This window comes from Acinonyx jubatus, chromosome E2, assembly GCF_027475565.1.
Source record: "Acinonyx jubatus isolate Ajub_Pintada_27869175 chromosome E2, VMU_Ajub_asm_v1.0, whole genome shotgun sequence".
NCBI classification, from domain to species: Eukaryota; Metazoa; Chordata; class Mammalia; order Carnivora; family Felidae; genus Acinonyx; species Acinonyx jubatus.
This window is the reverse complement of record NC_069396.1, coordinates 38535326-38606361: the sequence shown is the minus strand read 5'-3', so window position 1 is coordinate 38606361 and position 71036 is coordinate 38535326. Positions and strand designations below refer to the sequence as shown.

The following is a 71036-nucleotide window of genomic DNA, read 5'->3' as shown; positions in this document are numbered from 1 at the left end:
AGATTGCATGGGGTTCCCAGGAACTGTGGGTCCCAAAAGAAAATCAGGTACCTTGGACAGAGGGAAGAACAGGGCTGTCTACCACGCAGGGATAAGAGATATATATGCTAAAGGAAAGCAAACCACAGTGGAACGGAATAGCGTTAGGGTGCAAAGGTGGAGGGAGGCCCCAACAGGTCAGGAAGGAGGTCATGGAAGGGTGACATTCGGATGGTTTTAAAGACCATGGTTTTAAAGTTCTTGTGAAGGGTAACCACTTGGCCGTTTTCTGCCCTGTTCTTTCTGTCTCCTGCAGGTGCCTTTTTCTTAATTACACCCAGAGAGCACAGGAAAGTGGATGCCAGCGATATTTATTTTCTGCTCTGAGCCCGACACAGGTAACTCACCAGGGGCATCTTTCTTAATGAGGGAAGAAAAATGTCAGAACAGCGATCAGCCGCGATGCACCCAATGGACTTAAAAAATAAGCAAAAATAACATGAAAATTCATTTTGCATTAGCTGGCTGTATATATCATCCCCAGATAGGGGGAGCAGAACATTCTCTGTGCCGTGGTGAGATCTGTTACTAGGAGTGACCTCACAAGGGGACCTGCCTCATAGAGGGGTTATTTATTCGGGGGATTATTTTATTCCATTTAAAACCAGAGCTGAAGTTGGAGGTCCGGGCCCACATCTGTCCCTCCCCCTGCTGTCTGAGGTCTGCATCCTCAGCCCCCAGCTGGGAGGCCCCACCTTCCTTTTGAGGTTTTACCTTTTATGTACATGGATGGGGCACAAGTTGCTGTCACTTAACAGCCCCCCTGTGATCTCACATCACCCCTAAGCAAGCCTGGGGTTAGGGATGTCTCCCCCACTTAACAGAAGAGGAAATTAAGGCTTAGACGAGCTTATGCATTGTATCACACAGTACACAGGGTACATATCTGTATTTGTCAAGAGCAGACACTAAATCCTTCATTGTTGTATATACAACCGGGGTCTCACGCAGGGCCCGAGCGCGGTGGCCCTGGGTGCATTCTGTCAAGTGACTGTGTGAATGGGTGGTGGGTCCAGCCCCCATCTGCTGTGACTCCTTGAGCGCAGGCCCCCCACAGCACGTGTGTAAGCTGGGCACCCAGGGGGAGCTCTCATTAGGACTGTGGGGCCGTTAGAGGTTCTACAACTCCTCCTCCCTAATTCCAGGCCAGAGCGGCAAGAAGGATGAAAGGAAGTGGATGAGGAAGTCCTTGAAGTAATAAAATGAAAGCAGCCCTGATTGGCCTCATTTAGAGCAGTGCAGAGGAGGAAGAGCAGAGAGTCACATGAAGCCGGTCTCCAGGGCCAGGCTGCTCCCCCTCCTCTAGCATTGGCAGGCGACCATGGGGAGAACTATTGGAACCCCCTACAACTCCATCAATTGGGAAAGGGGCATGGGCACCCGCCCGCCCTCCCTCAGGGCACAGGAAGTGGGGAAGATATAGCTGGAGGAAAACAAAGAGAAGGGGAGTCAGTCCGAGATGCAGATGATGAGGCTACCAGAGAAATAATGACTGGTACAAGGAGAGACAGAAGGTGGAGAGCGAGGTGGGGAGGTCCCAAGAAAGGGACAGGGAGCTGACCATCTCCTCTTCTGCACCCTCCCTCACCTGCTCTGACTACCTCCCCCAGCAGGTCCCCTGCATGGACACATCCACACATAACTCTGCCTTGTGGGTGGGTTTGAGCTTGGGGAGCCCTGGCACGGACCGGGGAGTGGTTGGGTGGCCATTCCCCAGGCTTCTCCTCCCAAAATCACCTCCCCTGTCGGATGGCACTCTCCACCTCCAGATTCAGGTGGCTTCTCCTCTCTGGGCCCTGCAACCCAGGGTGGGAAGAGTCCCCCCCCCCCCACCCCCCGTTACCAGACCCAGAGTGCCATCCCTCCTTCCTGGGCTCCCCTCTGTAAAGATGTCCCTTCATTAAGCTCTCCCTGAATGGCCTGAACGAGCATGCCACCTGCTTCCTGCCAGGTCCTGGCTGACACAGGGACATCCTGGGCTTCTAACTCTGAGGAAGAAAGGGACCTGTATGTGGACAGAAAGGACCTTGCCTCTGATGTGAAAGTCTTGTACTGCCCTCAAATGTCAAAGAGCCAGGCTGGGACGGGGGTCCTTGGGAACAGACCACCGCCTCACTCGGAAGCCAGCAGCCAGAACAGACATCTCGTGAGGACCCAGCCTCCTCCATGCACCTGGGCGCCCACACTGGCTGTTTCACGGATGTGTCTCTGGGCTCTGCTGCACCTGTCCCCACAGGACGGCCCTCAAGATAAGTAAAAAAGCCTCTGCTGACTGTGCATGCCAGTGTCCAGACTCCAGTGCCTATTTTTAGAATGTAGGACAACTTTCTCCCAGAATAGACAAGACACGCTAATCCAGGAGGGAGGCCTGGGAGAGATGAAGACATCGAGTCTAGATATGAATTAGCCGTGAGTATATTATTTGAAGAAATGTTGAACAGCTAGGCAAATATTTGATACCTTTGAATTGGAGCCGGCGTTTTCACAGGCAGAGCGGCAGCGGCTGCTTGAGAAGTCCCCCTCCCTGCTGGCGTACCTGGCTGTCACGCCCGGTTCTATAGGCCCCTTCTTCCTGCCTCCTGAGAAGTAATTAAAGCTCTGTGCTTGGCGGAAGGTGCGTGAGACACGCCTCACTCACACCCCAAACCCGAGTCTCGGGGACAGTGCCTCATGCGTGAATGGATCCAAACGGCTCTTTCGCTTTTTAAGGGAAGTTTATTTTCCTTAATTACTCCACCACATTACTAAAGGGATGAGGCATCTACTTCAGTGAGGCCTTTGTGGAAGGGGGTCAGAAATCATGACCCCTGATTTGGACCCCCTGGTCTGTGACCCCTGGGAGGGAGTGAAGAAGAGCCACCCAGACGCCCGTAGCTCAGGAAATAGGCCCTGTCCACAAGGCTGCAGACAGAGCCTCCGGTTTTCGAGCAGCTGCTGGGAGAGTCTTTTCGTTCTAACAGAGAATTAACCTCTGGGCGCTTAGGAGGCGGAAGGCCCAGCGGACCTTTGACACCAGGTGCACCTGTCTGCATAGAGGTGGCTCCCTCTTTACCCTTGTTACCTTATACCTGAGTGGGAGGTCGGCATTGGCACCCCCGGTTTACCGAAAATCCCTGATATGGCCAACGTTGAGCACTGGTGAGAGGGTGAGAGAGTGGGAGACAGAGAGAGAGAGAGAGAGAGAGAGAGAGAAGAGGGAGTCTGGGTAGCTGAGAAGCAGTTTAGGATTTTTTTTGAAATTTATGTAAACTCAAGTTAGTTAACATACAGTGTAGCATTGGTTTCAGGAGTGGAACCTAGTGATTCATCACATACATACAACTCCCAGTGCTGATCACAACAAGCGCCCACCTTAGTGCCCATCACCCATCTAGCCCACCCCCCAGCCACCTCCCCTCCGGCAACCCTGTTTGTCCTCCGTATTTAAGAGTCCCTTGTGTTGGCAGCTAGGGATTTTATAGGAGAAACAGCTAACATTTACTATGCTTTTTGCCATGGGCCTGGGGCTTTTCCTGCGTTTGCCCAGGCAGTACTCTGCAAAGGCTCCTTGCAAGGCACGCGCTTGTTTCGTCCTCTTTTACAGACGAGAAAATGGTTCAGAGAGCGAAGGGTCCTGCTGCAGGATACCCGGATGAGGTGTAGCAAGTCTGGTTCTACAGCCTAGCGCTGGCACCAAAACCAAGGCGCCAACCATTGAACCACATTGCCTCTCTCCGGACCCCGATCTGCTGGGCGCATCCGGAGCCGCATAGGTGGCAGAGGCGTGGGGCTTCCTGGCTGCGTTGCGCGGCGGTGAGAGTCTCTGGGGCGCTCTAGGATTCGTGAACCCCCGCCCCAGCCGCGCCCCGGGCCCCGCCGCCCCGCTCTGCGCGCAGCTGCCGGGGCGCCGCCACCAGATGGCAGCAGACGCCTTGTGATCGTGCCGCCGGAGGGAGCGCACAGCGGGGCCCTGGCGCAGGCCTGAGGGAGCCCACCCGCGGAGCAGGCCCACCTCCTCTGGCCGCCTGCCGGCCTTTGCCATCCGTGGCGGGTAACTCAGGCCTCCGAGGAGTCGGCCCCGAACCACCCGCCCAGTCCTCGGGCCGCCCCCTCGGGCGGCTGTTCCAGGCGCGGGCGTGTCGACCCGCTCGGCGGAGGCCCGGGAAGCTGGACCACTTGAGCAATCAGCCCTCTGGGGCAGCGGGCGCCGGGCCGCCCCGGGGCTGGAGGAAGAGAGCCGGCCAGCCCGTTCACGTGCCTGCGGCTTCGCCCCGCCCCGAGGTGGGAGGGGGCTGTCACCGCACTCGACCGCGAGGAAACTGGCGGCTCCAGGGTCCTGGCAAGAACGCACCGATGGTAGATGGCAGAGCGGGAGCCTGCGCGGTCTCCCGGCTCCAAAGCCCAAGCCGGGCCCCGCTCCCGATGGCGTCCGTCACACCCGACGGCGCCCAGAGCCTGGCTGGAGCGCAAGACATGATGCATTCGGCCAAGAGTGGGTGCAAGGCCTCGTGGGCAAGTCACAGGCACTTTCTGAGCTGGGCGAGGTGGGGTGCTTTGAGGAGGGGGCTGCAGAGCTAGGGAGGGAGGGCCGGGCTCCCGCCTCGCAGCTGTTGGAGAGAGCCTCAAGTTTGCCATCGAAAGCAATGCGCATCAAGACGACGAGGACCGGGAAGCCAGAATCCTCCGTACCAGGGGAGGGGGGCTGAATCGGGGCGGCTGGGGCTAGCATGTCTCCCCCCACAAACCCCCACCCGAGACACACTGCAGACAAACAAGACGCGAGGAGCTCAGCCCGAGGATTTGAAGGAGGAGGGGGAGGGGGGGCACCGGAGAAAGCTAGGAGGCTGTCTGGCTCCTGCTGAAGCCTCTACGGAGCTAGAAATAAAGTGAACGATCTGTGTAAAAGCCGCTAATAAGAATGACCTCCTTGGGCCACGCCATAAAAAGCCCACCTGGCCGTGCGCACTTGTGCCCAGCCCTCACCTTGTGCCAGGCTGCACGCAGGAGGGAAGGTCAGCGCGTGTGCCAGGGCTGGGCAGGCCCACCCAGCAGCTGTGAGCTGCCCACCTGGCCTCTGACTATCCCAGCTCAGGCCCCATCTGCGGCAGCCCGTCGGGGCAGGGGCAGAGGCTGAATTAACTGGTTGCAAGGACCAGCCCACCGGACCAGCCTAGTGAGTCTTTCTGGGACAGGCATTAGGCTCCAACTATGTGCACTTTACTGACCCACACGTTTATTTGGGAGTCCTTAGAAAAAGAAAGACGAAAAACAACGAAGCAAACCAAAAACAGTGAAGGGAAATAAGGGGGGGGGGAAAGTATTTTGAGTGATGTGGAGGGGAATCAGCCTCAAACCCCATTCCTGGCTCTCCCACCTACGTCCTCTGCAAGACCCTCTACCTCTCTGGGCCTCCCTGGATAATCAATCCACTGAGTGGGAATATTAATTCGCACGGACAGGATTGCTATGGGCATTAAAAGGAAGCGTGGGAGTCGGTATGGGATTGGAAGGGGTTTGAGGACCCACCATTTTGCTCTCAGGGTGGCTGACCCAGCAGGGACTGCCCCGGAGCATCACTGCCTTTTCTGCCCTCTCCCGTCTGCTCCCTTCTCCTTCCCCTTCCCTCCCCTCCTCCCTTTACTGTATTTTATTTGGCATATTTCATTGTTTTTACTCGTTCTTTTTCTAAGGACCTTAGCGTGATGCTGGCTCAGCCTACACTCTGCTCTCTCCTGCTGTCCCACCCACAGTCCTGTTCATTCTGTGCCCATGTGGGATGCGGGCTCTTGAGCCCCTAGATCTTTAGCTCAGTCAACGGGGTCTACCTGTTGGGGAGAACCCTGATCAACACCACTTCCCAAGCTCCTGCAAATAGGAGACAAAGGCCAACAACTCAATAGACAAATAGGCAAAGGCAGGACCAGATAGTTCACAGAAAAGGAGCTGCAGATGTTGAAAGACCCTCAACATCGCTAAGTGTCAGTACCTTCGAGCGAGAACAGCACCCACGAGGGTGACAAAAATTCAAAGGAACAATAGCATTTGGAGTTGGTGAGGTTGTGGGGAATTAGACACCTGTAGAGGTCATTACTGGTGCGATGGTGAATTGCTACATATTTTTGAATGGTGCATTGTTTATTACAATTTCTAAACGTCTGTGGCAGCAGATTTTTTTTTTACACGTTACCCCATGTTTTATTTCTCTCCACCTGTTATTCCCTCCCTCTTCCGATTCCCTTTGTTCTTCCTCCTCCACCCCTATCCAATGAGGGCAGCTTTGCCATTCTTCCCTCATTAATTCAGGAGAGGAGTCAGGGTCTGGGGTCGGCAGGGGAGACTGCAGGTATTTTTACAGCTCTGGGCTTTAAAAACCAAGCCCTTAAGTAAACAGAGAAGGTGCTTGGCCCAGAGAGAACATTGAAGAAACATTAGGAGATCAGGAAGAGATTTAAGGAGAAGGAAGCTCCCCTCCCAGCCCATCACTCTGCCTTTCAGAAAAGATGTCCCTGGGCTGGGGTCCAGATGACTGGCCTGCAGGGAACAGAGAAAAACGGCAGAGGATGTGACAAAGGCCAAGACATTGGCCCTGAGAGAGCTAAGAAGAACTGCCAGGTGTCTGTGCCTTTCTGGGGTAGGCAGGCCCTCTCCTGAGATGCGGGGCTCTGTCGATAAGGTGGCAACAGGTCCCCGGAACTGCCATAGTCCAGCCAGAGAACTGCCTGGGCTGCAAGGCCAGCCCCAAACCCCCATCCCTCTCCCCACCCTCTCCCCCGCAATACAGAACCAGCAGAGAGAACCTGGGCATTATTTGGGGAGACCCAAACTTAGACTCACACCCAGAAGAAGGGGAACCCCAAATTAACTAAGATTACTAGTCTACATGAAATTGAAATAAAGTTTTAGTAGAAAGATCTTTTTCTTTCTTGTGCATCCGCGGGTCTCAGCTTCAGCACAGAGGTCTTCTTAACCCAGTAACCCCACTCTCCAAAATCTACTGAAAATATCAGCATATAATGACATCTGGGCAAAGATATTTACTGCATCATTGTGTGTAAGGCAACAAAACTGGAAATAAGTCAAGTGTCCATCAATATGGGTAAATAAATGGTGCTATAAAGAAATATTTTTACATGCAAATGCTAATTTTTTTAATTTAAAAGATATTTTGATAAGATCTGAGATTCCAGATAAATATATCAAAACAATAATTTTCTTAATGCCCACAATAAATGATTATGAAAAGAAATGGAGGTGGGGGTAGAATCCAAGCACAATGTTCACAAAATCCAGAAAACAACAGGGAATAAATTTAATAAGAAAAGTTCAGCATTTATAAGGAGACAGCTTTTAGGGATGACTGGGTTGCTTGGCTGGTTAAGCGTCTGACTTTGCCTCAAGTCATGGTCTCGTGGTTCACAAGTTCAAGCGCCGCATCAGGCTCTGTGCTTACAGCTCCGAGCCTGGAGCCTGCTTCGGATTCTGTGTCTCCCTTTCACTCTGCCCCTTCTTTTAAACATTTACTTATTTTAACGTTTTTATTTCTTTTTGAGACAGAGAAAGACAGAGCATGAGCATGAACCGGGGAGAGGCAGAAAGAGAGGGAGACACAGAATCGGAAGCAGGCTCCAGGCTCTGAGCCATCAGCCCAGAGCCTGACGCGGGGCTCGAACTCACGGACCGCGAGATTGCGACCTGAGCTGAAGTCGGACTCTTAACCGACTGAGCCACCCAGGCGCCCCTCACTCTGCCCCTTCTTGGCTCACACTCTGACTCTCTCTCCCTCTCAAAAATAAATAAAAATTAAAAATTTTTATAGGAAGACAGCTTTTAGATCTTATTAAAAGATTAAAAGCATTAGGGGTGGCTGGGTGGCTCAGTCGGTTAAATGTCAGACTTAGGCTCAGTTCATGATCTCATGGTTTGTGAGTTCGAGCCCCGCATTGGGCTCTGTGCTGACAGCTCGGAGACTGGATCCTGCTTCAGATTCTGTGTCTCCCTCTGTCTCTACCACCAGCCCCTGCTCCCACTCTGTCTCTCTCTCAAAACAAACAAACAAACAAACAAAAAAACATTTAAAAATATTTAAAAAAATAAAAAATTAAAGGCATTATTTGGAAGGTATATAATGTTTCTAGATAGGATAACTTACTATAATAAAATTACATTTCAGAGTAATTGGAATTACACTTGTCTCTTCTGTCTTTTATGTATGCCACTTGTTTCATTTTCTTCTATGCAGAAGCTAGTATCTGAAGGATAATGGAATATCAGGCCACCTTCCTAAAGGCAGAATTTTGTTTGCTATTCAACTCCTTTATGATTTGGGTCAACTTAGATTTTTTTCTGCCTATAATTGAGTAAATTTTGACAATCCATCTTTTTCTAGAAATTACCCATTTTCTTCTAGATCACCAAGTTTGCCTTAAAGATGCATACCATGAGGTCTGCACTTGCAACTGCTTGCTCATTTTTAATGATATTTTTTGCTTTTATTCTTTCTTTCTTTTTCCAAAATTAAACTTGAACCTATTTAATTGGTTTTTAAAAAGGGCCATATTTGGGTTCATTTATCTTTATATTATTTTCAATTTTCCATCTCATTATTTGCAAATTTGCCTTTAATAATTCCCTCCTACTATGTGAATATGTGTGGTGTGACTTTTGTGTGGTTCTTTTTATAATTTCTTAAGTACATAAGTGGGATTTTTCACATTATTTTTTAATATTAAAAGATTTTTAATATTACTACATATTATAGTAATCTTTCCTAAAAATTTTCATCTGATTTTAACCCACCCCTTAGGTATTGGTAAGAAATGTTCTTCATAATTCCTTTTTTTGGTCCAGGTAACTTGGAAGAGATTGTTTAGTTAGAATACTTGGAAAAGTATTACAGGTTTGTTTTCCTTGACAATTTCTTGAAGGGATTATTTTTTAAAAATTGTTGCTTTTTCTTTCAATGATATATAATCAGAGAATGTGACATATAAAAAAAATTTATTTCAGTGGCATTGTCTAAGGGTTTGCTTGTGGGCAAGCACATGACTGATGTTCACAACTGTCCACAAGACATGGGAGAAGAGTGTGAGTTCTCCATTTACAGAGTAAAACCTATAATAATGAACTCTATTATTAAATCTTCTATATATTTGTCTACTAAGATCTATTATTTTCTGGAAGACATACAGGACCTCATCATTATTCAAGAACAATTGTACTAGAGGAAAAAGGAAAAGAAAACACTTAAAGTCAATCCACTTGGGATATGGGCAAAATTTCATGCAAAAAGTAAAAAAGAAGGTTTTGTTAGCATTATATGGTGAGAAATAACACCAAATATTATGAAAAAAAGACATTTATTTCATTTGATATTTACCAAAATGTAGGTTATAATTGCAATAGTAATGTAATAGTTTTAGAACAAACAAATATAAATCAAGTGTACTTTCCCATGTGTATGTTGTACTTGAATGAAAAGTTTGCTTAAAAACAATAAATCTAATGTTGACTTTTTGGAAGTATAATTTTTCCAATAAAATTCTGTGATAGCATGACAAGACACCCTTCACTTCACATTTGACGTTTGCAATGCTATTATGTTTTGCAAAAGGTAATTGATGGCTTCAGCTATCATCCTAAGGGTCTCTCTTAATCCTTTGCTATTTGTATCAGTCAGGATTGCATTTGACAGAAACCCAATTTAGCAACTTAAACAAGCTAAGAGCTTATTTTTCTCATATGCCAAAAACTCTAAGGGCAAATAGACGTGCTAGGGTGCTACTGCTCAAAGAAAGCATTGCAGACATGGCTCCTCTGGCTTCTTGCTCTGTCATCCTTGGGGTATTTCTTTCTTCCTAGAATTCTCAAGAGGGTTGCTGCACCTCCAGGCATCATATCCATGTTGCAACTTGAAGAAGAGGGGCACAACTCAGTGCAAAAATGTTCGTACCAGCTTAGGTTATCCCTTATTCATCAGGAAGACAATAACTTTCACAGAAACCCCACAAGTAGACTTCCATATCTCATTGGCCAAAATGTCACATGGCTACTCCTAGTTTCAAAGAAATCTGGGACACAGAATTTTTAACTGAGCCCACATCACCATGTTGAACAAAACTAGATTGATGTCAGTAAGAAGAGAATGAATATTGGGTGGCAATTAACAGCTTCTGTCATAATAATCAAACCATTTTCTTTTGAAATACTCTTTTTTATTTTTGGTAAAATTTCTCCTGTCTATTGTTTACTCTTACTGGTTCTGCATGTGATTTTAGTAATTATCCAATATCACTTTTTAAAATAAAATTCAAATATGTTTTTTAAAAAATTAAAATCCTATATATTATTTATCCTACTACATAGAATCTTACATTTTTTAAGATTTGTAGTTTCATGTTGCAATTGTGTTCTATTACGGAATATTTCTATCACTATCAAGAACATTTCTATCACCTGAAAACTGAGAGGAATGTTTGTGCGGGGACTAATTTTTATAAAAGTACAGTTCATTGGTACCTAGATTCAAAACATGGCTTAACCTCACATTAACTGTGAATATTTGGGCAAATTGTTCAACCTTTCTGTGCTTGTTTCCTTATTTGTATCAGTTATCAGTTATCTCTTTCCATAAGATAAACCATTCCAAAAAACGTGAAGCAACCATTTTATTTTCTCATGATTCTGTGACTCAGCAATTTAGGTTACGCTTAGCTGGGTGATTCTTCTGCTGCTTTGGCTGAGGTTACTCATACAGCTACAGTCATCTGGTAACTCATCTGAGGCTGGATGTTTGAATATGGGCTCACTCATGTGTCTGGTGATTAGTGCTTGGCCACATGTCTCCAGAAAGTTAGTTCAGGTTTCTTCACATGATGGTGGAAATGTTCTAAAAGACCAAGAGTGAAGCTGCAATCCCTCTTAAGGCCTAGCTTGGATGTCATGAAAAGTACTTCAGCCACATTTTATTGTCAAAGCAAGTTACAAAGCCAGACGAGATTGAATGGATAAAAAAACAGAATCTACCTCTTAAAAGGGGGAGTGGTAAAGTCATATTGCAAGGGTTATGTGTACCAGGATGGAAGGAATTATTATAGCCATCTTGGCAAACAGATAGTAATAACTATGACACATAGTTTGTGGTAAGGACCTCAAGGATTAATATATACAAAGTGCTTAGAACCTTAGCTGTCACATTGAAGGTGCCCAAAGTCTGCTGTTTTTTTAATCATTATTATTGTTGTTGTTGCATTAGGTCTACTTTTGTTTCCCAAAGAAACCACTTAACTGCGGGCACTTGAATAATGGATCTCAGATAATTCATCTTTTGTATTATAACCTCCTATTGTAGTTGTATTTTTATTATGCTCTCTGTATATTCCTAGGAGTTTTGCTTTATGTGTTTGACTACTACATTGTTTGGCACATATGTTTTATAAAGGTTGTTTTTTCTCTGTGAATTGTACCTTCACATTTCATAATTTCCCTCTTTGTTCTTTGGTATTTTTCACCTTGGATTCCATGCTGACTAATGTTCATATCACCACCATGCTTTCTTTTGCATGCATTTGTCTCATATCTCTTTGCTCAACAATTAATTTTCAACCTTCTTTTGTATCTTTGTTTCAGATGTGTCTCTTATAAACAATATCTACTTGGATTTTATTTCTTTTCTCCAAATTTGTTAGGACAATTCATACTTTATTATGAAATTATATATATATTGGCTTTGACATCTTCAGTCTTATTGTATGTTAACTACTTTTACTAAATGTTTTTCTAGTTTCTGTTTATCCTGTTATTATTTTCCCTTTCCCATTTAGTTGCCTCTGCAGATTTGCTCAGGTGTCTAGTCATTCTTTTCCCCTTTTAATTTAGAAATTCTGCAATATTTTTCACTCCCACTAATGGTTACCTTCCATCCCTAACAAACATAGAAAGCTGTCTTTCTTAACAGATTGAATTAGTTAACTATTAATGTGTAACAAATTATCCACAAACTCAGCAGCTTATAGCAAAAGACATTCATTATATCACAGTTTCTATGGGTCAGGAGTCTAGGAGTGACTTAGTTGGGTGGTCTGCCTCAGAGTCTCTCACCAAGCTGTAATCAAGTGTCAGCCAACACTATGGTCATCTGAAGGTTGACTGGGTCTAGAGAATCCTCTTCCCAGCTCACTTGTGTGGCTATTGGCAGGAAGCTTCAGTTCTTTGTTACACGGGCTGATGTCCATAGGGCTGCTCCCAATAGAGTCAGGGCAGAAGTCCCGTGCCTTTAATGGCTTAGCCTCAGAGTCACACCCCATCACTGTGTTGTTTGTTGATTAGAAGTGAGTCATCTAAGTCCATCCCACACTTCTTGGAAGGGGAATTAACCTTGTCTCTTAAAGGGAAGATTGCTGAAGAATCTGTGGATATATTTTTTAAACCACCACCGAGCCATATCAGTTTCAAGTAACTGCTCTACCATCAAGATGTTTTCTTGCCTATTTAGATGAAACCCTCAAGTCACTTTCTTACGTGCTTTCTTCTTGCCATTCTCCACCTTCTTCCCTACCTCCAATGTCTGGATTTTGCTGAGATCGTTCTGAATTCAATTTCCAGGTCATTATTTGTTTCCCTTATCCATCTGGTTTGGGCTGAGGCATCTCTCTAGCATTCTCTTCAGATGGGGTGCAAGATCTTACATGCTCTAAAAGCTCTTGCTATCACCCTGATATGTGAACGATTAACTTGTATAGGTATAGGATTCTTGGGTCATCGTCTTTGTCCCTCAAAACTCTGAAATCACAGTTGTGATTGAATGGCAAGGAGGCAGATAAGAGAGCCAATACAAGCCTGATTTTTCTTTCCTTTGTAAGTAACCCTCCTTTTTGTCTGCAAGTTTATAATTCAGGAATTACACTAGGGTCTAAGTATATGTCTTTTTAATTAATCCTTCCTAGAACTCTATCAGCCCCTTTAATCAAGTCTTTCTTCAGCTCAGAAAATGTTCTTTAATTAATTGTTCAATTATTGTTTTCCCTTTATATGTTCTTCTTCTTCCTTTTTTTAAATTTTTTATTTTTCTGAAAATCCTCTCCTTTGAAGATTAGATTAGATTGCCCCCAGATTTGTCTTCCAAATCTCTCTTTGGTTTGGTACTGCAATGAGATTTTTCTTCCACTTGAACTCCCAGAACACTGACTTATTTCTCAGCAGTGATCACTCTTTTTCTGAACTCATCGGTTGGATTTTTAAATTGAGAAATCTTTTTTTTTTTTTTTTAGTCCCTGATAGTCCTCCCCCCACCCCATGCCACCCCCAGTTCATCTCCTTAAGAATATTTACTTTTTTGTTAACACCCTCTTCCTTCCTCAGTAGAGCCCACTGTTCTTTTCAGTTTGGACTGCCTCCCTCAGGTTCCCGAATTTCCTTGGATGGAGTGCCAGTGGTCCTGGTTCTGCTTGGCAGGGTGTTCCCTGGACACTGAGAAGAATTTTCTTCTTCACCAAACTTGACTCAGGCTCCCCTCAACTTTTTTTTTTGTTTTGTTTTCAAAGAGGTTTTGACTTTTGGACTTCTGTTTGTCTCTGCATTGTCTGATTTTAGCAAGAATCTTGCTAAGTCAGTTTAACCAGAACCAACCCCCTCCCCTTGCCCCTCAATATCTGATCCCCCTTGAAATATGGTTCTTTGTCCTCCACTATCCTCCAGGTGATATCTGATCAGCCTGGCCTGCCTTCAACAAGAATCCTGTTAGATTGGTTTAGCCAGAATCCTTACTAACCCCCGATGTTTAGTAATTTTCCATCACTGACCCCCGTACCTGCTCCTTGGTTATAAATTCTACTTTTGTTATTGTATTTGGAGTTGAGGCCAATCTCTCTCCTCCAAGTCAAGACCCCATTGCAGTGGTTCCTACATCTATGCCCCCACCTTGAATAAAATCTGCCTTACCATTTCTAACAAGTGTCATGAATAATTTTTTCTTTAACACCATGCACATGGGGCCAGGCTGCTGGCACCTTTTGGGCAGTGGCAAAACAGCCCTGGAGTTTTAGTGCTTGTGGACGGCAGTGAGCAAACTAGTGTGTTGTTACCCTTCCACTGAGTGCTGGTGGTGTCCTCCCAGGCCTCGAGGAAACATAGTCTACCAGGTTTCTGGAGGCCAAGTTCCCAATTATGGGGGTAGAAGGGACTCAGGCCAGGGGAGGGCAAAGAGCCTTCCGCAGTGGTGAGAAGCTGAGGGGTGCCAGCCTCCTCACTCCCCAGAACTCCACTGCAGGCTGGCTTCTCCCAGTACTTCCAGGGAGGGGGGTATTTTGGAAGGAAAATCAAAGAGAAAGGGCTACCTTTGAGCATGAGCTGGGGAGCCAAGAGGAGACTGGGAACCCAGGCTGGAAATCGGAACCAGAGGCCCTGGGGCATATTAGAATAACCTGGGGAAGCTTTTAACATAGATTAAACCTCAGGGGGCACTTGGGACCAATTAAATCAAATATTTAGGGGTGGGGGCTTCAGCATCAGCATTTTAAAAATACTCTGCACAGGTGGATTCTGCTGGGCAGCCAGAAATGGAAGAACTGGCCTAAGAACATTACCTGAACCAATCTGACCTAGATCTTGAGGGCAGTGTGTCCACCCCTCCTAATATACTGGTCACATTTCCCTGTCTATGGGTCTATGGACACATCTGTGAAGTCCCTAACTGTGTCTTATCTTTTCTGTGTCCCAGTACCCAGCACAGTGCTTGGCTCTCAGCACCAGTAGTAACTGAATGAGTAAATCTGTGTTTTAGGGTGATCACAGAACTACAGGACCAAAAGGCTCCTCAGTCCCATTTAGTCAAGGGCCCCATGCACACACTTTGTAGATGGAGAAGCCAAGGCCCCAAGGAGAGCAGGAGCTCCCTGAAGTTTCAGTGGCCTAGGGCCCAGGCCAGAAGGCTGCCATGGTTGTGATGCTGATCTCCCTGCTACTCTATTGCCTTATTTCTGGTCTCTTTCACGTTCTTTACACACCTGTGTATATGTGAGGAGAGGCACGTAGACTGTCGTGACAGAGGTCGAGAAGCATGGTCATCGCACCACAGGCAAGCTCTGCTTTATGCTGGGCCTATGTTCCAGGAACAGGTCTGGGTATAAACCCAATACTGGCAAACTGAGTTCAACTCATTCAACAAGTATCTCTTGAGCATGTACTATGTACCAGGAACTGTTTCAGTGGCCACTTTGGGGGTACATCAGTAGACAAAAGAGAAAAAAATCTCTGTCTTTGTGGGGTTACATTCTAGTGGGGTGAGGTAGATAGTCTCCCAAGATGGCAGCCAACAACTCCACTATACCTGCCTCCTTCCATCAAGACGGGTCTAATTACCCTCTCCTTGAACCTGGGCTAGTCTTGTGATTTGCTTTGACCAATAGAATATAGCAGAAGCGAGGTTATGCCAGCTCTGAGACTAACCATTGAGAAAACTGGCAGGTTTGATTTTGGTCTCTTGGAAGCCCAGCGTCCAATATAAGAAGTCCAACCACACTGCCCAGAAGGGAGCCCAGTCTGCCCTTAGTCGCTCTAGCCACTAGAAACAAGCAATGCCATCTTCATGTTCCAGCTCCAGCCAAGCTCCAAGCTAAAAGCAGCCATCTGAATGACCCCAGACAACATCACATGGAATAGAACTGCCACTGAGCCCAGCCATCCACTTAGTCATTAGAAATAATAAATTGCCGCTGCTTTAAGCCACTAATTTATGGGGTGGCTATACCAATAGATAATTGACATATGAGGGGAGACAGACAATAAACAATAAGCATAATAAAGCATCATTATTTATTATCAATCATGTTATTTACTATCAGTTATCCATGGCTTTGGTTTTATGTCCAGGAATACCTCTATCCTTTTTCTTCAGGTTAAACAGCCCCACATTCAGGTCCCAACCAGTGTTCTCTCTTTTGTGCACAATCAGATCCCAGCAGTGTAGCCCCAAGACATGCCCCAAAGCTGAGTACCTGCACACAGTAGGTGCTTTCTCGGTGCATTAGGCTGGCTTTGTCAGCAACCCTCCTCCACCAGCTTCAGCCCCTGCTGTAACCATCTTCCCCGGCTCTGCCCCCTCAGGGGAAGGAAGATGTGCTAATAACCCCAATCTCCAGGCTGTGGAGCACACAATTTGCTCCTGCACCAGCCTCACCTCCACTCTGCATGCCCCGAGGGCACTCTACAAGGAAAGGTCTCCAGGGCAGAAAAGGCCCCCAAGGCAATGTGTCACTCTAGTCTAGGGTGCTCCTCCCTTCCACCCACATCCACTCACTCTTCTTGTGGTAACAGCACTGCAACTTTTGTTGGGGACCCACGCTCCCTCTCAGGGTCCACCTGACTCCATTCCTCCTCTGGGGCAGGCACAGTACTCCGCTGAACCAAGGAGTATATTCTCACGGTGGTCACAGTAATTGATTCAGGAATGGGCACATAACCACAGCTCATCCATTCAGAGCTAATCCCAGAACTTTTGTGTTTCTGGGAAGAAAAAGATTCCCTTTCCTACAGGGCTTTCTCTTTGTAAGGATAATGGGAGCCTGGAGCTGCAGGGTTATAACAGGAAGAAGGCTTGCTGGAGAAGGAAACCAGCACTGTGGAATACAGAGGGAAAAGATAGAGGTGGGGAAGAAGGAGGAGAGATATTGACTGAGAGAGAGAAAAGAGAGCTCTGATGACAGCACTAGAGCCCCTGGATCCAGCAGTTCCTGAAGCATGCTGACCTTACTGGCAGAAGTAACAGTTGCCAGAGGAACTCATCCTTTCATTTCAGGGTTATATGCCTCCCTTCATTCTGAAGAGCAGAGGCCGTATTTAAGGAAATACAACATCCTTTGCTGGCAGGTATAAGAGCTACTAACAAGTATCATTTACAATTAAATGACCGAAAGTCATTTTTATCTGCATACAAGTGACTTGATGTTAATGGCTGGGGGTGTTGCTCAAGCCTGTTTTGTTTACGGATGACAGAAAACTGATTTTAACCATCTTAAACAAACAGGGCATTTACTGACTTGTCTATTCTACTACAAAAAGAACAGGCGTAGTTCTCTCTTCAGGAAGAGCTGGATCCAGACACTAGAATGCTTAGGGACTGTCTTGGGCTTTCTCTTTTCTCTGTGTATGTCAGGTTTCTTCTTCTACGGTTTGGCTTTCTCTGGGTGTCAGGGAACATGGCCTCAACCAGTCCCCAGCTTACTTTCTCAGAACCTATAGCCAGAAAGAACAAGTCTCTCCCTTCTGACTCCAGTTAGATAAATCCTGGTGAAGGATTCAGATTGGCTCAGCCTGGATCCCTCATCCAGCCACGTGGCCAAGGTCAGAATCTGTTATCCCAGGCAGGAAGATTGGAAGCCAGGAGCCGATCCTAACTGTGTCTGCTTGGAGAGGAGAGGGGAAGCCGTAGGACAGGACTCTTTGGGTGCTGGTGGGGGGAATGTTTATAGCACAGCTAGCCCAATGTCCAATCAAACAAATGTCCAGGGAATGGGATGCCCTGGGTCTCAGAACTGGGTTCCAGAGTGGGTTTCTTTCCCACCAGGCAGGAGGACTGACAGCACTGTTAGGAGGAGGGTGGGGAGCCCGGAGAGAAGGCTGGCTCACCTTTGAATTATGCAGCGTGGAGTGTCATGGTGGCTTTGATGGTGTTTAATTAAATATTTGCCACATTTAATTAATGAAATATTTAAATGTTAAATACGAAATCAGATGTGCCTTAGTGGACACTCTGTCTCAATAGCCATTAGCCATTCAACAAACCTCTGAATGGAGCCTCGGCAGCCTCAGCCTCCCCGCCCCTGTGTGAGGAAGAACTCCAGGAGACACTCAGGGAGCATCATTAATTAATTAGTGACTGAGGCCGCCCTGGGCTTTGCGGTTTCAGAATGTCATGTGTCACTCGGGCAGGGGTCTCTCCTGTTGGGTCCCAGGGAAGTGGAATAGACAGTAGCCTGGTTCCTGGGTAGCAAAATCTACCCCCCACCTGCACACACTCACTTCCACATGCCTGCCACCTCCTCTACCCAAAAATAGTCTTGATGCCCCAAATTCACCGTTAGAGACTGGTGCCTTGGTGTCAGGCCAGGTCTCCTTCCCTTGACCTGCCATTACCCCAGGTGTTGGGAACTCCTGGACAGCGTCAAAGGGGGGAAAGTGCTCCTTCCAAATGGCCCAGCACCAAGTGTGGTGACTTCCAATTTCCCTTTGTTTCGTGCCCCCCTTATACCAGCCCCCCTGCCAGCTAGGGCAGCTTCCTCTGGCCCCTCCCACAGGGACTGCAAGACAGGTCAGTTCCCAATTATCCTTAGGGTTGGATGTGTGCAGCTCTTTCCTGCCCAGAAAGAGGGGCAGGCACAGATGTGAGTGTCCTGTGGGGAGGGGTGGGGTCTAATGACATGTCAGGCAGCTGCAGCCACAGTGATCTTTCTAAAGGACAAATCTGATGGTTTGGGTGGGCTGGTGGATCCCCCACTGCTCTCAAGATAAAGTCCAGACTCTTCACTCAGGCTGCCCTGGCCCTGCTGCACCCCCCCCCCACACCCCCTACCCTGTGTCTAGCATCATCCTGACTCTCCAGCCCCCATGCCAATATTCTACATTCCAACCCCACCAGCTTCCTATCCGGTTCTGAAGTCACCAGGGTCTGTGTTCTCCGGATCTTGCCATATTCCGTTCTCTCTGCCTGAAATCCTGTATTGTTCTTCAGGTCTCTGTCAACTCCTCAAGGAAGCCCACTTGCCTTGAATGTGGACCCAGGATGGAGGAGGTGGGTAGGCAGATCCAGGCAGGGGCTACTAGACAGCCACTCTGTCTAGCTTCCCAGTACATCCCAGGCAGGGCCTGGATGCCAGGACCTCCTTCCTCCAGGCACTAAGAAGCCTGCAGCAGGTGCACTGAAAAAGGCCTGGGGGCCTGGAGGGAAGGAGGTGGCCAGGAGGAAGGCTCAGAGGTGCCACCTACTGGCCACTGAGTAGAGAAAGCCTGGGGTGTTGCCAGGGAGCAGTAGGCTTGCAGGATCCCTGAACCCCTCCTCACTCCTGCCAGGGCTCCCCTGAAAGGCACAGGAAGGGGGAGTCCAGACTACTCAATGGCTGCTGGAACATTTTTTTAAAAGAGTGAGAAAGAAATGGCCACGGTGAGGTTACAAGAGCCATAGCCTATATAAAATGTTTATAATGAACAATCTAACAGTTTTTAACACCAAGACACATACAATGCAATGCAATTATGCTTTTCACAAGATAATTGAAGAATTTTTTAAAAAGATGATTGAAGAATTTAGCCCCAAAACATTTGCTCACGGAACACAACAGGTGTTGAAGAGGTGTTAGCTTCTCTCCCTCCTCTCTGACTCTAAGTGCAACCCCATTTGGAGATGGCAGTCCTTTTGGGACCCTGAGGCCTGGGCAAGTGGCCCACATTGGCCTTGTATTGACGGCAAACTGAGGCCCAGAGCAGAGATGAGGCTAGGCCATATCAGCCTGGCAAACCAGGCAGCACCCCCCACCCCTGCCCCCAGCAATTCTTTCTCTCCTGGCCCCACAAAGCCCTTCACCCTCTTCCAAGCTGCTGGCCCTGGCATAAGCCCGGCCCCTCAGGCTTCAGGGTCCAGCCAGCCCTCCCAGCTCCCTGGGACGCTGTGCCATCCAGCCTCTTCTGCCTTGTTTCCCTGCCCTTTATAAATATGCATTGGGCCAGAGAGATGGGGGGCCTCTTTTTGAGGGAAAATTAACCACGACAAACTTAGTTATTCATGCAAACCATCAGCCTGTTATCCCTGATTATGCAGGACGCAAACTGTGAGTATCTGAGTGACTGAGCACTCTCATCAAAGGCGCCATCGGGCAGCGGCCCAGCCCACCTTGCGGCCGTCTTTGTACTCTCCTCTCAGCCCTGGTGCAGGCCAATGGGCCACCTCCCTCTGACAGCGCCTGTTCCTGACGCAGGGACCCCTCCACACTGTATTTTAAAGGATTAATTAACCTTGTGAGATTGGCGGGGAAAGCTCCACCTGGCTATCTACTGCATGAAAGCATCCGCTCACCAGAGTATTTTAAGCTCACAGTGCAGACCATATGGTATTTCAAAGAACAGAAGTTGAAAGTACAGTACATATTTATTCCTTCCACAGAGAGCATTAAAGGGGTTTAAGTATTTTATTAAAGCCTATATGTGTGGGCATGTGTGTGTGCGTGTGTGTGCGTGTGTGTGTGTGCATGTGTCTGTGTGTGTGTGTGTGTATGTGAAGTAAGCAGAAATATACTTGCTGCACAGAAAAAATAAATTACACAGATTTATTTTCATCTCTCTGCCAACCCACCCCATAGCAACAGTGAAAACTTGGTCTATGTAAACTTGAGAAAACAAGAAATATTTTATCAAATCATCTCAACTCATGGCTATTGCCAAATTCTCCTCTGTTTTGAAGCGAGAACAGTCTCCTTGGTGTCAGGGCTGCAGGCAGAGGGGCAGGAGTGGGGGCCGGGGGTCTGAGACAAAAAAGGGAGCCAGGTCACCTGGGCAGCCCCAGGCTCTGCTTTCAGGAGGCAGGAAGTTCAAACACAAGGCCACCCCACTGGTGGGGAGGTACTTCTCTCTGAACCTCACTCTCCTCATCTCAGACAATACTGATCTCACAGGGCTGGTGTGAGAATCAAATGAGTAATATATATACAGCACAAGTGGTACTGACAGCCCTCAATCTGGAATTTTGAGGAAGACTTATTGTAGAAGTTTCTGGTTATTTGCCACCTAGCATCCCATCTCTCTTCCCTTGGGAACATCCCCACCTTTTTCCCTGAGGAAGCCCTCTTTCCATCTCTCAGTCCAGGTGTTTGGGTTGGAGTTAATTCCACTCATGACCAAAGGGGTGGCCAGTGCTCAAGGCTGGCCAATCAGAGCCCTGCATCACCCTGGCTTCAGTGCCAGATGGTCCTATGACCCAAGACAGACCAAGGTGGCACAGTCCCGAGACTTCTGGGGAATTACTAGGAAAGTGGCTCTCTTTTGCCAACAGACCTGCTAGGCTGAGAGCTTGGAGCTTGGTCAAAAACTTATTGATAGGAGAGTCTGGGGCAGATGTAGACTCTGTCCTAAAGACAATTCCTCTTTCCTGGGAAGAAGCAGAAATTGAAATTCTAAAAATAAGTAAATAAAAAGTTTAAAGGGAAAAATAAGGTAGAGATGGCAAGTTGGTCAGGTTCAGCTGCCCAAAGATCTGACCATCCTCTCTTGACAGAGCCACAGGTTTGATCTATTTAGAGAGGAAAGAGCCCTCCAGAATGCCATACTTCAATACCTCAGGCTATGCCTGTAGTCCCTAGTCTCCCCTAAAGGGGGCGACAGCGAGTCAATGGAACTTGTGACCTGTGAGAGGTGGGGCCTCAAGAGCAGTGAGGAGAGGTTCACAGCTTTGGCCCTCCACTCCCTGACACACAAGAAGAGACTCTGTCAAGAAAATAGTTTATGGCTCCCCCGTTCATGCTCTCTCTCTGTCCCAAAAATAAATAAAAAACGTTGAAAAAAAAATTAAAAAAAAAAAAAAAAGGGGGCGCCTGGGTGGCGCAGTCGGTTAAGCGTCTGACTTCAGCCAGGTCACAATCTCGCGGTCCGTGAGTTCGAGCCCCGCGTCAGGCTCTGGGCTGATGGCTCGGAGCCTGGAGCCTGTTTCCGATTCTGTGTCTCCCTCTCTCTCTGCCCCTCCCCTGCTCATGCTCTGTCTCTCTCTGTCCCAAGAAAATAGTTTATGGACTCAGAAACTAATAAAACCTCCCCCCCCCCCACCATTCTACTGATGAAAAATCTGACTACCAGTAAGATAATAACTACTTTACACCCAGTTTCTCCCTCACCCCATGTCATCCATCTTCAAGTCTTTCCCTTCCTATCTCCCTGGAAGATATTTTCTAGCTGTTAAGATATAAATGAAAATTTCTCAATCTTCTATAATTTAAAATTGAACCTCCTTTTTACATGTTGGCAGAAAAGTTAGCCTAATCCAGCTCCAGGTTTGCTCAGACACTGGGTATTTTGTTCAGTCATTTCAGATTTAAACTCAGCCAATTTAGATTTTCCTCTCCATCCTCTTCTCCATCTGAGTTTTGGTGACTAAGAGGGTCATGGCATTGGGGACATTGGCAGGGAGCTAGTTCTTCTTGGTTAGCTGGTGTCATTCCTCAGAGGTTCTGCTCTGCCAAGGGAAAAAATACTCCTATCTGACCAACCCTTCTGAAGGTGACACTCACAAATTCTTCACTCATCGAAGGCACTGGAGAGGGACAAAATGGCAGACACTGAGAGAGAATCAATACTTGGAGGAAATAAACAGCACTGGGTAAGTGTCCCGTTATGGGTTTATCCTGGTGGCAGGCTCCAGTCTGCTCCACACAGGGAACCTGAAACTTGGATAGAAAACTTCAGATAGAAATGTACTAACCCAAGAACCAGGAGTCAGGGCAATTACAGAAATTAAAAAGTAACTGAGGAAATAAAAAAAAAAAAAACAGAAAAAAAAACAGAGGGAGCCACAGAAGGAGAGTCCCAAAATTTGTGTATAAAATGCCCAAATCTCTGGCCAATTTCAGAGAAAGCTAAAAGAACTTAACTAACATTTCAGCTACCATCACATGCAGGGAAGAGAGTTTACAGTTTCCATTCAATCAAGTTAATTGCCTGCTTAAATAAAAATAAACATTCCTCAGGGGCACCTGGGTGGCTCAGTCATTTAAGCGTCCGACTTCAGCTCAGGTCATGATCTCATGGTCCGTGAGTTGAGCCCAGCGTCGGGCTCTGTGCTGTCAGTTCAGAGCCTGGAGCTTGCTTTGGATACTGTGTTTCCCTTTCTCTCTGCCCCTCACCCACTCACACTCTGTCTCTCTCTATGAAAAAATGAATAAACAGTAAAAAAAAATTAAAAATAAACAAACAAACAAACAAACATTCTTCAGAGGACTGTAACGATCCAGAGTCTATAACAGACCATCACAATGTCCAGGATAAAATCCAAAATTATATGATATATGTAAACACAGGAAAACACAACTCAAACTCTGGAGAAAAGACAATCAATGGATACCAATCTTAAAGTGACCTTAGCTGTTGGAATTTGCAATCATTTTCAGTCAGTTATTATAAGCATGTATATGAACATAAAGTAAAATATGATAATAATGAATAAAATAATGAATAATGAATAAAAAGATAAATAGTCTCAGGGAAAAAAATAGAAACTATAAGAAACAAAGAAGTGTCACCTTCCTATGTGGTGGAGGAAAACCTACTGGTTATAGTCAAGACTCTACCCTTGCTGGCATCAGCTGAGAAGGCCATTTCTCCATCTGATCCACAGTTACCAGACCATATTAGCCCCTCTTTATCCTCCTCTTCTAGAATAAAAGGCCCTATCAAGTCTACATGTCCTCTTTTTGAGAAACATCCCCCACCTCATTCGGGTACAGGAACATGACCCACGAAATCTGGGGCCAAAGGACACACACATACCCCCAAAAGTATCCCTCATGAACAAAGACACAAAATCCATTAACAACATTTTAGTAAATCAAATCTAGAAATATATAAAAGTGGGCTTTATCTCAGGAATTCTAGGTTTGTTTAAAAGTAAATAATCAATGGATTCTCTATACACTAATAAAGAAGCAGCAGAAAGAGAAATTAAGAAAATAATCCCATTTACAATTACACCAAAAATAATAAAATACCTAGGAATAAACTTAACCAGGGAGATAACAGACTTGTACTCTGAAAACAATAAAACACTGATGAAAGAAATCGAAGGTGACACAAAGAAATGGAAAGACAACCCATGCTCATGAATTCAAAGAACAAACATTATTAAAATGTCTATATTGCCCAAAACAATCTACAGATTTAATTCAATCCCTACCAAATACCAATAACATTTTTCACAGAACTAGAACAAACAATCCTATAATTTCTGTGGAACCACAAAGACCCCAAATGATCAAAGCAACCCTGATAAAGAAAACAACTGGAGGTATCACAATTTCAGACTTCAAGCTATGTAGGTTACTACAAAGCTGTAGTAATCAAAACAATATGGTACTGACACAAAAATAGACACACAGATGAATGGAAAAGAATAGAAAGCCCAGAAAAAAACCTATGATTATATGGGCAATTAAGCTTGGACAAAGCAGGCAAGAATATGCAATGGATAGACAGTCTCTTCAACAAATGGTGTTGAGAAAACTGGACAGCTACATGCAAAAGAATGAAACTGGATCACTTTCTTACACCAAACACAAAAACAAACTCAAATGGATTAAAGACCTAAATGTGAGGCCTGAAACCATAAAAATCCTAGAAGAGAGCACAGGAAGTAATTTATCTGACATCAGTCATAGCAACATTTTTCTAGATACTATGTCTTCTGAGGCAAGGGAAACAAAAGCAAATATAAACTATTTGGACTACATCAAAATAAAAATCTTCTGCACAGCAAAGGAAATAACCAACAACACTAAAAAGACAACCTACAGAATGGGAGAAGATATTTGCAAGTGATATATTCATTTAAAATTTTTTTTTTAATTTTATTTTAGATTAACTGAATTATTTACATTATTTAAAATATATAAGAACTTTTTTTAAAAATATAATTTATTGGGGCGCCTGGGTGGCTCAGTCAGTTAAGCGTCCAACTTCGGCTCAGGTCATGATCTAGCGGTTTGTGAGTTTGAGCCCCGCGTCGGGCTCTGTGCTGACAGCTTGGAGCCTGGAGCCTGTTTCAGATTCTGTCTCCTTCTCTCTCTGCCCCTCCCTGATTTTTGCTCTGTCTCTCTCTGTCTACCAAAAATAAATAAATGTAAAAAAAACACCTTTTTTTAAATATATAATTTATTGCCAAGTTAGCTAACATACAGAGTATACGGTGTGCTCTTGTTTCTGTAGGTAGATTCCCATGACTCATCGCTTACATACAACACCCAGTGCTCATCCCAACAAGTGCCCTCCTCAATGCCCACCACCTATTTTCCCCTCCCTCCAGCTCCCACCCACCATCAATCCTCAGTTTGTTCTCTGCCTTTAAGAGAATCTCTTATGGTTTGCCTCCTTCTCTGTTTGAAACTATTTTTTCTCCTTCCCTTCTCCCATGACCTTCTGTTAAGTTGCAAATGACATATCCAATAAAGGGTTAGTATCCAAAATACATAAAGAACTTATACAACTCAACACCAAAAAAAAAAAAATCCAATTAAAACATGGGCAAAAGATATGAACAGACATTTCTCCAAAGAAGATATACAGATGGCCAACAGACACATGAAAAGGTGTTCAACATCACTCATCAACAGGGAAATGCAAATCAAAACTACAATGAGTTGTCACCTCACACCTGTCAAAATGGCTAAAAATTCAAGGAACAACAAATGTTGGTGGAGATGTGGAGCAAAGGAACCTCATGCAGCCACTGTGGAAGACAGTACAGAGGTTCCTAAAAAAATTAAAAATAGAACTAACTACCATATGATCCAGTAACTGGATTAAATTTTGAGAATTTAGCCAAAGAATACAAAAACACTAATTTGAAGGGATATATGCACCATTATGTTTATTGTAGCATTACTTGCAATAGCCAAGATATGAAAGCAGCCCAAATTTCCACCAACAGACAAATGGATAAAGAAGATGTTTTATATGTATATATGGAATATATAATAATGGAATATTATTCAACCATAAAAAAGAATGAAGTCTTGCCATTTGCAAGCACATGAATGAATCTAGAGAGTATAAAGCTAAACAAAATAAGTCAGAGAAAAAGAAAAACCATATGATTTCACACAGATGTGGAATTTAAGAAACAACACACACAAAGGAAGGTGAAAAAAAAAAGAGACAAACCAAAAAACTGATGCTTAACTATAGAGAACAAACAGTTACCAGAAGGGAGGTGGGTGGGGGATGGGTGAAATAGGTGAAGGGGATTAAGTGATGGGCATTGAGTACTATATGGAAGTGTTGTATTACTATATTCTACATCTCGAACTCACATAACACTGTATGTTAACAACCCTGGAATTAAAGTTTTAAAAATCAATGGATTCATCATTATAACGAAATAAAAAGGATAAATACCACATGATCATGTCAATGGATACAGAAAACATACTTGCAAAATCAGTACCCATTAACAATTTTAAAAGAAAACACACAATCTCAACAACCAAGGAATAAAAGGCAAGTTCCTCAATCTGATAAAAGCATCTATGAAAAGACTAACATTGTCCTTAATGGAAAAAGAGTGAATGCTTTCCTCCTAAGATCAGTAAAAAGGAGAATTTCCCATATTTATCATTGTACTGGAAGTCCTGGCCAATGAAATAAAACAAGGAAAGAAATAAAAGTCATACAAATTGAAAAAGAAGACCTACATTAACTTTATTCACAGCAGACATGATCATCTATGTAAAAAGTCCCTAAACATATATCAAAAAAATTACATTAGAAACTGTAATTTTATAACCAATGCCACTTAAAGTGGCATTAAAAAAGTTAACTATTTAGGGATGAATCTAGAAAAATATGTTTAAGGTTTGTATGCTTAAATATTAAAACCTTATTGAAAGAAATGAAAGAAGATCTAAGTAAATTAAGATACACACCGTGGTCATGGATTACAAGATTCAATACTGTCAAGATATCAGTTCTTTCCAAATTGATCTCTAGACTTAATGCAATCCCAACTTGTATCCCAACAGGCTTTTTTGCTAGCAAATGACAAACAGATTTGAAATTTTATATAGAAATTCAAGAGATTTAAAATGGTTAAAGCAAGTTAAAAAAGACAAGCAAATTTGGAGTTTCAGTACCTGATTTCAAGACTTACTAAAAAGATGTATTACCGTATGAGACTTTTTTTTTTTTAGTTTAGATTCAAGTTAGTTAACATACAGTGTAGTATCGGTTTCAGGAGTAGAATTCAGTGACTCATCACTTAAATAAACACCTACAGAGGGTTGATGGGGGGTGGGAGGGAGGAGAGGGTGGGTGATGGGTATTGAGGAGGGCACCTTTTGGGATGAGCACTGGGTGTTGTATGGAAACCAATTTGACAATAAATTTCATATATTAAAAAAAAAAAGAAGAGAAAAGAGAAAAGAAATAAAAGGAATGATTTCAAAAAATAAAAATAAAAAAATAAAAAATAAACACCTACTGCTCATCCCAACAACTGCCCTCTTCAATACCATAAGAGACTCTTAACTATAGAAAACAAACTGAGGGTTGCTGGAGGGGAAATGGGTAGGGGGATGGGCTAAATGGGTGATGGGCATTAAGGAGGGCACATGTTGTGATGAGCACTGGGTGATATATGTAAGTGATGAATTGCTAAATTCTACTCCTGAAACTGATACTACACTATACGTTAACTAACTTGAGTTTAAATAAAAATCTGGAAAAAAAAAAAGAAAGAAAGATGTATTATACAGTAGTCAAAATAGTATGGTATTGGTGTATGGATAAACTTAAAAAAGTAATGGAACAGAACAGTGTCCAAAAATAAACCCACAAATATATGGTGAATTGATTTTTGATAAATTTGCTAAGGTAATTCGCTGGGGAAAGGATTATCTGTACAACAAATCATGTTGGGAACTTCTCTCCTCATCCAGGAAATGCAAATGAAATCCATTACGGTATACTACTACAGCCCCACAATGGCTAGAATGGTTAGACCTAAAAAGACTGCCAATACCAAAGGTTGATGAGGATATGGAGTAACTAGAGCTCTTATGCCCTGCTGGTGACAGTGAAAAGTGGTACACCTGCTCTGGAAAAGAGGGTGTTAGTTAAACAGAAAATTAAATAAGATTAAACATACACTCCCCATACAACCCAGCAGTCACATTCAAGAAATTTCTAAGAGGAATGAAAACACGTGTCAATACAAAGACTCCTGCGTGAAAGTACATACCAGCTTTAGTCACACTAGCCCCAAACTGGAAAAAACCCAAATGTCCATCAACAGGTGACCAGATAAACAAATTGTAATATAACCGTACAATGATGTAACACTCACAAGACACAGCAAAGCACCATTGCTACATGCAACAGCGTGGATGAACCTCACAGACTTTGTGCTGAGTGAAAGAAGCCAGACACAAAGTGGCAGGGTAGTCTAGGTGGCTTATATAAAACCAGGAAAGACAAAGCTAATATATGGTAAGACAAAAAGAAATCTGTGGTTGCCTGGGGCTGATGGCTGATGGGGGTGGGGAGAGGGTGGCCCTGATTGCAAAGTAGCCTGAGGAAACTTGTTGAGGCAAGGAGAGGTTCTGTACCCTGATTTGGGTAGTGGTTACACTGGTGTGACCCTTAAGAAACTTGCTTGAAATGGGTGCATCTTATTGTAAATTATACCTCTATTTGATTTTTAAATATACCTGTTATTTTAATTTTTAAAATAAACAGACTTGAAAATTAAGAAAGAAAAATTAAACAACAATGCAAGAGCCCATTATTGGGTAAATGAAATACATTTTCTGCACATGTGTACCAGCGAGCTCTATGCAGAGGTGCTGAAAGTAAACTTAAAGTGTGGCTGGGCAGTAAGGAAGGAGAGACCCTTGTCCCAAGGGTTCTTCTTCAGGACTGGCTGCCAAGGGGGAAGAATAGGGGCACTAAAGCTCAAGGGGGTCTTGGGGCAGGCTTACAGGTTGAGCTCAAGGTATATTTAAAGGCTTCTCAACTCAGGTATCATGCAGAGAGACAGTGTGACTTTGCAATCCCATCAGAAGTCAGGATTATAATTCATTTGGTGTCAAGAAGGCTCAGAAGTGCTTGCCAAAGGCTGCCTTAAATGAGCATCCAAATATTGAAGACAGAGTTCCAGGCCCCCACTCTGCATTAACTTGCTGATTTCCCTTCTCTGGGCCCCAGTTTCCCCACTTATGACACGAGGGGAAGTCTCCTTACGGAGGCAACACTGAACATTCCAGGGGATGTCTGCTCCTTCACTCGAAGCTCCAGGGCTGTAGTCACTCACACACCATCACTCCCCAGCTGGAGCCCTACCAGGAGTTTGTGCCTGAGCTAGGTAAATGGCAAGTTTGTCCCTGTCCTGTACCACCACCACCCGCCCTGGACTGTCAGGAAAGTCCCACATCCTAATAAAACCTCATAATTAGATAGGGTCCAAACAAAAAGGGCACACTTCATATACAAAATGTTCTGTGATGTTTATCACAGAAGTATTTTTAAAAGCACAAACTTGTAAATAATCTAATGATCATCAACTGGGGGTGGCATATATAGCCTCTGAAGACTATATCATCTCATGGGATAATGTCACTTTAAAAAAACCAGGATAACAATAGCCAAATTATGGAAAGAGCCCAGATGTCCATTGACTGATGAATGGATAAAGAAATGGTATATATACACACAATGGAATATTACTCAGCCGTAAAAAAGAATGAAATCTTGCCATTTGCAATGAGGTGGATGGAGCTGGAAGGTATTATGCTAAGTGAAGTCAGTCAGTCAGAGAGACAAATACCATATGATTTCCTCATATGTGGAATTTAAGACACAAAACAAATGAACATGGGGTGGGGGGAAGAGAGGCAAACAGACTCTTAACTATAAAGAACAAACTTAGGGTTACCATAGGCAGGGTGGCTGGGGGGATGGGAAGTGGGTGATGGGGATTAAGGAGGGCACTTGTCGTGATGAGCACAGGGTGATGTATCAAAGCATTGAATCACTAAATTCTACTCCTGAGACTAATACTGCACTGTATGTTAACTAAGTGGAATTAAAACAAAACAAAAGGAAAACTTTTTTAAAAAAAGAACATTTAACAGCCAAAAGAAAAAAAAAGTAGGATATAAAATTATTTATGTATCATATTTTCACTGATCTAGCAATCTCAGCAAAAATTGAGAGCCTCTATCTGGCAAAAGTTTTGAATCTCATGGGAGAGGCCTGGGTCCCACACCCTGAATTAGGTCTAATGCTCTGCTGTCCCCCTCTTGAAATTCTTAATCATTTTTGAACAAGGGGCCTTGCATTTCCATTTTGCACCGGGCCCTGCCAATTACACAGCTGGTCCTGAACTCAACCCCATGGAAACCCACAGTCTGAGAACAGGAAGATCAGTCCACAGTGGAAAATAGGAAACTGTTACCAGGAGGAAGTGATGGCGAGACAGCAGACACCCACCATGGAGCTAACGGCAGTTGGGCTAAGGTAGTGGCATTTACGGAGATGACTACTACTGTTATTACCAACATTATTATTATTTTGCATTGTGGTTCTAATTCTCATTTAAATACAAAATAACTCTAAATAAGGGAAATGCAGTTCTGTCTCCCGGGACTGAAGTGAGAGCTGTCAGAATCCTGGCCTGGGGTCAGGGGTCACCATCCCTGCTCACCTGCACAAAGAGCTGCTCCACTGCTTCCAGAGCTGGGCAACGTCCAAAACAGTACAGGTTCAAAGCACCACCTCCCGTCTGAAGCCAGGAGGGGCTGAGACTTGAATTATCTACATCTGATGGACCACTTTGTTTGCAACTCATGAGGTACATTCCCTGGAGGCTGGGGGGGGGGGGGGGCGGGGAGGGGATGATGATGGTTTCAGATATCATCTCTCCTTTAACTCCTGATGCCAACTCTCTGAGTTAGGCCTTATTTTTATCCCACCTCACTGGGAAGAAAACCAGGCTTCCCTCTGGCTGGGTTTCTCGTCCAAGTTCACATCTCTAGAAGGTAGAAACAAGATTAGAATCTACCTGGGTGAACTCCAAAGTCCAAGCTCTGCCCTCTAAATCCTTTCTGCCTTGATACTGGAGCAAGACCTTGAACCCTCTGGTCACTGCTTCCTTATATGAAAGTGAAAATACACCCAATCCTTCACGAGTGACCTTGGCATCTTCCAGCTTTCTCCCCTGCCAAATCCAAATTCACCTCCTGGGGGAAGGCCTGGGAGGATCAATGACAAAGGCTCACAAACCTACAAAGCCCTCCCAGACAGGGGTACCTGGGTGGCTCAGTCGGTTGAGAGTCTGACTTTGGCTCAGGTCATGATCTCGCGGTTTGTGAGCTCGAGCCCCGCGTCGGGCTCTGTGCTGACAGCTCGGAACCTGGAGCCTGCTTCAGATTCTGTGTCTCCCTCTCTCTCTGCCCCTCCCCCACTCACACTCTGTCTCTCTCTCCTTCAAAAATAAGTAAACATTAAAAAAAAACAAAAACAAAAAACAAAGCCCTCCCAGACACATGGCATCCCTGCTCTACTCCTAGGAAGGGGGATGGAAGTCCTTCTGTGTTGCTCAGAGCTTTCTTCACCAGGTTTCCACCCCCCCTTTCCAGAGGGAAGGCCAAATGCTGGGCAATCCTTGGCCTCCATGAAAGTCCTTGTCATTATCTTCATTTTCCAAACACTACTTTTCCAGTTCCCTCATGGGAGATACCTACAACTTCAGTGCCATTAGCCAACACCGGAATGCATGTCTTGTGGGCCTCTGTGGAAGTTTCCCTAGATACACACCCCAGGGCAGTACCGCTAGGTCCACAGGTAAAGGCCAGGACTGAGGGGAGACAGTGCGGCTCCCAGAGTGCAAATTAAGGCAGCTTAGGGTTATTCGAATGGAGGGTCAGCCCTGAGAGTGAGGGCTTCCCTACATTTGCGCCTGAGAGCCTCACTTGCTTCACCCTAGCCAGAGCCCTGCGAAGGTACATACATATTTCATTTCTCTGCACCTGTCACATGCCTGCACTTAATATCCCCTGACCTGCTGAACTGTGTCAGTTCGAGGGGTAAGGTGGTTCTCACTCCTTTACTCTGCCCTCCTCTGACCACCAGTGAGGATGAGCCTTGTTTGTACACCTTAGCCATTCTGACTCTCCCCCTGGGAATGACCTATACATATCCTTTGCCTTTTTTTAGGTTTCTTTTCTATTTTGGGGTTGATTTTCAGAAGGTCCTTGATTATTCTAGTTATAGCCTTTTGTTGATTTAAGGCATGGAGAATATCTTCTAGCTTATCACCCATATGTTCATTTTATCTATAGTAAAGCAACACATTTTGCTGTAGTAAAATCCATCATGTTTTTGCTCATGGATTAAGCTTTGGAGGTAATGATAAATCCTTTCCTATCACATAGATATTTCTTACATTCTAATTTATTAGCTTCATTTTTTACCTTTAATAGATACTTAATCTATTTGGAGTTTATGTATATGGTATGAGGCAGGAATTCAATTTAATTTTTTTCCATTATGTAAAGTCAGTATTTCCCACACCATTTACTAAATAATCTAGCCTTTCTCTAATAACTTGTGATTTTATCTATCACATACCAAGTTACCATATTTAAATGAATTTATTCTGGACTCGCCAAACTATTCCATTTATTTATTTGTTTCTGCACCAATATCACATTATTTTAATTACTACAGTTTTGTAATTTGTTTTAATGCCTGTAGAGCAAGACCTTCCCTTTGCTTTGCTTTTTCAAAATTGTCTTAGCAGATCATGGACCTTTATTCTTCCATATATATCATAGAGTCAGTTTCTGAAGTTCCAACACAATCAGCCTAGAATTTTTACTGGAATTTCATTGAATATACAGATAGATCACCTATATTCTTTCAAGGTTGACGCATTACCCCATTGTTTAGCTGTGCATTTGGGTCTTTAAAAAACATCCCTCTATTTGAGTTTTAGATTTAGCTCCTTAAAGGTCTTGTGCATTTTGTTGGGTTCCTAACAAATTTTTAAATGCTCCACTCTTGTGCAAGGCATCTTATTTTTATCACATTTTCAAGAAATGTATTATTATTGCTGAGGTACCCATTAGTGACTTTATATTCTGATCTTATGTAAACTACTCTCATTCAATGCTTTTATTAGGCTAATTGGATTTGTCTGTTGATTATCTTGTTTTCTACATTGATGATCATTTGACAATAATAACAATGTTCCATAACATGGGTGTACCTTGAGGACATTATGTTGAGATAAGTCAGACAGAGAAAGACAAATAGCTTATGATATCCCGTATATGTGGAATCTAAAAAAAAAAAGAAACAAACGAAAAAAAACCTTGGAAAAACAGAGTGGAATGGTGGTTACCAAAGGATGGAGGTAAGGGAATGAGAGAGATGTTGTTTAAGAGTACACAACTAGTAGATAAATAAGTCCTGGGGATCTAATACACAGTGTAGGAATTAGGCAACAACACTGTATTATAAACACTAAACTTGCTAAATGACCAAAATAAGAAGAAGAAGGAGGAGGAGGAGGAGGAGGAGGAGAAGGGGAAGGAGAAGCAGCTGCCTTTTTGCTTCCAGTCCTTTATCTCAGTGTTCTCACTTTATTGCACTGGCCGGGACCTTCAAGTACTGTGCTGAATAGTGGCAGGGCCAGAAAACATCCTTGTCTTCTTTCTGAAATTCATTCATTCATTTTAAGAAATCTCTACAGGGGCGCCTGGGTGGCTCGGTGGGTTAAGCGACCGACTTCGGCTCAGGTCATGATCTCGCGGTCCGTGAGTTCGAGCCCCGCGTGGGCTCTGTGCTGACAGCTCAGAGCCTGGAGCCTGTTTCAGATTCTGTGTCTCCGTCTCTCTCTGCCCCTCCCCTGTTCACGCTCTGTCTCTCTCTGTCTCAAAAATAAATAAACGCTAAAAAAAAATTAAAAAAAAAAAAGAAATCTCTATACCCAACATGGGGCTTGAATTCATAACCCCAATCGAGAGTAGCATGCTCCACTGACTGAGCCAGCCAGGCACCTCTCTTTCTGACTTTTAAAAGGCTGATGAGATTCGGATTTTAGCGTAGTATTTAAAGAAGGTGAAAGCAGTCGTTAGAAATCTGCTCTTGAGAACGACTTCTGCAGGAAGGCTGGGTTGAGGCGAGCAAGACAAAAGTCAGAACGATGGATTCCCTAGGAACTGTTGCAGTAGTCCAAAAGAAGAACCATGTGGTCCAAATAGGGGCTGTGCCCATGAGTGCGGCAGAGGGATCCGGGCGGCAGAACTGATGGGATTTGGGGACAGATTACATTCTGGAGTGAGGAACCAAGCCTGAAGTCCTGTTTGAGGGCTGGCTGCCTGGCTGGGGATATGGTGATGCTATTCAGTGAGGGGGAGATTGTGGGAAAAGCAGATTTAGGGATGGAAGGTGGGTTCTACTTTAGACATGTTTGCCCAGAGTGGGCTGTGGAACATCCAGTGAGGGGTCTACCAGGCATTTGGATAGAAGGAAATAAATTGAGGGCAATAGTCTGGGTGAGGATAAGATTTAGGTGTTAGCGGGAATCTACCCCCAAACCAAAAGCACACTGTATACACTATATGTTACTCAACTTGACAAGAAAAAGATGTAGGTGTTAGGCCTAAAAACTCCAAGAGGTATTAGTGAATGTTCACAAAGTACTTTAAAAAGTGCCTGGCACATATGGGTTAGCTGCAAGTAGAACTGTCAACATTATCCGCACAGAGATGGGAATTGAAACCAGGGAATGGACTGACGTCCCAGAAGCCAAGGGGGCTGAAGCCCGAGCCCTGGGCGACATCGACACTGGAGGGGCAGGGGACGCCCAGAAGAGACGGCAGGAAGGGCGGACCGAGAGATTCTAGGGCAAGAGGATCAAGGTGGAGGGAGTGGCCCTGCCAAGACTGCAGAGGAATCTGGGAGCGAACGTGCCCTTCCGCGAATATCCAAGCTTTACCCAGGTTTCTTTCTGAAGCAGTCTGCATACCGCGACGGACGCACCTCCCTCCTCCAGCTCCTGGCGCGGCGGCCCCGCCTCAGGCGACGCCGGCCACGCCCCGGGTCCGCCCCGCCCCGCCCCCGGCCCGGCGTAGGGCCAGCGCGGGAGCGGGTCCGCCCACCGCCCCGCCCACCACCGATCCGGTGCCGCCCCACCCGCCGGGCGGCCCGCACTGAACCGCAGCTCCCGACCCTAACCCAGGCTCGCCCCCTAGCCTCGCCCGCGCCCGGTTGGCCTGGACAGGGAGCGGTTCTCTCAATCTCCAGGTCGGGCGTCGGAGCGGCTCCAGGCCGAGCTCGGAGTCCCCAGCTCCTGGCCGCCGCCAGGTTCCAGCCGCGCTCCCGCGGCCGCGGCGGGGCGGGGCGGGGCGGGGGCGGGGCCCAGCGACCGCGGGCGGGACAGTGTCACGTGGGTAAACACGCCGCACGTGGAGCCGAGCCTGAGCTCAGAGGGCGGCGCCGAGGCTGAAGGAGAGAGGCTGGCCTGCTGCTTCGCGCGGCCTGCGCCCTCCCTGGAGGCCAGAGGAGAAAGCGCTGGGAGGCCGTGGCCGGATAGCGGCCGCGAGCGCGCTCCCCGCTGAGGCTCAGATCCCCCATTCTGTTGCCGGCAAACGGTGGCGCTGAGGTCAGGCTTAGCGGTGCCCTGCCCTGAGGGACGTAATAAACCTGTGATAGCCCGGTACGGTGGGCACAGTCCCATCTCACAGATGGGAAAACCTGAGCAATTAAGAAACTTTTCCAAAGCCACGTGGCCAGAAAGTGGTGCACCCCAGGCCCGAACTCGGGCCGCCTGGCTCCTTCGTGCATGGGTCGGGGTCAAGCTCCTGAAGTTCTCTGCCACCCCTTAGGGTTGGGGCTGGCTGAGACCCTTGGGGACGGGCCTTAGATTCCCCGTTTGTGTGGCAGGGTAGAAGTGGTGCCCGCCTCCACGGGAGACTCGAAGGCGGCGCTCGCCAAATCGTCGCGACGCGTCCGCCCGGGCGTGGCTGGTATGGAGCTGACGGGGCTTCTGGCCCCGCGTAGCCGCACAAGGAAAGGTCTCTCTTTGGGACCCACCTGTCTGCTCCGGGAGCTGGGAGTTCTCGGCGCCTCCTGCATGAGGCAGCGCCCAGGGCACTCTTGGGCTCCTCCTCTGAGCCGCCTACTACCCTGGCCTCTCTCCTTCCTCTCTGGTCTCTCCTCCTCTTCCTCCTCTCCTTCCTCCTCCCCTCTTCCTCTTCCCCTTCCTCCTCCTCCTCCTCCTCCTTCTCCTCCTCCTCCTCCTCCTCCTGCGCCGCGCGACCAGGGGGCGCCACAACAGTACTGGACCACGGCCTGGGGTCGGGACTGGCAGAGGCCTGGGAGGGGTGGACAGAGCGTTCAGGATTCCTGTCCTGGCCCAAGAGCGAATCTGCTCGGCTCCATGGGCGGTAACCAGCACTCTGGAAAGAGCAAGCGCATGCATCCCTGGCTCCCTCGGGTCCGCAGTCCCGGAAAGGATACTTGGCCCTGACCCTGGGTTGGGTTTTGGGGTTCATATAAACTGGTTAATGAGATTAAACAGGTCCGGGCTTCTCATACAGTGTAGATGCTTGAAACCGCCCCTTACCCCCTTCTGTGTGACCTTGGGCAAGAGGCTGAACCACCAGTCTCAGTTTCCTCTTTTTTAAAATGGGGTTGTGAGACAATTAAGTGACTAAATAAATAATGCCTTGGTAACAGTGCTGTGCATGCTGTTGGTACGCACCCATGCTCTGGCTAGGAACTGTGCTTTCCTGCTGTCTGAATCCAAGCCCAAACCCTAACCCCAGTTCTTGCCTTAAGGTCTATTTTACGAAGGTTCCACGCAGGCACCTTTGAATAGTGACTTGCTGTGATGCATTCACTGAGACAGGTCAAGACAGTGGCACGGGCCCACAGAAGCTGAACCCTTCTAGTTTCCTCCTTCCTGCTCACTTACCTACTGGCCAGCCTCAGCATGTCTCCCTCTGATAATGCTGCTTCCTTTGCCCCACCCCCATTGAAGGACCAGCAACCATATGTGTTTGGCCACACCTGTTCTGAGTGGCCCTGAACTGCCGTGTGATTTTGGATGGGACACCCTTATTCTCCTAAAGAGAGAAAGTCTAACCACAGTGATTTGGGTCTCAAACAGAGGCTTTGTGCAGGACAGGCCCAGGCCTGGGGCTTTGGCTAGTGAGTACCCTGCTGATCTCTGTCTTTTTCCTCCTGGCCAGACTGGGGGATCACAGGTGCTAGTTTAAGGGAGGGGAAATTGAAACACAAGGAGACCTAGGAGAAACCAGAAGGGAAAATTGGGGGACTTGGGGGTTAGGCAGACCTCAGTGGTGTGTAGTTCCACCCCTGAGGCCAGGTGTTGGGGCAGGCTTCTTCACATGGGATGTCCAGAACCTTCTCTGCATCCTGGGCTTGGCACAGACAGTGGCCACACACCCTCAGCAAGAAGAATCCTGTTGTTGGAAGCAGGATTTTTGCAGCAGCTTCAGAGCTGTCAACCATTGTTTTGGAGGGTTTCTGTTGTTTGTTATTGTATTTGCTACTTTCTCAGAACAGCATCCCTTGGCTTTTTCTATGGAGCCAGGTGGATCAGGTGGGGCTGACTCCAGCCCTGCGCCAGGGCCAGGCACACAGCCTGTGCTTGGCCAGGCAGAGCACTGTGTCCCCCTGACCACATCCTGATTAGAGAAGGAATGGTCACATGCCCCACACTGGACCAATGAGAGTCATCCTCAGGACTTTGGCTAGAGCTTCCGAGAAGGACGTGCTTGCTGGTAGGAATATTAGCCTAGAGATACTGGCAGGTACCACACGGAGGATGAGGTAAACATAGGACAAAGCAGAGCTGAGCAAGAGAGAAGACAGATTCCTGAGGACCATACAAAACCCAGATCCAGCCATGCCCACAGGTTAGGTATGCCCCTGGGCTATCCAGACAGAAGTCTCCATGAATTTTCCTGTTTGACTTGTGTTTCACTTGCAGTTGAACATCTTGAAGTCATCTGACCATCTGGTTGAGCAAAGACCATAGCCACCATTTCTGGATGAGAAGGCGGAGACTTGGGGGTCTGGGACACATGGCTCATCAGAGGTGGATCTGACCTACGGTTATCGCGAGTCTCTGCCAGGGGGTTCCTGTATCCTCTGGTCTCTCTCCTGGTCTCCTGTTCTGGCCTTCCTCACCAGTGACTCTGGAGCCTCCCAGCCCAGAGATGCCCTTGACTGTATGTTCTCTGGGTCTGTCTTGTCTGTAATTGTACCTCAGGGCCTGCCATAGAAGCTCTTGGCGAATGCTGGTGGAAAGAATGAATGAGTCATCAAACCCCCTGTGGCTGATTGGGGTTTGGAGGGGTTCAGAAAATCAGGAACTCACAGAGCTTCCCCTCTTCCACCCTGCCCCTGAACTTGGCATGCACGACAGCCTCTTTCCCCTCACCTTACCTGAAATTTTGCTCCAACCCCTCGGCCCTTCCCTAGACAATCTCATTCATGAATGGCGGTATTGGCCCGTCTTGGGTAGCTGAGTGAGGGATGAGCTTCCACTCTAACTCCCCTACCCTGCCCCGTTGCTCCATTCCAAAGGCTCAGGCACCCCGGAACTCCTTTCAGAAACACACCCTGAAGGGCCATGGCTGCTGCCCACCAGCACGCCAGAAGTGGTGAGTGAGAAGATACCGGAGGAGAGGGCTTGCTGCCGGGCCATGGGCTGTGCACCTCCTGAAATGTGCAGCGGCACATCTGCCCGGAGAAAAAGGGAGGTGGAATTGCAAGCTTCGTTATTTTTACTTTTTGGTGTTGAGGGGCCATCTGTGCAGGTTTGAGCTCATCTGGAGGAACCAGGATTTGTAGATGAAATTCAAATGCAGGATTGCTTTGCAGGCTGTCACGCTGAGACGTTCGCCCAGAGCTGGGGCGGCAGCGCTGATATTTTTGTAGCGGTGGAGAGTCCAGAAGCTGCTCGAGGTGAGTGAGCACGTGGGGCCCTTCCATGGGAGCATCGTCAGGCCCGTGTAGCACCGGTCGGTCTTCTCAGCACTGGTGTCACCAAGGGTGCCAGGAGGCACCTGGACCACCAGCTGGGCAAACTGGCTCCCACTGCCCTCCAGGAGGACATCTGGAGGGTAGAAGGTCAGGGGGGCGGAGGTGGGCAATGCCAGAGTGGGACGAGGAGGATCTCTGACCCCCTCCCTTGTCGCTCGTTTCTCCCAAACGACCTCCATGGACATGCAGCAGCACATCCATTCTTAGGGTATGCCCACGGCCCCCAGTGCCAGCTGCAGGACACCATGATTCCTCCTGCATGGAAATTCCAGAACTGCCTTGTCCAAGGTGCAGGAGGAGTTGGCCACCCCCCACCCCGCCTCTAGTTTCCCACAAACCAAGGCTGTCTGGGAGTGAGGAGGTGTCATTGTGAAGTGGGGACAGGAGGGTCATCCAATCCCCATTCTAAAAGCCCTTTCTGGGGTATTCCAGGTAAGCATCCTGGCATGGGGCTCTCATTTTAACTATCGGCTGCTCACAGCCTGTGCACCACCCCACACATCCTGTGCTAGTGAAGCTAATCTACAAACAACAACACAGGCATCAGGTGTGCACATTTGCCTGGTTAATTTGTAATAGGAAACATTGTTTCTGGCCCAGATGCTTTCCTTGGGCCTGTCCTGGGCCAGATGTGTGCAGCAGCCCGTGATGCGATGGTCCTGGAGAGACAGAGAGCAGGACACAGAGGTTTAGCACATCTCCGTTCGGAAACTCTTCGATGCCATTCCTGACCACTCCTCCCAGGCTCCAGGGTGGGAGGGCGATGACAGACGCGGGCAAATGCTTGGTGGCTCTTTCCGTCACCACTGTGCTCCAACACACACACCCTTTCCTAACTTATGCCAGATAATGAAATCTAATGCCAATAGACAGGGATTGTGGGAAGAAAGCAATCCATAACCTACTTTTTTTTCTTTCTCCAAAACGAATGCTTGGGGTGAGGAATGTGATGTGAGGTGCACCAAGAGGGGTCCTTTGGCTCTGAAATACTGCTTCAAACACACACTCGCACACACACCCTGCCCATCCCTCCCCCCAGAGGACTCCTCACCCCTGTCAGAGAGAGTACCTGTACAGGGAATTATGGCAAAGCAGAATGGGGGTGGGGGCAGGGCCTGGGGACACAGCAAGTGGCCACTGCCAGGCAAGACTGCTGCTGGCATTGCCAGGGTACAAAAGTGATGGGGAGAGGGGCCCAGAGTAGGCTCTTCCAGGGCCTTGCTGGGCTCCAGGCTCACGCTGGGGCTGACTAGCTTGGGCAGACAGACCTTTTTTTTTTTTTTTTTTTTTAAACACAGAAACAAAAGGATGAAATCATTAGCATCAATTGGGCACATTCAGTGTAGATTACTGACATGCCATTGTTATGAGGATAAAAGAAATATAATTAATAAAACACACCCAGCCCGCCTTTTGTGCTTCCATGAATTCTTTATTGGCATCTGCATCTATCTCATCCACAGTCGAGCCCTCTCTCTTCATTGCCCTGGACATCACTAAAATGAACCGTGCAGAAAATCACTTCCAGGATCTGGAAACTCATCTTTTTCTGCTGCAATTTGTCTTTTGATGCCTCGGTTTTCTCCCTCCCAGGGCAGAATTAGCAGTGCAGCACAAGGTTCCATTCAAGGAAGAACAAAGCCTGGCCCAAGGTCCCTCCCACTGAGGACCATGTCGAGGGCCACCCTGCAGGGCCAGTTCCCTTTCAGGCACCAGCCTTTGTGGGGCGGGGGGCTTTTTCTGAAAGTAGCCCTGGAATCACACCTGCCCCACCTCTGGCCTTGGCATGCGGTACATAGGCTGAGTGTCAAAGGTCACCCTGAGGTCACCAGGCAGCCTAGAGGACCAGGGGGAGGTAGGGCAGGCTTTCAGCCCACCTGCTTGCCAGTCTGACTTCTGCCCTGTGCACTGTCACCCTTGCCCCGCACCCAGTCTTGCTGCCTTAAAGAAAGAAACCTCCTTTGCATGACAGGAAGCAGGGAAGTTCCCTGAAGTGTACTGCAAACCTAAAAACACCGCAAACCCGTCTTTCATCACCACCTGGATGACTGAAGAGAAACAGAAAACAGCTCTTAACCCCTGAGAGGTTGGGCTCGCACTGAGAGAACATGCTGTGGCCTCCCGCTCGCTGGGCAGATGAGGAAACCCAAGCCCGAAGTAGGTAAGCTGAAAGCCCCATGGCCCTTGGGGGGACTCTACTGAAAATCCAGGAATCAAACAAACACAGTGCCCGTGGGAGGCAGCCAGGTAAAGAACATGTCCTTGGACACCAAGATACTTTGTCCTGGTGTTAGACATATTCAAATATCCGATGCTTCCAGGGAGAGAGATGCTCTGTCACTTTTCTTGAACCTTTCTATTTTCTTCACCCATACTGTTTTCTCACTTTTGCTGGAGGTAGGGGTGCAAGCTATTTGTCTTCTGCAGAAGATTGGCCATGTGTAGGTAAGGATCAGCAGCAGGGAGCCCCAAGCCAGTGGCAGGGGTGGTGGGAACTCTGGTGCCCTGCCGGGTGCTGGGCAGCGGCAGCTCTGTGTGAGCTCTCCCAAGTTGTAGGTCAGCTCAAATGCTTCAAAACCTCCTTGCAGCCCAAACACAACAGAACCCCACTTGGCAGTGCAAGACCCACAGCCCCAGACTCCTGCACAGAGCTGGAGGGGGCTGGGGTGGGTGGAGGACACAGAACTTCAGGGGGAGTGCTTCAGACCAAGGCATCATCTCACATGGACTGAGTGCTCCTTCCTTGCCTACAACAAGGTATAATTTGGTTAGGTGCTTAGCAAGAGGGGCATAGAGAACTTTCTGGACAACTGGAGGAATGGATTTGTCTGTCTAGCTGTCTTTCCGATGATGCATTGGAGCCTGAGCTTTTGTATGTTGTCCCACCCTTGCGACCCCTCCAGGAATTAGAATTCATTGGTGTGGGGCTCCTTTGCCCAGAAAAAACACTAGAACAGTAACACCAGTCTCATTCATTTCTGTTAAGGTCTTGCTTTTCGATCTTAATGTTGGTCTTTTGCATATGGAAGATAGCAGGTATTCTCCTGGACATGGAAAAGTAAAAAATTTAATGAAAGTGACTGCACATGTAAGAATCCATCCATCTCCCCATTCATTCAGGGAGAACATATTTTTAATAAGTACCTAAGTACCTGCCAGGCCCTGCAATCAGGTGCTAAGCAATGAAATCAATAGGCAAGCAATCACTGAAAATAAAAAGATGGGGGTGAGTTTGTATGGGCATGTGCCTTTTAAACTACTTAAGAGATACAATCAGACGAAGTAGCCCTGTACAAAAATCAGCAAACGTTTTGTCTATTCATATGTTACTGAATGCATAGAAAAAAATCTGGAGCAAGGTATACTCTTTTAACATGAAAACTATTAAGAATGGCATCTCTGGACGGGGGGGGTTCACTTTTGAGGTTGTACATGTTTGTGGTACTCTAATTTATTATAACAAACATGTTCCACTTCCATAATCAGAGAAAAACCAAGAAAGCTAAATAATCGCAATTTGAGGGGCGCTTGGATGGCTCAGTCAGCTAAACATCTGACTTCAGCTCAGGTCATGATCTCACAGTCTGTGAGTTTGAGCCCCGCGTCGGGCTCTGTGCTGACAGCTCAGAGCCTGGAGCCTGCTTCAGATTCTGTGTCTCCCTCTCTCTCTGCCACTCCCCTGCTAATGTTCTGTCTCTCTCTGTCTCAAAAATAAATAAAAACATTAAAAAAAATAGCAATTTGAATGGGAAGAAAAGATGGCGGTACCAAGTGCTGGAGCAGATGTGGGAAGGCAGGAACTCTCACACTCCCTGGCTGGGAGGATAAATTGGCATAATTTGGGGAATTAGCTGACGGCATCTAGTCAAGTTGCAGGAGCACATGGCCTTTGACACGGCGATTCCAGGTCTGGTAATGTGCCCGGAGGAATCCACACCCATGGCACACGTGTGCACAAGATGTTCATTGCAGCATTGTCTGTGACGGTGAAGGAATTGGTGACCTATGTGTGGACCGGCCCGGGAGGGAATATATACACTGTGAGATATTCACACAAGAAAACTCTATCACAGTTCAAAATAAATGAATCCAACCCTACATGTGTCCGCATGGGTATAACTTGAAAATAATGTTGAAAGAAAATAGGAAGTGGTGTTATTATATGTAAGGTCTGATTCCACTTGTGTGAATCTTTAAGACACTCAGGGCAGTGTTTCTGTAAGGCTATTGCTTATGGAGCCAAATATAAATGATAAAAGTCTAAAAATATGTGTGGGAATCATCCACACTGACCTCAGAGTGATTGTTTCCTCTGAGAAGGAAAGAGAGACAGAAAGCTGATGGGGCTGGGGAGGGAGACAAGGGGGCCCTTCAATGGAGTCTTCACTGGTATAGTCCTTAAAAAAAAAAGATGTGAAGCCGATTTGGCAAATCTGGTAAGTCATTGTAGTATTTTCTGAGCTTAAACATTTTTGCCTGTCTGATGCATGTGAGCTGTTTTGTTTTACCTTTCCCTGATGACTTGTGAACTGAGTGGTTTTCCTATGTGTATTGTGTATCCTAGTTCCCATCTTTCCTGAGTGTATGAACAATGGAAAGTGAAGTAAGCAGTTCCCCTAGAAGATGCACGTTGTGATGATGCACAGGTGGAGGCACCCTTCAGGCGGGTGGCTCTGCAGGTGGGGAGCAGGGTGAGCCTGGCAGACTGGAGATGCAAAGTGGGAGCCAGGGAGGCACAGGGGGAGGCGCCAAATGAGTGGTGAGCTTGCCCAGGGCTGGAATGCCGAGGGCAGTGGACCTGAGGCTCCTCCACCTTGTGCCTGGAAGGAATGATACCTGGTATGTAGCTGGGGGCCTGGGAGAGAGAAATCAGAGAAGTGAGAATTTCCTAAGGGAACAGGGCGGGGGGGGGGGGGGGGGAGGCAGGGTTCACTAAGTGTGGCAAAGATGCCCTGAAGGGTGCCATTAGGTTTGCCTTGTGGGGGTCTTGGGTGGCCTTGGTGAGGGTGGTGTGCGGTGCGTGGGGACAGAAGCCCAAAGATCGGGAGACAGAAGGTATATGTGACACCAGAGCCCAGCAAAGAAATGACATCAGTGTGGGCCAGACAAGAGTGGTCTCCTGCAGGAGGTGAGGATCTAGCTGACTGGATGGGTTGACAGGCAGAGGTGCAGAGGCAGAAGTCACTGTGGCCTGAAAAGGGATGTTGGGAAGTCCTTCATGCAGGGCCGTTTAGAAATTCCTGATGCATGTACTACAGTCATTTTCCCAGGGCACGTGGAGGCAGAACTCTGGGCTTGTTTCTTCAACTCCTGCCTCCTGACGTCGCTCTGAGCACATCACCATCCTCTTCACAAACACCAGCTCCCTGCTGTCCATACATATAGGGACATCAGGCCTGTGTCCAGCTTGACACGTAAAAGCTCATTGTGATGTGGCCTCTGTCACCTCCTCTGCCTCATCTTCCACTTCCTCCACTGACTCGTGATGGCTCTTCACTGGTTGCGGGGGAGGACAAAACAACCCCCTGTCGAACAGAAGTACTGCCCCTGCAACAGACCCGTTCTGTGCCCCCAGACTCCAGGATTCTAGCTGTTTCCTGGTCTCCCGGCTCACCTGAGCTGTACGCCTGCACCCCATTGCTTTGGTCTCCAGCACTGGGCATGCCCAGCATGCAGCAGGAACTTGCAAGTGAGGGTGCCTCATATCATCCTAGGGAAGCCCCCATCAGAATAGAACTCACTGCACAGTCACAGGTGCTACAGTTTTTGGAATTGGCATTGATCAGGAGAAGCGATTTAAAAGACAGCTGGGGGGGGGGGTGGCAGAGGGAGTATTTATTTAACGCAGGACACTATTGCCCTCCTGTCTGAGGCTCCTGGGGAATAGTACCTGGTAAGCCTGTGAAACTGAGCACATTAGTCTTCTGGAGTTAAATTTGGAATTGGGATGAGTTAAGGAAAAATCTATGCTCATTGAATACAAAATGCAATTGTCTGTCAGTGCAGGGACTGAAGTATCTGCAGCAAATTATATTTAAGACTCTATTGTCACAGGCAGATTAGCTAATGCTTGATTTTAAGTATAGGTTTCTAATGCTATTACTCCTGGTTAGCTCTGCCTGGCAGGTAACCTTGTGGAACAAATGACTGCATTGCTTGAATAACATATTTGATCAAACAGGACAATTCTTTCAAAAATTGAGTTCTCTGTGGCAATTTGAGACCTGTAATCAGCAAATTAGATGATTACAGCAGGGATAAAAATAGTCTTCTAACAATGTCCAAGGTATAAATGTGATTTGAATTTCAAAATGTTGAACATGTGGTAGGAAAATGCACGGTTGGGTAAATATGACTAGACATTATCAGATTTGATTTCTCTTTCCAACTCTGCTCTGAGCTACAGCCTAATTTTGCCCGAATAAACTCCAATCTCGTTTGTGTCTGAGTTAGAGGCTAGAAGTGGATCTCGCACTGTGCTCCAAACCTTAAAGGGCTCAAAAGCTTTACTTATCTGCCTTTAGGAACTTAAAGTCCATGTATCCCCTTGGTATGAAACCCATGAAACAATGAGCTGTCCAAGTTCCACCCAGGGAAGATGGCATTGGAAAGCCTTCGACACGCACTACCCGAAGACCAGTGTTTTCTTTCTTCGGCACGGAGGTTGGGGGGGGTGGGGGGCAGACGCCAGAGCAGCTCTGGTGAGGTCTAGCCAGCGAACTACGAGCTGGGGCAGGATGTGAGGATGTGGTTTGCTCTACCACAATCCAATCAGCCCTCATGGTTGGTCAATAAGTTACTCTTAGTTTCTCCTGTAACACAAGGAAGTTAGACCAAAGGGCCACGTCACCTCCTTCTCCGGGTCCTTCCTGCTCACCGTCTCTGCCTCAGAGTGTCTGTCCACCCAGGTTGACCAGAGCTGCCATTTCCACCCCTGATGTCTGTCGGGCATTAGCGGGCCTCACCTGGTTTTAGCCGAATTGCGGAACAAGACGGACTTGGCAGTTGGGTATGCAGAGCCAACCAGTGAAGTGTGTACTAACTACTAGCAAAAGGAGCTCCTTAAATCAGGGAAACTTGAGTTTCCTTACTAGTGGCTCTTAGGGCTCCTGGCAGGGCCACAGAAAATATTGATTATTATGAATTCCACTTATCCATCCAGGACTCATCCTTCATGAGCCCAGGTGATTCCCATGGCAACACTGTCATTTAATAAAAACAAAAACAGAACACCGATGTCCAGAAATGCAACACTCTTAAGTTTACATGTAAGGCATTCTCATCTCAGCGGATCCGGTAATGCTCCACGATACAAGTTGCCAAACAGCCTACGTAGTGTTTACTTCAAACGTGCTTTCAAACCAGTTACCTCACGTGTCAAGCCCTCACACTTACCTGAAGCTTTGAGAAATAGAAATGTTTTTCAGTGCCACAATTTTGCGTAGAAAATGCCAAGTATAAATTAACCACTTTCAGGATTTTTCCAACAAGTTACTTCCAAATGATCGCCATTTAAAATTCACTGCTTTTTAAGGTGGGAACATCTCTGCCTAAGATGAAGAAATAACTAGCTAGGAGTACCATTTGACTAAATACCATTACATGTAGATTTATAATGCATTTATTAGGAAAACTGTATTAAAGCTTAGAAAACTAGAACATCACAAGGTGAAAAGAGTAGGGTCTCTCTCCACTTCGTCTACAATATGGTACAGTTTTAAAATGGCTGTTTTTCTACTTCAGGCATGATTTTGCAAAATGAGATAAAATACGGAGTCAAAATAAGTGGGATTTATTTGCTCATTCACCCTCCCTTTTGTGAACCCATACACCAAAGCACTGCAAGGAAGTGGAACACAAAACCTGACATGACCACCACTATGAGAATGTTCAACAAAATGCAACGTGAACTGTACACATTAGGCCTTAAAGTGGACAGTGGCCTCCTCCATTAGCAAGGCCCATGGTGACTGTATCGATGGTCACAGAACAGACCGTACACTGACATCTGGCCTTGAGCTACATACAATGTTACTTTACATTTTCTTCAAACTATAGTTTTAGGCTACATCATGTTAACAAGTTCTCCAAACAAAAGTTCTTTAGGTTAAGATTTGAGTAAGGATGAAGAGCATTAAGTAACACTAATTACAGATTCTTTATGTCCTTTGGCCTGTCCTAAGGCAGAAATTATACCTAGGAATCCTCTCGGATGCAGACACGACTCCCCCACTACTGCCACAGCCCTCCAGTGAGCCGCCCCTGAGCAGGGCACTGTGGGAGAAATACCAAATGGAAGCCTCATTCCCACTTCAGGGGACCCGTGGGAGGCCTTCGAGGCTGCACCTAGAGCTCATGTCAAAACTTTTCTTTTAAATATATTTGCTTGAAAGGTGTGAGCTTCAAGAAGTACGAAGTTAAAAAAGAGAACCTGGGATAGCCACATTCAAAGGTGACTTCTAACTTAAATGATCAGACATAGCTCATAAAACCAGCTGTCTCAAAGACAGTGTTATCTTTATTAAAAAACGGATAGACATAGCAGCACTTACAAAATAACAGTTCATAAAAGGCATTGTATATTGTCAACTGATAGTGTGAAAAGGGCAGGCCCCCAGCACAGCTGGTTGTGGGCTCCACATCACAATACTCACAACCACCTGTTCCACTCAATACGACACAACCCAGAACACCCAAGGGGAGACCAACAGCAACGTGGCACTCCTCGACTTCAAGCCTTTGTTATCTGTGTGAATAGTCAATCAAGTCAAGTATCACCCTCCTTAGCAGCATCTGGAGCACTCATTGGTGTTCTGGAGGTGGCTGGTGTACTTGACCCACTTATTTAAAAAAACCTAAGCGTTCAATAAAAAACACTTCTCCCTGTCCAATGCCATCCACAGAAACACTTCGGTTGTGGAAGAGACGTGCTCTTCCATTTAAATGTCTGTAAAAGCTAATGCGGGCCTCTGCCGCGGTGCACAGAAGAGAACTTGGAGCAGGTACTTCTGCACAACTGTCTTTGGTGGAGAATGCTGGTGTGGTCACGCTGTCCCCTGCCCACTGCTCTGCTTCTTGCTGCTCTGTGGGGGAGTGAGGACCCCGGTGGGGAGAGGAGAAATCCTGTTTTGTTCAGACAATATGGCTTTCTTTGCTTGGGCTTTGTCCTGTTAAGAACAAAAGTGAGAAATGTTAAAATGGAAGAGTGTATCCTTTGGGCTTCGCGTTCTGTGTGCTCTTTTCTAAGGAAATGAGGGGAAAAAAATAGCAAAGAACAATCTAAAAGTCTCTGGTCTACATGCTATTCAGACACAGCATCTACTGACCACAATTTTATTTTTTAAGGAACCAAAAGAATTGGACTCTTTCTGGGATATCTGGAGCCTGCCTGAAGAAAAGTGAAGAGGCTATTTAAGCAGTTTTTTAAGGAATTTATCTGGGAAACGAGGAAGGCTACTGACCAGCAAATCCAAGCTGTTTATATGGGTCTGGATGTTGTGTGCATCTTCAGCAGGAACTCCCCTGAAGTGCTTAAGTTTTGAACTTCCTGTCTCCCTTATGACCATTGCAAATGGAACCATCCACTTGACACACTTCTCTATATCACACCACTGATACCCTGCAACGAAAATAAATTTTAGACTCAATTGGTTTGGAAGTTTAGTACACCTTGTGAATGGACCGGAAAGCCAACGTACCTGAAACCTTTTGCATCAATTCAGAGGAAGAGAAATGATACAAGGCAGAAGCAGCAAGTACACCATAGGGAAATTCTAAGCAGCCAACATCCAGGACACAAAGATCTAAAAGCTATGGAGAAGAAAAAGAACACTGAGGCAGATGGCCAACATACATCCCTTCTAGAGTTAATCTAATGACGGGGTAGGCAGCCCCACAGAGGTAACAGAGCCACTTACCTCTGCAATCTGTATGAAGATTTGCTGAGGATACTGTGGCAGGAGCACTTCATATAAATCATTTAGATATGCAACCTGCATATATACATTCAGCCAGGACACAATGGTCAGGGGACTTAAATGCCACTTAAGGGCCTAAGGGAAAACAGACAAAAGAGACCAATGGTTGAGAAAAGAAAAAGGTATTTCTGCTCCCCTTGGGCCTCTAAAGGAGTTCAAAATGAAGCCATGTTCCACGCCACAATGTGTCCAGCTGGAGAACACCTAGGCAGATGCACTCACACGAATGTGGAAAAGCTATTATGTATGCATTTTTTAAAAAGGACTGAAAAATTAACTTGTAACATACCTTCATAATGATTAATTCCATGCTAAGAATTTCCTCTCCTGAACAAGCCCCATCTGTAACATACGCAAACTGGTGCAGCTTTGGAGGATAGATTTCCTAAAAGGAAATATAAGGGAGAAACAACTAGTAAAAATCTCTAATAGTTTTAACTTATAATGTACATCCAAATATTGTTTTTAGTATTCTACCAGGAAAAGAGAGAGGGAGCACCATGGAATACATATAGGGGCTACTCTGCTGGTCAAAATGTGTTCACTGTGAAAGAAACAACTCCCCCCGCCCCAATAAAGAAATGCATAAACACAACTTCTATTCAGTGGGGAGAGTTTTGAAATTTTCACCTTTTTAATACCTTTAGCAACATGTTTGCAAGTTAGGCCCATCCATCCTTCTAAGCATTCCAAAATTTTTAATCCTCTTGGGTCAAGTTCAATTTTTTGGCTTAAAGTAACTACATTAACTTAAACATTTTATAGACTCACTACTTCTCTCACTTCTTGGTTAATTTCTAGCCCTTTCTGCATGTATCTTTACTTTAGATGACCTCAAATTAGAAAAACGTAGACAAAAAGTTGGCGTCTTCCAGTAATCTCAGAGGATCTCAAGAAACGGCATATGCCACATAACATTTGAAAATGATTTACCTCAAGTTTGGCAGCAATAAATAAAGATGAAATCCCAATAAGCTGTAAAAGTGTTTTTACGATATTTTGTTGTGTTGCCATATACCGATCAAAGAAATCCTGTGCCAAGTAAAATGTCTCTCTGTGAAGTTTATAGACTTCACACACCTGAAAAAAACAGTAAGTTTTAGAACAGTTACTTGAAAAAAGAAAGACAAAAAAAAAACACCACAAAACCCAAAAACCAAAAAACAAGCAAAACATAAACATTTGTCATGAGTTTTGGTGAAGGACAATATAACCAAATCAGGAGAGACAGAACTTTGCTTTTCTGAAAGGATTGTTACCTTGCTTGTCCCCAAGCACGCACACAATGAAAAACTAGAACTCACATACAAGGATTAAGTGTTCTATGATCTACATTAATAATAATAATAGTAAGAGCAAATGTTCACAGGCACGGGAAGGAAGGTATGTTCATCGCCTGGTACAGCAGCATTTTCATGGAAAAAGTGTGAATAATTATCTCAAACTGTAATATCAGGACCATGCCTGCCCTGCCCACCTCATAGGATTGCTGAGAGACAGGGGAAAATGGTGTGCATGAGGGAGCTGAAGAAGACCAAGGAAATATTAGACCTCAACTGATCACCACCATCAAATGTCTATTTATACATATAAAACTGCTATTCCTAAACAGGCCTTCCCATGTGTAAGTGTAATTCATGGGGTTAAGGCGCCAGAGAAACAACAGAACATTAATAGAAAATTCCATCAATCACCAAACAGTATTTCTAAAGTCCAGGCTAGGGCATATTTAAAGTCAGTTTTCATAAAGTAACACAATTACAATCTGATCAGAAGTGAAACTAGAGCTTCTGTCCTCTCAGGAACAAACTCTCAAACCTGTGTCACCCGGGTCACAACTGGGCACACAGCATGAGCGCCACCTTTCCCACACGCGTGCTGACTTCCTGGCAGGGCTAGAGGCTGAGAAACAGCGTCACTGCACGCAAGCCTCAAGTATTGTCTCAGCAAGGACAAAACGGTTACCATTCTTTTCTATCTTTTCAATGGTATTACATGACTTTTTTGACGGACTTTCAGAGAAAAACCTTCCTTAAAGTATTTGGCATCAACTGCATAATACAAATAGAACTTCCCAGTCACAACATCTAATCAGTTGAAGTGTGGGAGAATGCAGCACACTATACATCTAATGCTTCAAGGAATTATAAATTGACCCAAAGGGCCCAGAAAGTCTATGTGCCATAGTGGGCCTGTGGATGGCACCTGCAAGGCCTCTAGTTTCAAGCAGGCCTGCCAAAGAACTCAGTACAGAAAATGTTAATATTTTCAGAGACCAATAAAGAAAAGCGAATTAATAATGGTAAAAACAGCTATCTTTTCTTGCCTATTATGTAAGCTGCACTTCATACACACTATTTCTAATCCATATAAACTCTGCAAGGAAAATACTGGTAGCAAATATTACAGATGAGAAAACCAAGATTCTACGTTAAGTGACTTGCCTGATGAAGACACATAGATGGTGGCAGCAGGGGATTTGATTCTAGGATGAGCATAACAGGTGTAATACCCCTGGACACACACTTTCCAAAGAGTACAGAGCAGTTTGTTTTTAGGCAATATTTAGGCATGCAACTTCCTTATGTCCTTTTCCACAAAATGGATCTGCCTGAGATGTCCTTCAACATCACAGAAGATGTTGAACATCCCATTTCTCATCACCCAAGGCTCACAGAGGTGTCCAGGAAGCACCCTGAGGCACTACTGAGTCACCCACACTTCCTCTCAGAAAGAGGTACACTGCCCATACAATATCGCTTTTTATGTTTAATTACCCATCAAAATATGTAATACTTGTTCTTTTTCTTAATTCATTTTTTTACTATTTATTTTTGAGAGAGCAAGAGAGAGAAAGACAGACAGTGTGGGGGAGGGGCTGAGAAAGAGGGAGACAGAGGATCTGAAGAGGGCTCTGCGCTGACAGCAGAGAGCTTGATGTGGGACTCAAACCCATGAACGGTGAGAGCATGACCTGAGCCCAAGTTGGGTGCTTAACTGACTGAGCCACGCAGGCACCCCAGTACTTGTTCTTTTGATCAATTGTTGCAGAGAAGTACGATAGTGTGGCCAATAAAAGAATTAACCGATATATTTTGTTAAGAGGATATTCTGTGGGGAAAGGGAAATGGATTCTAAAGAGTTAAAAAGGAACAATGTAAGCTCTCTGTTAAAGATAAGCCTGTTCATATATTTTTAAAACTTATGATAGTGGCTATCAAATAGCTGTTATCTGCATTCCACTGGATATATTTAAAAGTAATTTAATTAACAAAGACCAAATATCAATATTTACAGTTAAGTGGAAAATAGAACTTCTGGAATTATTTGAGCTTTGAAGAAAAAAATTCGATGCCAACTTAAAAGCAGATATCTAAGAGGTAAAGAGACTTCAGAAATTCTAAGGTAGAATGCAAGCAAAACGTTAAACTGCTGTAGTATGTATACCACAGCCTCAGAGACACAGAATGTGTCGATGGGATGAAACGCACAGAGATCATAACAACACAGAAGATTCCAGAAGTGGTCAATGCTTCCAGTCAGCAGGAAGACTCAAGCTCACCTCCATTAACCAATCCAGAAGAATTGCTCGCATTTTAGGCTGCAGGAGAGGGTGCCGCTGCATAAAGTGCTTATCCCTTAAGTAGGTCTTCTCCTTGTTTAACATGATTTTCCAAACCTCGTCTCTATTTGCCCAGCTACAAAACACACAACCAAGTGAAAAACAACAGGTAGGTGTCAATATGCATCCATTCTAACTCGGTGAGCTTGAGCACAAGGAGGAAGAGACCTGGAAAGCACGTGGTGGTCAACTTACTTCAGTATAGGCAGTGGTGAGGCTCTGGAGGGCATGAAACTCTGAGGCCCACAGGTGGAACTAGGGTACGTTGGCTCATCCTCTTCTTTGTCAGGTGTAGGAATCAAGGAGCAGGGGTTTTCACACACTGAACTGCCATCCCAAGGCTATAGAAGAAAAACGTATTTTTAAATGTTTGACGCGAGCCAGCTATTTTTGCATTCATTGATTTGTAGAACAGCTAGCAAAACAGAAAATGCCTTAACACTGCAGAGCAATCTCCAGACCTAAATATATATTCTGGCTTCAATTAAGATGAATATGGAACAGCGAAGGAAAAGCCACAGTGATGACCCCAGGCTTTCGTTTCATTTGTCATTGACTTAGGAGTCTATACAGTAGATATCTAAGAAAACTCCAAAGTCAGTAGCATTTGGATCCTCCACACTGTCACACTCATAAGAAGTACCTGAGCAGTAAGATGGATGCAAGGGGGGTTAAGCTAAAACACCAACACCTCTTACAATACAATATGAACCAAACCGAACCACAAATTCATTTGCAGGCCAGTAAGACACTGTGCATAATTTCTGAAGTGTCTCGTGGGATTATCTGGTCACAACTCAAAAATTTGATTAACAAGTACAACTAATTTACAAAAATTTCTTAAAAGTGAAAGAATTTCCAATAAAAGTATTTAGTTACATAAGCACTGCATATTCACCAGTTACGCTTGTGAAGATCAAAAATGTAAACTGATTACCATCTATATTTGAAGTCTCCCCATCTGAAAACAAAAACCCATCGAACGTGCATCTTTCGGCATTACATAATGGGGACGTTTTGTTTTCCTTAACTCAAAACAAAACAGAGTATCTGCCTAGTTAAAACCAAATCCAGGAATGGTCACAGGATATACTAAGAAGTCTGTGGAGACAGAAGCCAGATACCCCTGAAGACCCTTGAATCCTGCCCCCAAAGTCTTGCAAAGAATAAGATTCAAATAACTGACAAGTGAATAAACCATAATTAAAAACCCAAACAATTTGCTTTTCTTGTAAAGATTCCAGATCCTTAATATTATTCAATTTTCAATATTTGGAATATACTAAGGTCATTTTGCCATTTAGAAAATTTTCTCTTTAAAGCTACTCTGTTTATCATCCTACTCTGAAAAGAAACCTATGATTGACTTTTTTGAATTATAAAGAGTGATTGTGTTGACAATATGGCAGGTAACAATCCCACCAGCACGGAAGCCTTGGCATTTTTTTTTTTAACACAGACAGCTCATGAAGGTTGACTAAAGAAAAGCGACAATGGGATGACTAGAAATAAGCATGGGGGGACTTGGGCTCCAGGTGCTGCCTGGAAAGTATGGTAGACGGAGGCTATCACAGCACACCAGCCACTTTCAGAGGAAGCCAGAGCACTTTCCATGTACTAAGAGAGCAAAGCAGGATAAAGCTCTTCTCCACCCAGGGTGCAAAGAATTGGGCATGCAAATTAGCCATGACAACCCCTGCCAACAGCTGTTCCAGAAGGGCAGCCTCCTTTTCCAGCTCTAGTATCACGTGCTGGTAGCATTTCCTTGACTCAAAAAGGGTCACATTACAAGTGCCTCAAGTTGCTCTTCATTCAAGAATAAATTCTAGTTTTGAAGGCAGAAGCTGGGTGCCACCCTCTACAGCCAGATGGCCGAAATAGCGGAGAGCAGGCTTTGGGGGATAAAATGGTGGCAGTTTCTAACCTGCAGGTTCATAGACAGATTGTGTGAACCACAGCAGATAAATGGTTCTGAAAGTTGGCCCTTAACTTGAGCCTATACCGGGTCTCAAAGGAGGCGAGATCGTCCGACTTTAGGAAGGAATGGGATAAGAGCAAGAGACCAATTTTCACTATTTGTAATCACTTCAGACTCCTTATGCCACTTTTAAATAAGAATAGAACTACTTATGTAAAATTAGGTTCTGCGAAGTCATTCATGGAAAGTCCAGCATTTCACTCACACAAAAGGTCAGGTCTTATGCAAAAAATTAAACAAAATGGATGTGTTAAATGGATTTTAGATAAAAGGGTATTCTTTTTGTTAAGAAAGGTCTGAGGTAAGAATCAAAGGTTCTCTGAGGTCTTGATGAAGCAGTTATAAGGAAGTTAGCGTAATGGCTACAAGTGACTCAAGGCTACTGTACTGTGTTGAACTGTAACTCCCGAGAAAAATTGTGTGTCATTAATAGGCAAAAAGGTTGTGTTACCCCAAAACTCTAGCTTCATGAATCTACACAGAGAAATAACAAAAGACAACAAATTCCTCTAAACAGATGGACAGTTTTCAAGCTATCTGCTCTACAAAATGTGCAGAAACCTGTTGTCACTAATCTCTGAACAACCATGAAAATTCCTTCTAGTTAGTGGGAAATGATATGGCTATTCATGTACCACAGTTATCAACTGTCCGCAGTTTAGGGATAGGACCACAGACAGCCCCACTTAGGCACCCTAGCACCTTGAGAACACAAACTATTCTAAAACTCTAAGAAGTCAATATGAATGCCTTTACTTCATTCTCAGTTGGAAATTTCAATTCAAACAGCTGGGAAAACAAGCAACCTTGAGTTTCACAAAGTGGAGATCCATTTTATCATAACCCACAAAAATCAAATTGCTTAAGGTTTTTTGTTTTTAAGGAGAGAAAAAGAAAAGGAAAGAACTGGGATGCGCTGTCTCATTTCCTTCCCTAAAGTGAATGAAGTATTTCTTCTTCTAATAGAGAAGGAAATCATCAACCCCTAGTTCAATATTCGGTGGACCACCCCAGAAATGCTAATTCCTAAGGTCTTATGTGCAGTCACAATTGTTACTGCAAACCCACTGCTTTAAAGCCCTTCACTCTTCCAGAGCCAGCTATGGCTGTTGCTTACTGCCCAACAAAGTGATGTGCAGCCCAGTGCTAACCTAGTTGGAACCATTGCCCTCAGCTCAAATAATACTCCTGCTCAGCTTTTATCCATGATAGGGTCAGAAGGCCCGATCCACTAGTTTGGAGATACGTTGCTTCCCCTGCTAGAACCATTAACTATGGTCTCCAGCCATTTCTGGAGGTAGAGAGATAACACAAGCTTTTTCTGGTAGGAGCTTCTGATATTGTAATGATATCATGAGCACGCAGGAAATTTGGCGGTAACTCCATGAAGGAGAGGCAAGAGAAGTGGACTAGTCAATTGAAAAAATGTGTTGAGACACATATGTCATTACACAGAATGTTCCACTCACATTCTGGCTGAGGCCAGGTGGAGCCCCAGACAGCAGTGATCATTGTAGGTAACTGCTAGATGGGCTGAGAACTTCCAGAAGGGGGGAAAAGTTAGAAACCTGACCTAAAGGGGGGGTGGGAGGGGGAATGGAGGTCCTTAAGCACCATGATGGAAAAACAGTAGCATGGATGGGGAGAATTCACGGTTGCTTATGAACACACACAAACACCCATCATCATACCCAAAGAGCTCTATGTCAGGAGCCCTCCCCCCAGTTCACCAGCCCAGAGACAAGGCTCTAGGATGAACTCCGCCCCTGATTGCACAGGACTCTGGGTTACTTTCTTCCTCTGAGTCTGAGTTTCCTCAAGGGCAAAAGGAGAGGACTGAGTTATTTGATGTCCATTCTGGTTCTTCCAGACATCAGCGCATATTTGTAATCTCAAAGGTGCCGGTCAGGAACACAAGACCTCGCTGGAATCCCAAAGCTGGCAGAGGTCAGTGCCACTGACAGGCAGAGCTCAGCCATATGTACTGCGGCCAAAGGTAGAGAAAAACCCTTCAGCAGGAGGGTTTTGGAGACTGAGACTCAATGTAACCCACAAAGAGCAGGAGGCCCTCCACCTAGGCCCAATTAGCAACTGTACCTACCTGACTGCTGCACTGGTTTCTCACAGTCCTGTCAATTTTTGCAATTTCTTCATCTGGATCCTGCAAAAACTAACATAAAACAACCCCCACCCCACAAGGAAACACACCAAACAACCCAAAGACAAAAACAGAACAGAGAGAAAAAGTTGGTTAGGTTATAGGCACCATTTCTGCCAAATGCACCCCATTAACCCCCTAACAATAAACATGTGGTGGATGGAGCCCAGTCTGGTACCCAGGTAAGATTGTGGGGGGGGGGGGGTCTCCTCCCCCACCTGTCTCCTTTGTACTCACAACAGCCACATTTGCCTTTCTTTTCCTGGAGCGAACAGAGACATCGGTGCCACTTTCCTCTTTCATGGTGTCCCGTTCCTTTGCATCCCTGCAAAGCCAGGGTGGCACAGAGGTCAGGGTGAATTCTCCCCAAATCTAGGTCCACCCCTCCCCCACCGCTGAACACCCTTCCCGTCCCCCCCCAGCGACCGGGCCACTCACCTCTCCCTTCTCTCCCTCGGCATGGCTTGGGGCGTGGGATCAGATCTCAGGCCTTGGGGGCACAAACCGGGCAGTGGGGTGAGGAGGACCAGAGGTGGGGGGCCAGGGCCCGCCGGCCCGCCCCGGACACCCCTCCCCCTCCCGCGCGGGCGGCGGCGGCGGCGGGAGCCTCCCGGGCCGGTCAGGAAAATGGCCGATGGGCCCGGGGTGGCCTGTCACCCGCGGCGCCGCCACCAACCCGCGATGCCGGGTCCGAACCGGGGGTTGAGGGGGGGGCCCGGACGCCCCCCGGAAATCCCCTCCTGCCCATCGCCTTCTTTGGGGCTCAAGCTGCCTCAGTCTCCCCCTCAACACCTTCCCATGGTCCGTCTCTGAGCCACCCTACAGGGGCACCCCACGCTGACGACTCGGGGACCTGGCGACCCGGCCTCGCCCCACCCCCACCCCGGCCCGGCCCGACCCGGGCGCTCTGGGAGTCCTCGCCGCCGCACCGTCCCGCAGCCCCGCGGCCCCACGGCAGGGCCCTTACCCAAAGCCGTCTCCGCGGCAGGCAGGCGGCACGAGCTGAGGCCCGACGCAGGAGGCAGAGGCGAGCGGGAAGCCGGGAGGCGGGAGGCGGCGGCGGGCCGAGCGCGCGGCGGTGGCGGGATCCGCGCCTGCCCCCTACACCGCGCTGGCGGCCGAGCCGGCTGCTCCTGCGCCCGGCTAAGAGCGGGACATTTAAAAATCCCTGCGCGCGGAACCGGCCCCCGGCCCGCCCTCGCGCCCTCCCGCCACCCTCCGCCCCGCCCCGGCCGCTCAGAGCCCCTCAGCGGCCGCCCGAGGGCCCGGGCCCGCCCAGCAGCCGCCCTCAGGACCGCCCCGCCGCGGCGCAAGCCAGCCGAGGCGCTCCGAACAGACGGGGGGCGGGGCCTGAGCGGGGGGCGGGGCTAAGTGACAGGGCCTGCGCGCCGCAGGGGCGGGGCCGGGGCCGTGGCGGGGCCTGCGCGGCGCAAGCTGCGGCGCCGCGCGGGGCGGGACGCGGGAGGCCGGCTGGCGCGCGGTAGAGGGCGGGGCCGCGTTCGGGCGGGCGGGCCGCGGGTGAGGTCTGGCGCGCGCGCGCGCGCGGCGGAGGGGCGGGCCGCGGGGCTCCGGGGGCGGAGCCGAGCGGCGCTGGAGCGGCAAAAGGCCGCGTGGCCGGCGCTGGGGGAATGTAAACACTGCAGGCAGCGAGGGTTCTGGCTGGGGCAGGGGTCTGGCAGGGGCGAGCGGGAGGACCCGCCGTCGGTCGGCCTGCCGCGCGCGCGTACTGTACCTCCTTGCACGTCCTTCCCGCCCGCGAGACGCAGGGTTCCGGCCCCTGAGTCGGGGCGGGGATGTGCCCAAGGTCACAGCGCCTGGTCGTTGGCCTACAACGTGTGCCTCCGGCAGTCGCCGGGATCTGGGGCGCCGGTGGAACAGTTGTTCCTGGAGGTACGTCCACGCATCCATTCAAGCCATTCATTCAACTAACAGCCCAGCACCTTCCCTGTATTTCCCTCTCCCACAAACTCCTCACGACGTTGGAATTTCAGACAGCCCCTCTAGCTGAAAGCCGTTCCCAGAGGCTCGCATCGGACCGGGATGAAATCCGCACTCCCTGCCCTGGCGAACAGGGCTCCACCTGACCTGGCCTTCGCATCCTGTCAGACTTCCCTGCAACCCCCTCCCCTCACATCTCACCGCCCTTGTCCTTTCTCACCTCGTCGGGGCCTTAGGGCTTGTGCCCTGCGAGGGCACCTCCGGCTGTTCTTCCTTCCCAAGAAATTTAAGGTCTTCAGTGACCACTTAACCTGGAGCACCCCTCTCCCCAGGACTTCCTCTCCATCTTTTTGCCCGGCTGTGTTTCCTTGACAGAACTTGCGGCCAGAAGACTCTTGCTCCTCCGTTTCCTTGTTTGGTGTCCCTCTCCCTATCTTGTCTGTCTTCTTTACTGCTGTTATCCCCCAGCTCTCCGCATAGTGCCTGGGGGAAGGGAGATACTTAAATCCTATTTATGAATGAATTCTTGAAAAACATACAGCGACCAAGCCCTATTGGAGCTTAACAGGCCAGTGATACAGGTACTGAACGATGGTCGCTAAAAACTACCTTCTATACTAAATTTGTAGAAAGCAGCATGAAGCAGAGGGCTCCCAAACACTCCCAAGACCCTTCCTGATTTATAGTCTCAGCCTTGTTCCCTGCCCCACTAACATAACAGTCTTTCTGAGGTGACAGCCTAGGTCTTATTGAAGAGTATGCCTTGTGTCATCCCCACAGGTCCCTGCTAGCAGACCTTCCAGGGGCTCTGAGGTCAACACTGCTGAGATAACTCACTAAGCTTGTCTTAGGTAGGCATGGAACCCAAGGTCCTGAATTCCCAGCCCTGTGTCCTTTAGGAATAACAATAAGAAGTATCAAAAACAGCATTTCCAAAATGGCAGCTTTGGGCTAAATCCTTCAGAGTGTTATCTCAGTTCAACTTAGCAATAATCCTATCATGTTGATACTATGATAGTCCTATTTCAGGGATGGAAACTATCTACTTTTCAGCGTCATTATTTAGGGATGAAGTGAGATAATGCAGCCTTAGTACAGTGTTTGACACATAGTAAATGCTCAATAAATTTTATATAATATAATAAATATAAATATATAAATATGTGTGTGTATGTGTGTATATATATATATATATATATATATATATATATATATATATCACAATGATAGACAAGACAGTTTTCCTTAGTGGTTGTAGCAGCTTACACTCCCACCAGCAAAGAATGAGACTTCCAGATGTTCTGTGTACTAGCCGATATGTTCACCAACAGTACAATGGATAAATAAATTTGGTATATTCATTCAATGGAATACCGCACAACAACAAAAAGGACAAATCACTAAAACATGCAGCAACATGAATAAATCTCAGACATAACGGTGAGCCCAAGAAGCCAGACACAAAAAAGTATTAATATGTGATTCCATTTAATTGAAGTTTAAGAAAAGACAGAACTATAGGGACGGTGGTCAGAACAGCAGTTACATTTGGGGTGGGATTAGTAACTGGGAGGGGACCAGGGGAAACTTCTGGGTTCCACACATGTTTTGTATCTTAAGCTGAATACATGGTTGTGTACATAAAAATTCCTTGAGATGTGCACTTATAACTTACACACTTTATGGAGTGTGTATTTCAACAAAAAAAATTGTTTTTCAAAAAAATAATTTGAAACAAAATAAAGTAAGACTTTTATAATTCCTGCCCAGTTGGGAACTTCTAGTTTGGAAGGGAGGCAGTTATGTAGATTGGTAGCCGTAGTACAGAGTGATAAGGGCTGGGATGGGAAACTTCTGGGGGCTATAGCTGCACATGGAGTGGTGACAGGAGAGGGCATCCAGCCTACTCTTGCCAAGAAGGCTGCATGGAGGAAGCATCATCTAGGCCAGAATGAGATGATGTTTGGCAGAGGCAACAGAAAAGATAAATCTGTGGAAACAGACTGCACCAAATTACTGAGGGCCACTTGCCAGGGGTAGCTCACCTTTGGCTGTTTGGTTTCGCTTCATCATATGCCTGCCTGCCCTGGGGTTAGAGTGGCCAAGCATTGGCTCAGCCTGGAGGGAGATATGGATTGAACTAGAAAACCAGCTGCTGGGTAGGGAGGGTATCACCTTCCCTCCACAATAAGACTTTGGGAAAGTTCCTTAACCTCTTGGTACCTCAATTTCCTCATCTGTAAAGTGGGGTGATTCTAATTATCCTAACCTCCATGGTTTCTGTGAGGAGTAAATGTACTAATACCTATGATGCATTTGCAATAGTATCTAGGACATAGTGTTCAACGTGTATTATTATTTGTAAAGAAATCTGTGGCATTTGCATAGCTTCATACTTGGTAAAAACAGCAGCCAGGATAGAAGGATTAAGAAGTAAGTCAATGGGGGTTGCCAGGGGGGAAATCCTTCCCAGATAGGATTCCTTAACCTAGGGCTCCCAGATAGCCTTCAGTGGCCCAGGAAACTGCCTGCTGGCAGTGTCGGCCCATTGTGTGCACTTGGGCAGGGGGTACTTAACTTTTCCCAGTTCCTTAAAGGCACCTATAGAAAGTTAAGGAGTTGATCAGGAAGAGGGTTGATCAGGAAAGGTGTGGGCTGTGACTGGAAGTGCAGCTGGCCCTGGCCCTGCTATCAGGCAAAACTGGGCACAGAGGGCTGCTTGGCTGAGTCGAAGGAGGTGGGGGAGGGACATCTAGTGAGGCTCCACACAGGAATCCCAGAAGAGGGGTCAAACTGGCTGCACCAGTGTGAGCTGTGAGGTAGGGGCCAGGCAGGAGGAGCAGGACCCAGTGCCAGGGAACCCAGTGTGGGAAGGCCCTGGGGGCTTGGCTCCTGTCCTCTCTCAGCAGTGGAAATCTGTCTGCACAGGCTTGCCGGGTCAGCCCAAGTCCAGGGCCCCAGTGCGTGCTCCCCAGGTTGTGGTTCACATCAAGCTCACACTGCTATGGACTCCAAGGCGGGAGACTGGCAAACCAATGGGTGGTCCCAGCCGGGCCTAACCCTCTCCTACACTGGGGAGCAAGTGCAGTCACACTTCCTCAGGCAGAAGGCTGTGTCCCGTTTAAAAATTCCAGTGAAAATTAAAACTGACCTTTAAACTTAGTATCTGATAGAGCAACGGTGGCAGCTGACATTTATGGATTCTGTGCTAAGCTCAGGGTTTCCAAGGACAGAGACTAATTTGAAGACACTTCAAGGGGTAGGAGTGTGTGATCAGGTTGGGGGTGGGGGGGGGGAATGCATCAGTTATGCAGCAATAAACCCCCCTTCAGCATGGGCTGAGACACAAGAGTTCTTTGTTCTGTATTTGACCACCATATTCCCAGCTTTCACTTAAATCTCCTCATTTTGGGTTTCTGAAGACAGACACAGCTGCAAGACATAGAGCAGGACCTTGGAGAGATAAGGCACTGGCGTCTCCCTTCTGGAATATTTTCCTTCAAGCGCTATACTCTGCACTTTGATGGGGGAGGGAGGCTTGGCCAATCAGAGAACCACATTCCTGCCCATGCGGTTGGTTACAGGGGTGGGCACATGACCTGAGCTGGGCCAATGAAAATCCCCTGGAGTTGCTAAGCGGACCTAAAGTGGGTCTGGAAGCAGGAGGCCATCTTGCCACTCAGGGTGACCTTCCTTAGAGGGAAGTCCTGGGGAAGAGGGGAGCAAAGCCTGAGGTAAAGGGAGGTAGTCTTCTGATTCATTGAGCTTCTGGGTCTAGTCAAGCCCCAGACCAGGTTCCTAGGAACTTTCCAGATGCTGGAGCCAATGATTTCATGTGTTTATTGAGCCAGTTGAGGTTGGGTTCCGCGTAACTGGCAACCACGAGAGTCGTGGGTGTCTTGAGTGAATGAAAGGGCGGTGGGCTGTCAAGTTTCATCCATTTGCGCCCCCCAGAGAGCCTCTCAGTGGTCCCCTAGACCCACCGGTCCTTCTCTGTAAGGCCTGTACATCCACCCTGGCATGGCCCTGGGGGTGCCAGGCCTGGCTTTTAGTCTCAGTTCCCCAGGAATCCTGACTTCCCTGGCAACACCCTCAATCACTTGCTTACATCAGTCACATAGGAATCCACTTCTTAATCAGCCTGGCAGCCTCGGGAACCCCTGCATGCCTGACCCCCGTCAAGTGCTAGTGGGCCTGGTGCACTGCCTTGACCCTGCCCTCCCAAGAACACCTCGCACGCCCTGGGGGCAAGTAGACATTAACTGAACAGGACTCACTCCAAACATGACTGAACAGAGGTCACACATAATGCGATGGCCCATAGGATATTAGCAAAAAATGGGATTCTGGTACACATGAGGGTTTCTGATGCTTTGAGCAACAGGATGAGTTTGGCAAAGTCGGGGTACAGCATGCAGCTGACCTCTGGGTGGGGACAGCTTCTCCCTCTGTCTTTACTCCTTGAGGTATCAACCTGGCCATTGTAGTTGTCTTACCTTGAGGCCCCACCCAGGAATTCAGAGCTGAATAGTGGAGTATTAGATGGAGGAGGGTCAGAATCAAATAAACAAGAAGGAGAGAAGGAAGAAGGCACTAAGGAGGGGGTACACTGGGAGTAACCCGGGCCTGAGCATTCCCCAGAGCCAGCATAGGGTCTGGACAGCAAGTTTTGCAGAATAAATAAGCGGGTGACAGATAGGGGCAAAGGTGAGAGGCGCAGAAAGTGTTTCCCAGATGGTGGCAGGAAGCTGAGGAGGCTGGGTACGTGGAGTGGGGGCACATTCTTCTGCTGAGGCCCAGGTGCAGCTGGTATGGAGGTCACAGAGGGTCCCGCCACAAGAAATCTCGAGGCTCAAGGCTGGGCCTTACCCACCTCCCACCCTCTCTTCTACTGTATCTGAGAGCCTCTCTACCTTCAATTTTTCACTGCAGGTTATATTTCCTTAAATCTGTTTGTTTGAAAAGAAAAACCTACTGGCCCTAAGTGGAAAACCAACATCACCAGCCACAAAATGAAGGAAGCATGGAAGTGTTTACAACTACAGGCAAGGGGCAGGCCATGACCCTGAGGCCTGATTTCTTTCTGTTTAAAACAGGAGATGAGGGGCACCTGGGTGGCTCTGATGGTTCAGTGGTTGAGCTTAAACATCACGCTCTTGGTTTCAGCTCAGGTATCACTGTTTGTGAGTTCGAGCCCCATGTCAGGCTCTGTGCTGACAGAGCCTGCTTGGGATTCTCTCTCTCCCCTTTCTCTCTGCCCCTCCCAAGCTAGCATGCTCTGTCTCTTTCTCTCTCTCTCTCTCTCTCAAAATAAATAAACTTCAAACAAACAAACAGGAGATGATGGTATCATTCCACTTATGAGGTACTAGGGCAGACAGAAAGTAGAAGGGTGATTGCCAGGGCTGGGGAGAGGAGAATGGGGAGTTTTTAATGGGTACAGAGTTTCATGTTTGCAAGATGAAAAAGTCCTGAGGATGGATAGTGGTAAAGGTTATATAACAACATGAATGTGCAGAATGCCACTGAATTGTACTCTTAAAAAGTGTTGAAATGCTAAGTTTTATGTTATGTGTATTTTACCACCATTTTTTAGAAAACGATATAACTGTTAGGGAGATGTCGGCCCTCTCAGCTTCAAAATGAGACTTTCTCCTTGATTAAGCAGAACACATGAAAGAGAATTGAGAAGGGAATGACTCACTCCCTGTATGATGTGGATCTGCTATCATTTAAAATTAATATGTTGAACTGTGGTCAGAGTAAGAGAGGGGACAAATAATGAATGGGCAGAGGTGTAGGCAGGCTGGAGGAGGGACAGCCCCTCTGCCATGCGAGCATTTGGCCCACGTCCTGTGGGAACAGGCCCTGGAGCGGATGTGGCAGGTGCCCTGGCCACACTGATGCGACAGGCTTAGGTCCCAGTTGCCGGGTTCCATCTCAGGGTGAGGTTGGGGAAGCCACTTCACCTGGCGGTGCCTCAGCTTTTTCCTCGGGTCCAGAGGGTGATGAGGAGTGTGTGCGTGAGGCTGAACTGAGGTTTGGCACAGCAGAGTACCGGGGTGGGCTCCACGCACACGGTCTAGGGGCCATGGATGGCTGTCTTTTCAGGGTCTGTTTCCTGACTCTTGTAAGGAGTCCCCTAGTTTCACTCCAATCACTGGCAGGGGGATCAGTGAACTCGGTGTCCAACGGGACATTTGACCAACTTTCCTGCTTTCGCATCCTTCAAAAGATGCCAGACAAGAGGAATTGGTGATTGTACCATTTTACTGGGCCCATGAGTGTTTGCATACAGTTGGTGCTCATTAAGTGTCTGTGACATGGTTACAGGGATGAATTCTGTTGTAAGAGTATGAAGGTTGAAGCAAGCATCTTGTCCTCAGGATGCCCACACCCTGTGGAAAAGAGCATCCCGTCCTTCATCACAAAACAGCAGGAGAGATGCAGGGGAAGGAGGCACCTGGCAGCAGAGGTCCTCATCCAGCTCGGGGTGAGGAGAGGGGCAGGAAGCGGAGAGTCACTGACTTTGCCAAAGTCACCGGGGCCCCCCACCTCACCAGCTCCAAAGGGCACCTTTCAGGGTTCATTTCACGGCGCTTTTGGGAGTCTTGGGCTTGATGGCCCACTCCCTGTTGGAGAACACCACTTCCGTCTCCTGGTTTCCCTCCTCCTTCCCTGGTGCTCCTCCTCAGTGCCCTTGCTCTTGTCCCCCTCCCTATTTAAGTGACGGAGCTCTTTTCCAAATGCTCCCTCCCTGCGTGGTCTTTTCTTTCCACCTTCTGCCCTCTTGCCATCTCCACTTGCCCATCTCTTCTGAGCCTGTCAGTGTAAGACACCCAGAAGTGGGCTCTGGGTTTCCCCACCCTGTCCCACCTGCTTCTCCACCTGGTGCCCCCATTCCCTTAGTTGCTCAAGCCCCAGACCTGGTATTCATTGTTGATTTCTCTCTCTCTCTCTCATCCTCTGCACTGCATGCATCAGCAAGCCCCAGGGGCTCTCTGCCTCCAAATGTTTCCACTCTGTCTCTTGTCCCCTTCTCTGTCCCGTCCTGCAGGGAGCCACCGTCTGCTGCCGGGACAGCTGTACCACGTCCTGAACTGCTTTCTCACCGTCGCTGCCTCTTCCCCACCAGAACTCTCTTTTTCCTAAGAAAATGACTTCCCTGAATCCAATCAAACCTGCCCCTTCTGGAATCCATTTGAAAGCTTGGCGCTGATTGCAAAATAAGTCAGGTTGCATAAGTGCCAGCCCCTGTCCGACCTGGCTTCTGCTGCAGCCCTCTGGTCCTGGGGTCCTGGGCCCATACCCTCCTCTCCCTCTGCTCCAGCCTTTCTCTGACACGCCAAGGGCTCGGCTTTGTTGTGTTTGTACCCGTTCTTCACCGCCCCCCACCCTTTTGTCGGTGGCGGGCTCTCGCTTCGGCAGCCCCTCCTGGAGGAGGCCTTGCCAGCCACACTGTCTACATCAGGTTCTCTCTGTCTCGGGTCTCGCCTTTTGCCGGTTTTCTCTCAGCACCCCATTTTGCTTTTGGATTTTAATTATAAAAATGTCAAACATACAAGTCGAGAGAGGATAGTACAATGAGCCCTTATATACTGATCCTGCAGATTTAATGACTAAGATTTTCTAATATTTGCTTCATCGAGCCTGCGGCTTTTTGTTTTCTTCACTGAAATATTTTAAGGCAAATTCCAAACATTTCACTTTTTACACTTGTCTAAAATGTATGGCCATTTTCTCACATAACCACAATGCCAGTAAGACATATAAGAAAGTGAACAATTCTTGGTACCATTTTTTAAAAAGTTTATTTTGAGAGAGAGAGAGGGGTTGGGGGGAGAGTTGGGGAGTGGACGTGCACAGACATGCACAAGCCAGGGAGGGCAGAGAGAGAAAGGGAGAGAAGCCCAAGCAGGCTCTGTGCTGTCAGCTCAGAGTCTGACATGGGGCTCGATGACCTGAGCCCAAATCAAGAGTTGGGTGCTTAACTGAGAGCCACCCAGGCGCCCCCATGTACCATTTAATACTCAATCTACATTCAAATTTTCCAGTTATCTCAAATGTGTCTTTTAACCATTGGTGTGAATGACGATCCAAACAGGATGCACACACAGCATCTGGTTACCGTGTCCTTTGCTTTTCACTCGGGTAGCCTCTTTTCCACGTTTGCTGCAGAAGCCAAGTCAGTCTCCCGCAGAACCACTTCCCTTCCTGGACTTGTCCCTTTTGCTTCTCCTAGAGTCATTGCCTCATTCCTCTCTCCCCTGTACTCCCTGTACATGGAAGCCATCTCTCCTAGCCCGTTAAATTCATGTCCCTGGGTGGTGCTGTGTGCGATGCTGGGTGCTTCCTAGGCCGTCCCCTCCAGAGGCCCAAGGTGCCTGCCATCCACTCCTGTGATGCCAGATTGATCAATGGAGGCAGGTGGTGACAGCCTCTTCCTTCCGTAGTGCCATTCCCCATCCACCCTCACCTGGTTCTTCCAGTAATAATTGTTTCCCGAATCAGCTCTTTGATTAGGGCTTGCAAAATGGTAGTTTTCTATTTCCTTCATTTCTTCCAAATTAGAGGCATACATACCCAGGGGGATGGAATGTGGGGGCAGTCCACCCTGCTGCAGGCAGTAGGGAGGGTGCGTTGTCTGCAGAGAACTGGACTGAAAGTCCTCTGCCTGTGTTGCTCTCACAGCCTTGCCATTTTAGACCGTGTCCGTAAGGAATAATGGCGCTCCTGCCTCACCCCTGCCGCCAGGCACCGCCGTTCAGAGTCTACACACGGAGTCTTCCGTAAAGAAATTTTCCGTATCAATTAGGGCTATTGGGTTGCCCGGAAATGCAGCTCATGTGGTGGCATAAATGCCTAATTCTGTCTTTTTAATGAAGCCCCATATTTTTATTCTTCACCGCGCTTGAGACATTTTGTAATTGCACGTTCGTTTACTTGTTTGGGGCCCTTCCTCCTTCAGAAGTCAGCTGGCTGAAGGCACACGGGAGGCACTCGGTCCTCAGACATCCGAGTGGAGGCTTTGTGGATGGAGGCCAGGAGGGGCGAGCAGGCAGTGTCGGGAGGCAGGGGGGAGAGCAAGGAGAGGGTTCAGAGGCTAGAGATAGAGTGGCACATCCTAGAAGTGACAGCTGTCAGGGGTGTCTGGGACTGAGCATGAGGTGGGAAGAGGGAAGCACCGAGGCTGAGGAAGACTCGGGGGCAGGAGCCCAGAGGAGCACTGTCTGTGCCATCTTCCCAAGGGGCTGGACTCTATCCTAGGAGCCGTGGGGCCTTGAGGTCTCTGCGCCCACCCCTGCCCTGCCCATGACCTCCTGGATAGAGCCCACTCCTCCACGGGAGGCGCACGTAATACTGGAGACTTGGCCACAGTCTAAGGCAGCACCCGCCTCCTCCCTCCCTCTCTAATTGCTCTGTTTTCCTTCCACTTCACAAGTGGGTTGGCTAGTAACACCAAAGTCTGTTTTATATACATATAGATAGTTAGCAAACACAAAATGTGTGGTAAGCTATGTTCCATCTTTATGTTATTAACACACAAAAGCAAGAAAGCTCCAAGTTAGAGCATCTGCAATTCAGCCCAGTGTGCAGCAAGCCATATGGCGAAAACATGGAATGGAAGGCAACAGAAGCGCCTCATCCCTGCCTTCGTCTGAAGAGCACCTCCCCCCACCCCCCCATCCCCCAGCAAGCCAGGGCCACCAGCTTTTCCCGCCCTGCCTGTCCCAGCCGAGGCCAGCCAGCTTCCATCCATTCATTCGTTCATTCCTCAAATATTCATTGAATTCCTGTCCTGTGCCAAGAACTGTTCCCTTATGAGGGATAGGGGAACCAAGACGGGCAGAAGTCTGTCCTCGGGGCAGGAGAGCCGGTCAGGACATAAGTACATAAACCACACGAAAAAGATAAGATGGTTGCCACCAGTTACGAGAGCTCCTGAAGAGGTAACTGGGTGATGTAATAGTACATGGAGCAGAGGCACATCCCTTAGGATAAGGTGGCTTCAGGAAGGTGCTTCTCAGTAGACATGAGAGCTCAGCTCTGGAGCATGAGAAAATCCAAGCAAAATTGCTGTGGGGAATGTATCCCAGACAGAGGGGACAACATGTGCAAAGGCCCTGAGGTGGGGACAAATGTAGTGATTTAGTGGAATTGCAAGCAGGCTGGAGTGCAGTAGGGCTGGTATACAGTGAGTACAAGACAGCTGGGTGAGAGCAGCAGTAGGATCTTATGGGCTTGTAGGGAGTGTGAGTTTTACTCTAGTGCTATTAGGAGCCATTGAAGGGTTTGAAGTAGAGTGACTCATCCAATTTACATGTTTAAAGATCACTCTGATGTGGGGGGGAGTGTGGGTGGGGGAGCAGGTACATCCTGGGGTCCTAGAGACCAGTGGCCCAAGCCAGGCAAGATGGCAGCTGGGCCAAAGTTGGGGCAAGGTGGTCACAGGGTCAGATGTGTTTGCAAATAGAGTGAGGGAGGGCTTCCCACTGCCTGCTGAGAATGCAGGTCCGTGGCCTTGGGCCCATGGTAGCTGACAAGGACTGGGGCAGTGTAGCTGGGCAGAGATGTGAAAACACAGCTTCCTTGTCCTGTGCAGGTGAGGTGCCCATCTGTGTCACTCCCCATGGAAGGCCTAGTTTTCTTTCCTATTCCCTGACTCCCATGGTCATAAGCATAGTGACATGTCACCATCATTCTTCTGCCAGCTGGAAGTCGAGGGAGAGGAAGTCACTACCTAAGAGCACACAATGACAAGGGGAACCTATAGAGGACAGGACCCTTCTCCATAGACTCCAAGAAGCCTTGGGGTGTTAGCCAGCCCTTTCCAAAGTCGACCTGACTATCCTACATTCCAGCTGGCAGAGGAAGGGTGGCCCTACTCTTACCAGCAAGGACACACATTCGTGCACAGCCCAAAGCAGTTGGCTTTCCACCTTAGTTGTGGCGGTGCCTGTTGCCTTCTCCTAGAATAGAGGACTGCACATTGCTGTTCAGGTTCTCTGGAAGCAGAGGTTAGTATGTGGGAGGCATGTAGGGAGGGCCCTAGAAACCAGCCCCTGAGGACAGGGCAGAGCAGAAGCAGGCATGGACAGAGGGCCCCGGAGCTGAAGTGGCCCACAGAGCTGCCCTGCTTGAGGCCCAAGTGGCAGGGTCTTTATATCTCTGCCTCCGTCAGCCATCGTGTGGCAGCATGTGGCCCTGGCAAGGCCACCCTCCATCGCTGAGGCAATCCTGGAAGACTGGCAGCCGCACTGTCAGCAGCCTGGGCAATAGGACCTTCTTCAGGGGTGTTGGGAGGTGCGTCTTGTCCATCACAGTCAATCACACTCACTCAGACACGACCGATTCATAAACCAGCAGTTGGGGTCATGATAAAGTGACATCTTCCTTTTCATAAAGCAGGACTAACCAAAGGTCCAAGACCATGAGCTGACAGGCCTGAGACTTGGTAGGAGCTCCATTTACATGCCACCAGTTAAAGGGGTAAAGACATAATGCCCTTTTTCTTCCATCAAGACAGGTCACTATTAATTAGCCCTGGGTTGATCCAATTCAGTTCTTTAGTGTTCTTTAGAAACATGCACTGTGCATCTCTCCAGGGCTCAGGCTGCGATGAGCAGAGAATCCCTGGCAGTCCTGCCCTCGTGGAGTCCATAGGCTTGTGGGACAGGGAGACGCCAATCAAATGACCGCACTGAGGACCACATCATGAAGACTGGTATGGCGAACATTTCCTGTTTTTGTGCATTAGATGCATGCCTCGGCAAGTATGGGGTCTAATGCACATGCCATCCTCAACCACCTGATGCTGGTTTAGTGTTCGCCTCACTTCAGACCAGGATGCAGCCACAGAGAGGTTACAGTAGCCCTCAAGGTCACCAGCAAGGACACAGTGGAGTGCACATATGTGCTCTGAAAGCAGGAACATCTTTGGAAACTGATCTGGACTGGGGAGGAGAAAGGAGGGAGGAGGTCAGGAATGGCTCCCCTTAAGGAGTAGATGCTTGAGCTGATGGGTAAGAGATGAGAAGGAGTGACAGAGAAATGAGGCATTCAAGTGGAAGGAAGGGCATGGAAGAGGCCCCAGGAATGCTGAGACCAGGGCTCATTTGAGGAACTGGGAGGTCGCAGGGTACAGGGATGCCCAGGCTGGGGGTGCTGTCTGCACTGAGCACTTCCTTCTTCATTCTGAGAGCCACGGAGGCCATCAGAGCCGCATCACAGAGACTCCTCAAGCTGCCATGTGAAGAATGGACTTCTGGGGAGCCAGGTGCTGGAGGCTGCCATGGTCATCAGGGACAGGTGTGTGGCAGGGCCCGGCAGGAAGTGGCTGGATTCAGTGCTGTTTGGAGTAAGATCAACTTGGCTTGGTTGGATTTGCGATGGGGAGCAAGGGTCCAGCCAAAGTCCAGAGACCCAGACTTTCTGGCCTGCAGAACTGGGCAGTAATGAGACCCCTCACTAGAGTGGAGGTCTTGGGCAGTGACACAAAGGCAAAAGTGACATTTAAACATTTTTTTGTAT

The 71036-nt window shown here is 47.2% G+C and overlaps 2 protein-coding genes and 1 long non-coding RNA gene across 5 annotated transcripts; 2 read left to right on the top strand and 1 right to left on the bottom strand.

The window, feature by feature from the left end:
• The first annotated feature begins 40369 nt into the window (after nt 1-40369).
• LOC128313218 (uncharacterized) lies at nt 40370-49404 on the top strand. Its single transcript, XR_008293590.1, has 2 exons — nt 40370-40993; nt 48178-49404. It is a non-coding gene; the product is annotated as an uncharacterized LOC128313218 (long non-coding RNA).
• On the bottom strand, nt 47319-57806 carry CCNE1 (cyclin E1). Of its 3 annotated transcripts, none has more exons than XM_053210393.1 (12): nt 57535-57806; nt 57006-57057; nt 56805-56892; nt 56511-56570; nt 52627-52772; nt 52372-52507; nt 49743-49889; nt 49099-49194; nt 48750-48884; nt 48531-48642; nt 48294-48451; nt 47319-47999 (listed from the first exon to the last, which is right to left on the bottom strand). In XM_053210393.1, exons 2-12 carry the CDS (start codon nt 57026-57028, stop codon nt 47877-47879), a joined length of 1224 nt encoding a protein of 407 aa, XP_053066368.1. In that variant the 5' UTR covers nt 57029-57057; nt 57535-57806; the 3' UTR covers nt 47319-47876. The 3 variants fall into 3 exon arrangements, with proteins under 3 accessions (XP_053066368.1, XP_026900443.1, XP_053066369.1); XM_027044642.2 differs by having other exon boundaries at nt 56511-56579; nt 57535-57805; XM_053210394.1 differs by lacking the exon at nt 57006-57057 and having other exon boundaries at nt 56511-56579; nt 57535-57805.
• On the top strand, nt 57027-58051 carry LOC113595292 (basic salivary proline-rich protein 2-like). Its single transcript, XM_027044619.1, has 2 exons — nt 57027-57038; nt 57080-58051. Exons 1-2 carry the CDS (start codon nt 57027-57029, stop codon nt 58049-58051), a joined length of 984 nt encoding a protein of 327 aa, XP_026900420.1.
• Nucleotides 58052-71036: the final 12985 nt, after the last annotated feature.

Bases quoted from the DNA above. Each gene is read 5' to 3' on its own strand.
- CCNE1 (XM_027044642.2), bottom strand. From the start codon at position 57,028: ATGCCGAGGGAGAGAAGGGAGAG. The intron at 56,580-56,804 runs GTGAGTACAAAG...GTTTTATGTTAG, and splicing joins GAAAGGCAAATGTGGCTGTT to TTTTTGCAGGATCCAGATGA. The intron at 48,643-48,749 runs GTAAGTGGCTCT...TCTTCTCCATAG, and splicing joins TCTTCATACAGATTGCAGAG to CTTTTAGATCTTTGTGTCCT.